The sequence below is a fragment of the Oncorhynchus kisutch genome, linkage group LG2, assembly GCF_002021735.2.
Source record: "Oncorhynchus kisutch isolate 150728-3 linkage group LG2, Okis_V2, whole genome shotgun sequence".
Classification (NCBI taxonomy): Eukaryota; Metazoa; Chordata; class Actinopteri; order Salmoniformes; family Salmonidae; genus Oncorhynchus; species Oncorhynchus kisutch.
The window spans coordinates 8,850,227-8,915,794 of NC_034175.2; the positions used below are offsets into that span (position 1 = coordinate 8,850,227).

Below are 65,568 nucleotides of genomic sequence, written 5' to 3' on the forward strand. Positions count from 1 at the left end.
AGGGATGGTACTAATATTGCAAACGATGCCAAAGTGAATCTCATTAATTACCCAGTGGCCACCATCTTCTCCCAGGTGGATGTGACTTTGGGTGAATGCCTAATCAGTCAAATCAGTGGCACATACCCTTATAGGGCCATCATGGAGTGTTTACTCAACTACTCCGAAGACACTCTCAAGACACAATTCAGCACCGGGCTGTTTAGCAAGGATACTGCAGGAGTCTCTATGGAATCGAGAGACCCTTCCACCGGTGCAAACAAAGGACTGGAGGCACGCGCTCGCTACTGTGCCGAATCTCAAGAGTTTCATCTGCTAGGGCCTATACACTCTGACATTTTCTTTCAAGAACGTTTACTCTTAAATTCGGTTGATTTAAGACTAAAATGAACCAGGGCCAAGGATGAGGGCCTGATGTCTGCCCAGGACGGGGACATTAGTCCGACTGATCGGAATACAATTTTGTGGAGTGTTGGCTTGTGATGAATTACCTATTGAGAAATGGCCGGAGTGGCCTGCCATGTTTATTGTCAATACCCTTCTTAAACACATGCCGGGTGAACATTGCCTAGCTGTGACATTAGAAGAGGAAGGAGGAAGGAAAATCTCAACTTTTTTTTATTCCTATGGTTTTCCCCCCGGTTTTTCACATTTCCCCAAATCTATTAAAGAATTTTTGACCAAAAACGTCTCAAAGATATCCTACAGCATCAAACAAGTGCAAGATTAAGAAGTAATGATAACGTTGTAGCTTGTCTTTTTAGAAAATATCAAAAGTGTTCAAATATGTGTTCTTTAAGGCCGTGTAATCAAGGCGTATGCTCACGTCACATGTTTCAAGAATGCCACAAATGTTAAATTGCTTAATTTAAAAAAAATGTATTGAATTTAATCATAGTCATTCAAAAGTAATTCAAAAGTCTAACCACCCTGAGAGATCGGGATTAGGAAAAGGTCCGGAGACGTTCAGGGGGGTAAATTATTTATCATCAGCCCTTTCATAGGGGGAGGGGTTGTTGGGGTATCTTTAGGGGTGCTGTATCTTGTTGAAGGTTTTTGTTTTAAAGCTTGAATCTGTTGACAAAGCTTATAGTTGGGTACACCCGAGAGGGGAATGTTGAGGATTGCCAGGGCCTTAAGAAACCGAAGCCACCCGGGAGGTCTTCTATCATCAGCAAAGTCAAGCATATGTGAACCCCTGACAACAGCGCCCTGAAGGATAAACTCTCCTTGGTCATTCCAAGTACCTGTCCCCTTTGAGTCTTTTTTTTTCAATTTAAAGTTTTATTAAGTTTTCTTGTTTTTCAATCAACCAACAAAACACATTCCAAATTCACAGATGTGACAGGCTTTAAAAACACATTCCACATTCACAGATGTGACAGGCTTTAAAAACACATTCCACATTCACAGATGTGACAGGCTTTAAAAAAAGAAAAAGTTTTTAAAAAATAATACATTTGAAAAAAGAAAAAAAAAAAAAGAAAAAAATGAATGATAAAGTCAAATAAAAGCATTTATTTTTCTTAATCAATTTATTTTCCTTGGTGCATATATATATACATACATACATACATACATACATACATACGTACGTACATACATATACATACATATATACACACACACATATACGCACACGTACTCAAAAACTAAATTAAAATAAAAACACACCAAAAAAACAGATATAACACTTGCAGCAGCACTATCAAGGTTCTTATCAGCTATTTCAAGCATTCGCTGAGACGACGGGCCAATAATTCATTTTTAGGTTTTACAGTACCTTACACAACATGTATCTGCACATTTTCCTAGTCACCCCGTTCACTCTGTCCAGTTTGAAATATAGTTGAATAGTGGAGACCAGAGTCTATCAAACTTGGGCTGTCTCTTGTGGAGGTCATAAGTGAGCTTTTCAAGAGGAAGAAAGTCAACAATCTGGTCAATCCACATTTTAAATGTAGGAGGGGTATTAGAGGCCCACAATAGAAGAATACATTTCTTAGCAAAGTATGTAATAGTCATAAGCAAATTTTCTCTGTCAGGATCAAGAACAAAGTCCTGCTGGGCATTAAGAAGATAGATACACGGGGTCATATCAAACTGTACCTCTAGTATTTTCTGTGCAGCAGTATGTACAGATTGCCAGATTCTGGCAATCTCTCTACAGCTCCAAACTACATGCATATAGGTTCCACTTTCAGAGGTACATCTTTTACAGTTAGGAGACATATCTGTTTTCATTCTATGGAGTCTCAAAGGAGTATAATAAAATTTGTACAAAAATTTGTAATTAGATTCTTTCATTTTTACACTGGTAGAGGAGCAGTATACTCTGTCGCAAACCTCCGCCCATAACTCATCACTGATAGTCAGACCAAGGTCCTTTTCCCAGATTATTTTCAAAGGAGTAAAGGAGGAGCTTCCTTTCTCAGAAAGGAGTCTATAGATGTAAGATATTTAGCCTTTAATGGATTGTGCTGTGACAAGAAGGGTTTCAACTTCATTCAACTGAGTTCTAAACCTCCTCTTGGAGGTAAATGAGGAAATTACATGTCTAATTTGAAGATACACATCGAATTCACTGCAGAGCTCCTGAAAAGATTTCAGTGTAGTGGTTTTCTGATGAAATAGGTCTGAAAAGGTCCTGATTCCTAGAGTATGCCAAAGATTAAAGTTGGCATCCCTCAGGGCTTTTGGCAAGTCTGGATTGCCTACTATAGGCGAGTGAGAACATATTTGGGAGGAAATGCCCAGGTATTTCTTACAGTCCCTCCACGCTAGTAGGGTGCTGTAAATCACAAAGGTTTTGGCTATGTTGCCCACTTCACTAAAGTTATTAATGAATATAATTGAGCTTAAGGGCAATGAACCACAGGATTGGGCTTCTATCTGAATCTATCTGAATCCACGTTGACTCTTGTCTGTTTGTGATCCATGTTAGCATGTTGCGGGTTTGGGCAGACCAGTAGTACAATTGAAGGGAGGGAAGGGCAAGACCACCCTTAGATTCAGGTTTCGATAGAGTGGAAAACTTGATCCTAGGTTTTTTATTGCCCCATATAAATTTGGTGATGCTTTGGTTAGTTGTTTTGAAGAAGGAAACTGGGAGATAGCATGGGAGCATCTGAAATAAGTAGTTCAGTCTAGGGAGGACGTTCATACGGATTACATTAATTCTTCCTACTAAGCTAATTGGGAGGGACATCCAGGTTTGGAGATCGTTCTTGATTCGATCCAGGAGTGGAAGATAATTTTCCTTAAAAAGGCTATTCAGATCTGGTGTTATGAAGATCCCGAGGTATTGAAACCCCTGTGTTTTCCACTGGCTGCTGGTGGGGGCCTCAGTACTCGGTGAGCTCTCGCGAGTTCTATGGGCCTGTCGGTGGACATGTGGAGCCACTCGGGAAGTTTGTCTTGCAGGTAGCGGATCAGTGGCATGTTTCCCTCTTCTTTTTCGCCCAGATTGAATAGAACACAATTATTCCTTCGCCCCCTGTTTTCCAGGTCCTCTGTTTTCTCTTCCAGATGCTCGATTTTCTTTTTAGCATATGCTATTGTTTCCATGGCATCTGTCAATAAGTTTTCCATGGATAGGATTCGCCCCTCTGCCTCGTCCAGGCGCCCCGCGTTTATGGTTATCTTGTTGTTGATGTCAGGCAAAGCGTTTTCCAGGATTGTCACCTTGCCCTCTATCGCACTGAGCTGAGAGTTAATGGCATCTAATTTAGTGTTTAGTTCTGTACGTTGGGATCTCAACTCAGAAAGGATGTCTTCGACAGAGTGCGAGGTTGGCATTCGTTGTGCCTCGTGGGGGAGCGGGTTCTCTTGCTCCTGGCTAATGGCGCTAGTTTTTTCTGAAGATAGCTTCTTCTTGGAGGCTTTTTCCGTCGCTAATACTCGAGTCCGGGTAAAAATGTCACCTGTAGTGTCGCCTTTTGTAGCCGCCATGACTTTTCTTACTAAAGCTAAACGAGTTTGAACTTGGAGTGGAGGTAAGATTAGGAATTGGAAACTACTTGTGCGGGGCTCTTAGTTCATGCGCCATCTCGTCCAAGGGTCACGTGATCCCCCCCTTTGAGTCTTTTATCTTGTTTTCAATGTATCTAACATTTTTCCGGGTTATGTGCCGGAACATGGGTCAACATGTCCTGCATAACTTTATCTTCAACAGGCATTTGATCTTCAGCCAGTAAGCTCGCAGGTACAGGCATTACAGGGGCTTGGTTCTCGCTAGGCTCGTCATCTTTTAAAGGGTCCGGTAGGGAAAGCGTTAAATGGTTGGTCTCTCTCTCCCCTGGTTTCACCAAGGCCAAATACCTTTGCAATAGGTTTGTGTATTTTTGGACCTTATCATAGGGGTTCAATCATATTTTGGGTTAAAAATATCCTTCATGGCCATATCCAAATCATTTTCCGCTGTTTGTCTGATATTTTCAAGTCCCTGCACTTGTTTTTTAAGTCTATCCAACTCTTGTTGTGGCACCAGATACATTTTATTGGCCATCACCCTCTGTGTTCAAACCCGACATCTGGCAGCAATAAGGCTGGTGATGAAGGGCACGGCTATACTTAGTAAAGGTAGAAGAAAACCCCCAGGCTGTTGAATGGTATGTCTTTTCTTTTGAAGACTGGCCCTTTTATTGGCAAAGAGTTTGATCGCAGTCTTTTTTCTCTTACATTTTTATAATTGGGTCAGGGTGAGTGGAATGCATCCTTTGAGAAGATTCAAAGCAATCTCACATAGGGATAATATGAGATCTGAAGAACAGTGACCCAAGATGGCATTCCGTTCTTTAGCTGTAGCCGCAACTAGGCATCTCAAGAGGGGCAGGTTTCTTTTTAAACGCAGAGACATAGCTGTTACTTTTTAGGAATGTACACAGCCGGCCACTCCCATGGGAACAGACCGGTTCGTAGCCTCAGGTGTTCTGGAGTATTTGCTTTTAAATCCACAATTAAATGTGAAAAAGGTGCTTTCGTAGCGTCCTCATAGCTCTCCATGAAGTAGGATTTCCTTCCTGGTAACATCTGCTGAGCTAGAGTGTTAATTTGTAGTTTGTCTCTATGATTTTTGAACAAAACCATGTAATTGGCGTTCAAACTGATGGTGCGGCTATTTTTAGCTTGGTGAAAGACATTCTGTACCAAGTAAAGCACGGACAGGTTTCTATGATGAGTATATTGGGTAAAAGCTCGGGCAATTTCGGGATGTTCGCTACCTTGCAAATAGCATATCGTCCAAAACCAGCAGATTGTTTTTATGAGGAGGGAGAAGTTCATCATGAGACAGCGATTCAGGTATTCCTATTTTCTTCAAGAATTCATCATACAGAGGTTGATAACACGAATAACACCACACAATATTATCAGGCTTTTGAGATAACACATGTTCAGAATTCTCTAAAATACTTTTTACAAAACAAGTTTTACCACTATTAGATGGGCCTGCGATTAAGGCCGAAAATGGTCAAAACCTTCTACAGCAGTCATTATATCTTAAGCTTTAAGACACACTGTGGCTTATAGCATAAGTCAGTAGCCAAAGGGCAATGTGGTCCCGTTAGGAAAAAGCAGTCTCTTGTCATAAAAATACCCTGAATCTTTTAGTAAGTGGGGCGTTCCTTAGATGGAAGCCCTTTTATCCCTAACAATCTTTTTGTAGGAGCTCAAAATCTCCAAGTCACTATTCCTGTCGTTTTTGAACCCCTCGACCAAGCGTGTGATTGATTCCAAGTTTACACGCGAGGCATTTTCATAGTTTTGAGTCACGCCTTTGGCTTTCAACACCACGTGATTGTCTTTAGTCCTAAAATCATAGCTTTTGGGACCACAGGAGGAACATTGTGTGATATGGTCACTATCTTCGAGTTCACTCGTTAAACCACCCAGATAGTTGCTGAGTGGGGGGTTCCAATCGCCCTGTTTGTTTACATAGACCATAGAGTCTGTGTTGTGGTAAAGAACCCGCCTCTGAAGCTTCTCCATGAGGGTGTACAGTTCAAGTCGGCCACAGGCCGTGGTAAATGCGGCAAGAAAGACATTTACATTACCCGGGGGTAGAACCCACTTCTTGTTGCGCCTCCATTGCACCAGGGCAATGTCTTGACTCAAGACTGAAAAATGTGAAATTTCGTATTGGTCCGAAAAAACAAATTCCAAAAAATCTTTGGGGTCTTTAATGATCGACGTTGTTAGCATATTGCATCTCTGTGAAAACTCTCTTTGGGGAAAGCTTAAGTACAATTTTGACACATTTCTTTTGGTTTTGTTGACCTCTATTCTGTCAGGGTCAAGAAGTATGCCTTCTCTGTCATGATAGTCTTGAATGTACTTGTCTTTGCTCTCTTGATCTGTGAACGATGCAGGATAGCCTGAAGCCATTTGCTTGCATCTCAAGAAGGTCTTGATGTATTCCTTAAAAAGAGTGTCTGATTTCCTGGAAAAGTTCCACACTTCAAAGATTTTGGCCACACGATACACCATCTTTAGAGCCTTAGAGAATTCAACTGTGACTCATACCACTGTCAGGGCTCTTTCTTGATCTGTGTGAACACATAGGTTTTGCTGGTTGTTGTTTTCACTGCAGGTGCGCGACTAAGGGGAAATAAAAGTTTTCCTTGAGGGCAACACTGGTATAAACAAACCCCTATGAGGGTAGACAGTTGCTTTGATCAGACCAAAATAGTGTTGAGGTAAGTCAAAGTCGCGATGAATAATTTCCGAATGCCCCAAGAGATGTAAAAATCTACATATCCTATAGTCTCGTCGGGTTGCGCTACATACCGCAATGTCAAAGCATTGGTACGGCCTCCATTCAAGGCCTGTCGTGATTCCAGGGGTTCTGGTGTGTCATAGCTGGAAAGGAAGGCTTGAACATGAGGATCAGACTTTTTGAGGGTGGCCCATTCGTGCTCCCACGAAACCTCCACTTTTAACCCGTAGGTAGCCTGTAAAGAATCCAATTTGTCTTGAAACTCTTGATACATTTCCCCAAAAGTATTTTGGGTTAGGACCCACATGGCCTGGGGCACAAAGCAAGATTTACAACCGTGGAAGAAACAACCATTGTACTCGTACACAGTTTCAACCCCGTCAATCTGTGTGTATCCATCTACATGGTAAGAGCCAAACACCTTCTCCCCCCGATTCAAAGCATGTTGAATAAAAATGTCTTTATCCTGGGCCAAGTACTCCAACGGACCCACAAGAGTAAGACTTGAACTGGTGTTGGTAGATGTCAGGCGAGGGGATAGCTATAGATGCTGTAGGTAGAAAGTGTGTACGATAGGTTTTCATGCATGCCGATGCAATAGTTGTACAACTCCAGGGGTCAATGCCTGCATCTTTGATTACATCTTCCCTGAATCTGAGGCATCCTTCACGAAGTATAACCACACAATTGTCGCAATATGATTCTATCTCTTTATGGAAATCAAAGGTGCCATGTCTTACTGTCTCGTACCACGTTATGAATCTCTCACGCTCTTTGGGAGACATTTGATCACACCCGTACATTTCGGGGCAGGGATAAGATCCAATATAATGTCGATTCTTCTCAGATGTGAAGAAGTGGGGGAACCAGCCTTTCACAGAGTTTTCAAAACCCAAGGCCTCTGGCATTTGAGCCAATCTCATGGGTAAGAAGCTTAAACTGTCAATGTATCTCTGGTTGAAGACAGGGTCTACAAAACACAAGATTTTACTACCTTGAGCTATGATACTGGGTGCCATGCCTTGCTGTATCAAGGGGTTCAGAAAAAGGTAAGAGTCATCGGCTCTAGCATTGTGCGCTATAAACGTGAAGTTTCTGTACTGGGGTTTTCTGTGTTTTAGAAAGAGCAGTGCACAATTGGGACCCTCTGCCGACCACTTTTCACCCTTGAAAGTCATGGTAGATACAAAAATAGGCAAATGAATCCCCGATTGCTGATTTGTCTCACAATCATAGAACACGTATTTCTCTGAATGTTCATCTTCATCCAAGGGCTGAATATAACACTCGTGTGACCCTTCTTGAACCACTTCAGCATCTCTGCTTTTCAAAGGCCCTTTACAGATTAGACAGTGTATGATTCCACACACATGCGGTTTAGAGCTATCTATTTTAAGGTTGAAATTGCAATGGCATTCTGGGCATTTCTTGTTAATGTCACAACTGCTTACAGATTTACAGGCCTTGGGGTGCCATGTTTCAATTTTGTGTTTTTCGTAACAGTAGGCTGAACAACATGTGCGGTGACAATCTTCACAGGGGGTCAGGTTTAAGGGTTGCATACGGCAATTTTCATCCAGACATAATTAACAGTTATAACGGCATGAGTTTATGAGGTAGGCCCTTTTATTGCTTATTATTTCTGATTGCATTAGGCTATCTAGCTTCCTTCTCTGACCCCCACCACCCTGGGGTTGACGTATTATTTGCACTACAAGCTCGAGGGTCCTATCGGCTATGAGGGATAAATTTGACTGAACAAGTCGTTCTAGCAGGGCGATAAATTGTTCAAGATCTGCATCGCCATTGGGTAAAATAAGAGATACCGTGTTATGCAGGCTATCTCCACAAATTTCCAACTGTAAGACATCACGTGGTTCGCCATAATCTCTTGCCCTATCTAACAGTTCGGTCAGAGATCTCTGTATTGTTGAATTTATTTCGGTACACAACCCGAACACTTCGATCAATACCGACTCCCTCCTGATTTTTTAGACAATTTTCCAATTCCCCCAAAACATTGTACTCTTCTGACATGGGCATTAACGGTTGGTTTGGGGGGGGGGGGGGGGCGAAGATGTCGGGCTCTCGTTCATCTGATTAATTAGCGATATGAGGGCTTCGGGAATCTGTGATAACAGGTTTTCATCGGGCATCCCTGACTCTTTCATACGCTTAATCATTTCTAGGAGTTTGGCTGGAATCTGTGATAATATGCTTTCATCTATCAGTATTATGTCTGTTACCCACGCCTTGTTCATACGATTAATAATTTCTAGGAGTTCTGGCGGTATCTATGATAAGAGGCTTTCAACTGTCTCAACTAGGTCTGTTGGCTCTGCCATTTGGATAATGAATGATGTGCGTTCTTGGGTTATTCTGGAAGGATCCGTGTTAAATATATGATTTTAGCGCCTGTATTTGCGTTTTTTAATCGGATTGCTGTTTAACATACGTGGAATTGTTCTATGCCAGAATGATAGATCCTCTCTGTAATGTCGCTCAAGTAAAATCCCCATTTGTTTGTGTGGCTGTGAAAAACCTAGCTTGTTCTATTTCAGATCCGGATGTTGCCACCAATGAATTGGCGGAATCAAGAAGGTTGGCCGCATCCCATAATAGCCGGTCATCTGCCTCTGAAATGTCATTTAAAACGGTGAAATCTTCCGTTTTGGTTGTTTCATTGGGAATGTTCGGTGAGCCGGAATGCTCTGCGTGCTCTAGATGTGTGTGGTCTTCTGTGCCGTTATACGCCGGGGGAGGAGTCTGATAGAAATAATACATACAAAATAGGTTATTAAATATAAAAATATGTTAGATACATAAAATGTCAAATACATTTCAGGTATAATACTAAATACTAACAATACATAATTAAAATACCTTGGCTTTTTTGGCGAGGGCTGTTCTGACAAATTAGGGGGGGGGGGGGGGCATGACTTTTTTCATCCACCGTTCCTGATTCTGCAGGGCCGGTCTCGTTGGAGCCTGAAAAAACATTATTTGTCCTTGTTTTAACATATTCAAGCCTACAAAATGTATTACTAATAATATATATATATAATGGCTTCATACCGTGTCCATGCAGCGCCGGCTCGTGAAGCCGCAAGTTCCCTGCCCAGTAGTACTTTTCTGGAGGGGTGGATTCTGAGCAATGTACTAGAGCCCGTGTTGTGCCTTGCTTGTTTGGGTCTGGAATATGTAGTGAGGGGTTGGAGGTTCCCGGGGGAGTTGGCAGGACGTTTAAATCCTCTGTACTCTGTGTGTTTGAAAAAACGTTCGTTCAGAACGGGAGAATTGCATCTGTGTCATCGGATGTGTCATCTGCTCCAACGAAGTCGTTCAGGATCCATAAGGAGCCCGTTATCCTTCTTGACTGTATGTTGGCTGTAAACACAAAAATAGCTTTTAATATAGAGTGCACACTTTGTGTTTTTTCATGTATAAATATTCTTGCGTATGTGATTATTGGACTAACGTCAGAAATAGAGTGATGGGTACTCAATATGGGATAATCAATCCATTTAAAGCTAAACACCGGCATAAAAATGTTACATTCTTGCATGCTTTTGAAAATACATATGAACTGACAGATTTAGTCGCATTTGCACTATCAAATTGTTCACATGCTAAAATTGTCACTTTGGAGTCAGGGCTATACGCCATTGAAGCGATTCTTAGGGCCGTCAGATCACTGCGTCCGCAGACCAGTTCTTCCAGTGCATATCCGGAGAGAGTTGTAACGCTAAGGGCCTGTTCAATTTGACAGAGCGCGAGCCTTATCATAACTTATTAAGCCATTCTCTCATCCGCAGCACAGGAGAAAAACTCCCCGGGTTTTGACTGATAAAGGGGTTTGGGGCCGCTGTCTGTGAAACTCTTAACCGTAGATTCCTCAGGTTTTGCCAGGTCGCAATTGTAAATGAGAACTTGTTCTCAACTTGCCTACCTGGTTAAATAAAGGTAAAATAAAATAAATAAAATAAAGGTTGGAATATGTAAGACATATGTCCCTCACTCATACCCAAAACTCCTTTAAAACATTCTGGGGTCTCACACAAAACTTCCTCGAGGCTTTTGTCATTGGGTTCATGACAAGAGACGCATAGCACTCCGAGAATTGGCCTAGGAAACATAATTTTCTGTTTAATATTCTGGGTTTTATTTTTAAAATCTTGTTTAGTGTTCTGGGCTTTATTTATAATGCGTCTGCCACACCCAATACCCCCGGACATTCCTGTTTCATAGACAACAGGTCAATAAAAGGTCAATAAAATAGGAGGTGGGGGGGCCATACTCTTTGAAATGTTCCAACACATCCCCCCCAGTTCAAAGAGGTCCCTAGACATCAATCATCATGACAACTTCAAAGGAATAGATGCAATATATGCATAAATTAGCACACCCTCTCTAACGCGTGAGAACAGGAACAGGATGCCCATTTATGGGCATAAGCACGTGATAAGTTCCCGCCAGGATGTCCTGACAGGATGCCCAAATATGGGCATGCACACGTCATCCTGACATAGGGTCATATTTCAAACATTTGACGTGTGCCGTCTACTTTGTTCTCTCTCCCAGTCGTTCATACGCCACCGTGCTATACAATAAGGCAGTGAAAACAAAAAGATCACAGTCACACAGTGCCAGAATAAATTCAACTACACATGTTTCATCACAAAACCGTAGAGCACGGTCAAGCAAGTTAACGTTTTCAACAACTACTGACTTAGAACCACAGAGTTCCTGCAAGTGAGCACAAAGAAAAGGAGCACTGGCTCCGCTATTCCAGCACCATTGCAACAAATCAACAAGGCTATAGTTTAATACATTAAAAACAAACTTAAAGATACCTAAAACGATTTAGTCCAATGTTGCTAAATATCATGTGTGTGTCCATGGTACTGTTTGTCTGTGTTTGTGTGTTTGCATGTGCACTTGTGTCAATTTTGTCTTGCAAATTGTCTGAAAATTATGAAGACAGATGAAAGATAAATTGGTCAGTCATTTAGGGAAGCCTGGCTTCCCTTGGCATCCATGAATACACATCACTGGCAGGGGTTGACTCATAACCCGCAGTCCCCGCTGTTACATCTGTGCGGGCGGGACTGCGTGGATGAAGGGTGGGTGGCGGGCGGATTGAATAAAGAAAAAAACAATACCTTGAAAATGTATAATTCTTTTGCAATTTATGTTTATAGGCTACATTGAGGTTTTTCTTTCATTATTTTAGGCTATCTGGCATTAGTTCTTAATCCTAAAATGTAGGCCCTAACTGTATGCGTGCCAAATAACCAACACACCAAATGCTTTTGGGATCGGGCAGAAAAAGTTAAAGTCGATCCACAGAGACAAAATTACAATGTCGAAGTTTAATTCAATAAGAGAAAAGCTGGGAAATGGAGAGTTGAAAATAAAGAGAAGGGTTTAATGTTTGGGTGGTAAAAGTGGTAAGAGAGGATGACAGCAGTATCGGTTATGTTATTTATGTGTGATGACTGTGAGGTGCTATATTAGTCCGACAGTCACAAGACGGGGACTACAAATAGACCTATGATAAGTGAAAGGAACTGTTGCCTACAGTTCAAATGGGTTTAACTGAAATGTGGACACTGACTGCCGGTCTATAGCCTTTCACATAGCCTTAATTTTAACTCCTGCAGAATTAAGCATTTCTTGCAGTACAATTATACACCAAATGTAAGCAACATTTTGACTCTGAAACAGAAATATTATTAATTTATTTCTTGAGAGAATGCGAATGCGCAGTTAGAAGTGCTATCTTTATCAGAGTCATAAAAGCTGATAGTATTTCAGCCACATAAAATATGCATCCAAGCCGAACTGAAAGCTATTTATAGACAAGTTGACTAACAAATAGCCTACCAAAATGTTGAAAACTATAAGCAGAAACATCTAAATCAGGCAAAACACATTCCTGCACCCCCTGTAAAAACATTGTTACGCCGTCTCTGACAGTAACATGTTCTATATTTACGGATTAGGGTCGGATGTTGGCCCGTCCCCCTATAGCTCCTCTCACCAGCCTCCTCTGGTGCCCACAGAGAGCTGTGATGACATCATCCAAAAATATAGCAGACATTGGATCAATATAACATTTTAATATCTTCGGTTGTGAGCAATAATTTAAAAAAAATCTGCCTCAGCGACATTTATTTGAATAATTAAATGGATGTTTTGTGCACAAACGTGATGACTTAGTGTCTTATTAGGAATGTTCAAATCTGACTTCTCTATGAGGCCAAGTATTGAAACTGCCTTTCTGGGCCGGGCATCAGTTAAACTGCAGTACCGAAGAAAAGCTATAGTAACCATTGAAACCATGTTTCTTGACTGGAACCCTGGCCCCTTGGTAGTAGCCAGCCAGTAGGCTAGCTGGCAGCCTTGCTAGCTGGCTTTAGCCTGGCCCCCAAAAATTTGAAAGATAGACTTTTTAGCTCCCCACATCTCTCCATGTGAAATAATCAGATTTATTTTTAAAAAGATAGTGTATATGCCCTGGCAAGTATTCTTATACTTGCACGTGTAACCTAAAACATTATCCCAGTTTGATTGGGTGCTTGTGTACTCATTCCCATATCAGCTAAAAATAGAAGCACATTTTTTTAGTCTCTGCAATAACTGTTCTCCTCTCTCCAGACCCCAGCTTTCTGTCAGTGAGTGAAGAGGTGAAGTTGAGGGAAGTGGTATCTGCCTCATGTTCGGTGTCTCACTCCTGCCCATCTTATCCCCCTCTCCTCACCTGGAACCGCTCCGGAGCACGCAGTGTCCAATCACAGCAGCTGACCAACGGCCAGTGGGAAGTGACATCATCCCTGACCTTTAACCCCACCATCAGTGATAACAACCAGCCTCTGGTCTGCACAGCAGCATTCAGGGGAGGGAAGACAGTGAACAGGTCTAAAACTCTCAATGTCAAATGTAAAGTGGAACAATCCTGTGAGTTAACAACAATGTTTGGAAGATTTATACTTCCATTTCTGTGAAAACATAATGCTTCTGTGCAGATTTAGTGGTACTGAATGTGAGTAATAGCCCTGACTAAAGTTAACATGGGGATAGGTACAGTAACAATCTTATAATATTTTGTACTAATTATAAGAGATTTGACCTTTAGCTTCTGAAAACCTTTCAGTTTGGCAATGTAAAAAAAAATATCATGTCAAAGATATTACACTTTAGGGGCTTAACCCTCAAGGGAAGAGCTAAAATCAGTCAGAGACAAAATACGGGAAGTCCAAAAATAAAGAAAAATTAAGAAACGGGTAGTGTAAGCAGGATGGTAATATTTCCTTTATATATCAATGCACTTTGTCTCTGTAGGAGGGTGGATATGACACTATAGCAAGAAAGATAAAAGCAAGCAAGTAATTGGATTTTAGACATGAATGTCTTGATTGTAATGTTAGAAATTCAAATGAGAGTAATTATTTCCCTTTTCCTGCAGGTCCAGCACTAAGAGGAAGGGATGGGGATTGAAAAATTACCATGGCATTTTCTTACTCACTTCTTTTGGCTTGGAGGTAAGACAGTCACTTAACAGCACTATCAACAAGGCAGGTCATACAGGCCATAGTTTTGTCGCACCTGGACTACTGTTCAATCGCGTCGTCAGGTGCCACAAAGAGGGACTTAGGAAAATTGCAATTGGCTCAGAACAGTTTAGCACGGCTGGCCCTTGGATGTACACAGAGTGCTAACATTAATAATATGCATGTCAATCTCGCCTGGCTCAAAGTGGAGGAGAGATTGACTTCATCACTACTTGTATTTTTGAGAGTTATTGACATGTTGAATGCACCGAGCTGTCTGTTTGAACTACTGGCACACAGCTTGTACACCCATGCATACCTCACAAGACATGTCAGTAGAGGTCTCTTCACAGTCCCCAAGTACAGAACAGACTATGGGAAGTGCACAGTACAATCTAGAGCTATGACTACATGGAACTTTATTCCACATCAAGTAAATCATTGCAAGCAGTAAAATTAGATTGAATTAAAATTACAAATACATAGCGGGGTCTGTGAACCAATACAAAACATAGGCACAGACGCATGCACACAAACACACGATAACATACGCACTATACACATGGATTTTGTGTTGTAGATATGTGGTAGTAGAGTAGGGGCCTAAGCACACCCACTTAAAAAAAAAAAAAAAGATTTCACAACATATTATGTATAAACTGCCTTTATTTTGCTGGACCCCTGGAAGAGCAGCTGCTGCCTTGTCAAAACAAATATGTACTGTCTGTAGTAAATCATTTGAATTTGATAGAATTTGTTCAAACTTACCAGTGTGGTCAGTTGAATGTCTAACTGCTCTTACTAAATTGTTTCCTACTGCTATTTCAGTGATGGGAGTTGATGCCTCGTCATGGACTGCTGACGTGCCCAAGTCCGTCTCCGGCCTACGGGGCTCATGCATCGTGATTCCCTGCTCATTCAACTACCCAGAACCAGAGAAGAAGCCCTCCAAATTCACTGGCATCTGGTTGAAAGGCACCCATGATACTATATTCCACCCAGACATATCCAACATCATCAAAGACTACAGGGGCCGTACAGAGCTGGTGGGAGACCTCCGGCAGAAGAACTGCTCTCTCAGAATCGACCCCCTCCATGACAGTGACAAAGGATCCTTTACTTTCAGGATTGAAATGGAAGACCATAACAAGTATTCATACAAAAAGGACACAGTCTCCATTACAGTGAGCAGTAAGTCCCCAGGGGAAGAATTGACAAGGAGAAATTCAAATGTTGCATTATTGTATCCCATTATTTACCCTAATGATAGCTATAGCTTCTAGTTCATTTAAATTATAGTGCTGAAAGGACAGACCCAATAACTGGTGGATGCATGCCTCAAAAGAACTGCAATAACTGTTATCTTCTCTTTGCTGATATCAGGCTCTCCAGACCCCCCCTCTCTGTCAGTGAGGGAGGAGGTGAAGGTGGGGGAAGTGGTTTCTGCCTCCTGCTCTGTGTCTCACTCCTGCCCATCTGATTTCCCTCTCCTAACCTGGAGCCACTCCGGAACACACAGTGTCCAATCACAGCAGCTGACCAATGTCCAGTGGGAAGTGACGTCATCCCTGACCTTTAGCCCCAGCAGCACTGATCACAACCAGTCTCTGGTCTGCACAGCAGCATACAGGGGAGGGAAGACAGTAAAAAGTTTGAAAACTCTCAATGTCAAATGTAAGTGGACCACACCTGTGTGTTAACAACACTGTTTGGTAGATTTACACTTTCACTTCTGTGAAAACAGAGGCTGTGTTTGAAATACCCATACTAACATACTGTATACTACATACTTAATGAGTATATCCTACATACTATATACTATTAGTTAATTTTAATATAATGTAAACAAACAGTATCCTTTCAGTTGAGCATACTAGCGTTTCGACCTGTATACCAGAAATGTATTATGTTGCTATGCAACCTCTGTTAAGTTCATGTTGTAAGTATCCCTATATTTCTGTTATTAAGGGGCTATCCCTCTGTCAAGAGTGCGCCTGCGCGGGAAGTTTAGTTGTTGATGGACCTAGCCTTGAGTGGAATGGCTACCTTGTGGTGTGTTCATACGGTATAGTAAACTTTGTTAAACTGGAACCTTGTCGTTGTGTCATTTCGATTTAACATTGGTAGCAGGGGATGGTAAATAACAACAATGTGCTACCTCACTTCGACGAGGACAAAGAGGTCGTACAAAAGTTGGAAAAATGAACTTGGAATCTGGACACGGGTTACTAATCTGGATGAGAAAAAGCAAGCACTTGCGGTGGTATTATCACTGGAGGGAAGAGCGAGAGATACAGCACTGGAAATATGCGTTGAGGATTTGAACAACGTTGATGGTATTGGAACTTTGATCAGAGCACTGGATTCTGTATTTCTTAAAGAAGTGAAAGACCGTGCCTACGAGGCATATTCAAACTTTGACAGTGTTACGAGAGATATTTCAGTTGCAATGACGGACTACATCATTGATTTCGAACAGAGGTAAAATAGGATGCACAAGTATGACATGGTACTCCCGGATGCAGTGTTAGCTTTCAAGTTGCTAGATACTGCCTGTCTCGATGGTAGGGAGAAACAGATGGCTTTGACTGCTTGTACTGTGCTGACATTTGCATCAATGAAGTCGGCACTAAAAATCTTTTTTGGTGAAAAGACGTCTGTCACACCAATAGCAGATGGAATGAAAGTGAGTGGCGCAGCATATTACACTGAGCAGCAGAGAAAAGGCACCAACAAGTCACGTTCTCAAGACAACCAGAAGAGTGCGCCATTCCCTACAGATATCCCCTTACTATTAAGCAAAGCTTCCCTCAAGAAGGCAGGGGCTGTACTAGACATAAAAAATGACAAGGCATTAATGTTTAAACAACCAGTGACTCTTGAACTTACACACAGAGTCCATGTAAAAATGAGATTCTGATGAACACAAAGCACCTTTCAGCCCTACATGCAGCGAGAAAAGCGTTCACTGAAGCAGAGTGCCCAGAGAGAATTCGCAGGGCTCTGCGTGAACAGCTACGACCCACCGATGAGGAGTATGAAACTGGAAACAAAGTGTACTACAAACGAGCTGACTCCCAAAAGACTCACCGACATGCGCCTCACAGTCACTCAGATTGCTGATGACTGTGATCTGCCAGAAAGAATTGAAACTTAATTCCATAGACATCAAATCTGCGTTTTGCAGGGAACACATCTGTCAAGGGACATTCACATCCGACCTCCGCCTGAAGCTAAAAGCGAAGGAACACTGTGGAAACTAAAAAAGTGTGTGTATGGACTGGCAGATGCATCACTCTACTGGTACAACAAAGTCAAGGCAACAATGCTGAGTACAGGTGGAAAAATGTCACAAGTGGATCCTGCAGTCTTCTATTGGCTTGATCAAGACTGCAATGTGTCTGGAGTACTTGCCTGTCATGTTGATTACTTTATATGGGGTGGCTCACAGACCTTTGCTACAACTGTGATTCCACACCTCAAAGCTGTTTTCCAGGTCGGCCGTGAGGAGCATGATCATTTTTGTTATGTTGGCATAGAGTTCATTACAGTTGGTGGATCAATACTGATGCAACAGGAGAGCTATATCAAGAATCTTCAACCCATCCACATGGATTCTTCAAGAGCCGTACAAAGGAATTCTCCTCTCTGTGGAACTGAAGCTGATCAATTGAGGTCAAAGATAGGTCAAATTCTATGGGTTGCTAGACAGAGTAGACCTGATGTAATGTTTGATGGTTGCAACTTGGCATCTAACACAAAACACGCCACTGTACAAACCATTCATGAGGCAAACAAAGTTGTTCGTAAACTGAAATCACAACAAGTGACTTTAAAGTTTCAGCATGTTGGAAAAGATGACTCTTTGAAACTAGTTGTCTTCAGTGATGCTCCGCTAGGGAACCTTACAGATGGAGGCACACAAGCTGGACATCTAATCATGCTAATGTGTGAAGGAGGAAGATTCTCTCCTATCTGTTGGCAGTCAAAAAGGATCAGAAGGGTTGTCCAAAGCACAGTTGCTGGAGAAACACTTGCTCTTGCGGATGGAGTTGACAATGCGATTTTTCTTGCAACTCTGTTCTCAGAGCTTACCACTGGTGAGACAAAACGGCACATTCTACCGGTCGTTTGTATCCCTGACAGCTACTCATTAGTTGAAGCTGGGAAGTCAACCAAGTCTGTCACAGAGAAAAGACTTCGTCTTGAGATTAGCAACATCAAGGAACTTATTCAAGCACAGAGAATCCAGCGGATTCTGTGGTCGGCCACAAAGGAACAGCTTGCTGACTGTCTGACTAAAAAAGGAGCATCCGGTCTTGTGCTCCTACAGGCTCTCAGTAATGGAAAGTGGCAGCTTGAGTAATACAAATAAAAACTGTCACACAACCCCATTTGTAATGGGGAACTTGAATAATACTTGGACATTTAATTATGTTGTTGATGTTTTATTTGTCTTTAAAGAAAAGAGGGAGATTGTTAAGTTCATGTTTTAAGTATCCCTATGTTTCTGTTATTACGGTGCTATCACTCTGTCAAGAGTGCGCCTGCGTGGGAAGTTTAGTTGTTGATGAACCTAGCCTTGAGTGGAATTGCTACCTTGTTGTGTTCATACAGTACAGTACACTTTGTTAAACTGGAACCTTGTCGTTGTGTCATTTCGAGATAACACCTCTTGCTAGCTTGTTAGCATAACAAATCACTAGCTAGACATTTTTGTGTTCGTAAATTCAATCTGAAGTGCCAGAGTGCGCTCTGGGCGTTGTTAAATTCAGAGCGTTGTCAGATTGTCCATTCCTAAATTCGGAGCGTTTCACATCTCGGTGTGTACTGAGCGCAAGTTGGCCCAGGAGTAGGGTTGAGCAGAGCGTTCTGACCATAACAATGGCAGTCAAGCATACAAGCTAACTGGGTAGCTACTTCCAGACACAAATGAGAGAACATCTCACTATGACCATTTTAGTCACCATAGCAGAGCTGGTTAGGCTGTTTTCATGTTATCCAGAGCGTTGGTGACTGTAACTGTGTTGCTGGCAAAAGAAAATATGCTTTTTTTCCGACATTTACTGACACCGGCCATATTAAACAGGTGTTAAGCGTTAGTAAATTCATCAGTTATTCTGCACTCTGGCACACTCAGACAAGAGTGCTCTGAAATCGGAGAAGATAGCCAGAGCGAATGTGTCCATTGAGAACGCACAACAACTATATCACTTAGCTAAGAATGACACAAATAATCAAGTCTATAAACGTTGGATAGTTAGTTAGATAGAATGTAGTTAATATACTGGCAACTTCCATGATTAGTAGCAAACTCACGAGGTAGCTAGCTAACATACCGGTAGTACTTACTGCTGTAATGATATGCTATGTGGTTCGTAAGAATAGCATAGCATAGGCTTCTCCGAGACCGTCCACTGCCATGCCAGCAACACACAGGGCAATGCCACCTTGTCCTGCACTGTGTCCACAAATGGTAAAGGAAACAGTGGGGGAAGTGCATCATAAATGAAGTATTACATACTATATTAACATCATAAAGGATATCATTGGTACATTAATAAAACAAATGTATTTATTTTTGGACAGATAAGATGTCGATGCTGTACATTTCAATTGGTATTGCTGCATTAGTGGTGGTAGTAATACTAATTTCCATGTCAGCTTGCCTTTTGAACAGGAAGGGGTAAGTTACTATTTTATACATTTTTTACACAGATTTGTGTTTGTTTTTAGCTGTTTTGTTCTGTTTGTATAAATTGGGACATTTTTCTCATAAGTGGGAGGAGTCATAGGGACCCATCAGTAACCTGCAAGCAGGAAGTGCATACAGCCAAGTGTGCTTCCTCAGATTCCTCAACATCAAGGTATTTTTCTACAGGCTGTTCTATCTGTGATCATAATGTATACATCCTGCTGAGTTGTTAAAGCCCATTAGCCTACATTTACTCTTGTAGTGTCTTATCAAATGACGGGAATACATCTGAGAGTTGTCCTAACTCTATCCACAGGAAAGAGCAGACAGACACCAGCAGTGAAATCCACACAAACTACTACACCAACGATCACGTATATGGAAACATGGAGGTATGTACGTACTGTGGTTCTACTGCAGACATTTACAGCTGCTGTAGAGATCTGAGAAAAGTTTGCTCTAAATTTAAAGGATATAAAAAACAATAGAGGTGTTGTTGATGATATTTCTGATCTGGTTTCCTGTAGACTGAAGAGGATGGTGACCCATACGAGTGTGATGGTGGAGATGATGCAGTCTATGGTAACATGTGAACACAACAGGAAGCATGTGGAAGTCAGCTGGCCCAGAGGCCATGGTGTTCAGTCTCTCAAAGGTTCCAGTAAAATATTAACATTTTAACCCAATGTAGCAGAACATATTATATATATATATATATCTATCTATCTATATATATTATATATTATATGATATGTTCTGCTACATTGGGTTAAATGTTAATATTTTAAAACCAAACTGTCTATCATATATATAATATATTATATTTGTTAGCTTGATGTAGGTTTATGGTACTATTGGCTAAAGAAAATGGTACATTCTTATTTCGGATGTGGCTTTGTGTTATATTTTTTACAAGGCTTATGTTTATTATCTATGGCTTGGATAATTTAGAAATGTTTTTACTAAATGTCAATTATACACAAAATACTAACCAGTACTTAACAATAGCTTGTTTCACACTTCCCCAGTTGTCTATTGCAATTGTGTGTTGAGGCGGCAGGTAGCCTAGTGGTTAGAGCTTTGGGCCAGTAACCGAAAGGCTGTAAGATTGAATCCCTGAGCTGACAAGTTGAAAATCTGTCGTTCTTCCTCTGAACAAGGCGGTTAACCCACTGTTCCTAGGCTGTCATTGTAAATAATACTTTGTTCTTATACTGACTTGTCTAGTTAAGTAAAGGTTCAAATAAAATAAACATTTAAAATCTGAGGATAGAATACGTGTGTGTGAGCTTTCATTGTTTCTAAACTTGGGGTTGCTCTTTTATTTTTTGAGATTTTCAGCATCTATTTATTTCCATAGGGTTTGAGCTATTTCAAAATACTGATTTTGTCAATATACATTACCGGTCAAAAGTTTTAGAACACTTACTCATTCAAGGGTTTTTCTTTATTTTTACTATTTTCTACATTGTAGAATAATAGCGAAGACATCAAAACTACGAAATAACACATATGGAACCATGTAAAACCATAAAAGGGTTAAACAAATCTAAATATATTTTTAATTTGAGATTCTTCAAATAGCCATAATTTTCCTTGATGACAGGTTGGCATTCTCTAAACCATCTTCATGTGGTAGTCACCTGGAATGCATTTCAATTAACAGGTGTTAATTTCTTTCCTTCTTAACTTGTTTGGGATAAGGGGCAGCATTTTCACTTTTGGATGAATAGCGTGCCCAGAGTGAACTGCCTCCTACTCAGTCCCAGATGCTAATATATGCATATTATTATTAATTTTGGATAGAAAACACTCTGAAGTTTCTAAACTGTTTGAATGATGTCTGTGAGTATAACAGAACTCATATGGCAGGCAAAAACCTGAGAAAAAATCCAAACAGGAAGTGGGAAGTCTGAGGTTTGTAGTATTTGAATTCACCCCTATCGAATACACAGTGGTATATGGGTTGTTTTGCACTTCCTAAGGCTTCCACTAGATGTCAACCGCCTTTAGAACGTTGTCTTAGGCTGCTCATGTGAAGGGGGGCCGGATGGGAGCTGTTTGACTAAGGGGTCTGCCTACAGCCTCATTCTCAGTCAAGCGCTTTCACTTGAGAGGCAGCTCTCATTCCATTGCTTTTCTACAGACAATGGAATTCTCCGGTTGGAACATTATTGAAGTTTTATGATAAAAACATCCTAAAGATTGATTCTATACTTTAGTTTGACAAGTTTCTTAGACCTGTAATACAACTTTTTTAACGTTTCGTCCGAATGGACCAGATCGCCCTTTTGGATTTGTTTACCAAACACCCTAACAAAAGAAGCTATTGGACGTAAATGCACATAAATTATGGACATTATCGAACAAAACAAGCATTTATTGTGGAACTGCGATTCCTGGGAGTGCATTCTGATGAAGATCATCAAAGGTAAGTGAATATTTATAATGCTATTTATGAATAATGTTGACTACCCAACATGGCAGATATTTCTCTGGCTGGTTTGGGCTCTGAGTGCCGTTCTCAGATTATGCTTTTTCCGTAAAGTATTTTTGAAATCTGACACAGTGGTTGCATTAAGGATAACTGTGTCTAAAGTTCCATGTATAATAGTTGTATTTTTATCAACATTTATTATGAGTATTTATGTGAGTTCATGTGGCTCTCTGCAATATCACTGCATGTTTTGGAACATATACAGAAGTTAGCCCTATTTTGGTAAAAGACGAAGTCCATATTATGGCAACAACAGCTCAAATAAGCAAAGAGAAACGACAGTCCATCAATACTTTAAGACATGAAGGTCAGTCAATACAGAACATTTCAAGAACTTTGAACATTTCTTCAAGTGCAGTCGCAAAAACCATCAAGCACTATGATGAAACTGGCTCTCATGAGGACCGCCAAAGGAATAGAAGACCCAGAGTTATCTCTTTTGCAGAGGATAAGTTCAGTAGAGTTACCAGCCTCAGAAATTGCAGCCCAGAGTTCAAGTACCAGACACATCTCAACATCAACTGTTCAGAGGAGACTGCATAAATCAGGCCTTCAGTGTTGAATTGCTGCAAAGAAACCACTACTAAAGGACAGCAATAATAAGAAGAGACTTGCTTGGGCCAAGGAACATGATGGACATTAGACATTAATGTCAATGGACATTAGACCAGTGGAAATCTGTCCTTTGGTCTGGAGTCCAAATTGGAGATTTTTGGTTCCAACCGCCACATCTTTGTGAGATGCAGTGTTGTTGAACGCATGATCTCCGCATGTGTATTTCCTACCGTAAAGCATGGAGGAGGAGGTGTGATGGTGTGGGGGTGCTTTGCTGGTGACACTGTCTGATTTATTTAGAATTCTAGGCACACTTAACCAGCATAGCTATCACAGCATTCTGCAGCGCTACGCCATCCCATCAGGTTTGGGCTTAGTGGGACAATAATTTGTTTTTCAACAGGACAATGACCCAACACACCTCCAGGCTGTGTAAGGGCTATTTTACTAAGAAGGCGAGTGATGGAGTGTTGCAACAGATGTCCTGGCCTCCACAATCACCCGACCTCAACTAAATTGAGATGGTTTGGGATGAGTCAGACCACAGAGTGAAGAAAAAGCAGCCAACAAGTGCTAAGCATATATGGGAACTCCTTCAAGACTGTTGGAAAAGCATTCCAGGTGAAACTGGTTGAGAGAATGCCAAGAGTGTGTAAAGCTGTCATCAAGGCAAAGGGTGGCTATTTGAAGAATCTCAAATTTAAAATATATTTTGATTTGTTTAACACTTTTTGGGTTACTACATGATTATATGTATATGTTATTCTATCGTTTTGATGTCTTCACTATTATTCTGCAATGTAGAAAATAGTAAAAATAAAGAAAACCATTGAATGAGTAGGTTGTTCTAAAACTTTTGAAAGGTAGTGCACTGTAGCTTTAGTTAGTGTACTGTAGCTTTTTTACCCTATCTATAAGAACATACCAGTAACAGGCATGATTAAGTTTATGATTATGAAGAATTTGTGTTAGGTTATGATTGTAGCTCTGAATACATGATCAAGTCTGAATAAATAAATATTTTATTTTGGAACAAATCCTTCATATGATTTGAAACGCATAGAAATTGATACAGTGTATTGAATTGTGGGCTTGGTGTGTTCTCCTACCTACGTCATTGAGAGGATGAGAAACATAGAGATAGTATTAAATTATTTTAATAATTTATATTTTGATACTATTCTAGTATTCTTTTCACAATTCCTAATTATATGGTGAGAAAGGCCTCCCCATACTCATTCCTGGCAGAGCAGGACATTGTGTTCTAATCCTCAAACTCCCCCTCCACTAAAACTGTAGAGGTTGAACACATTGTGAAATTGTTGACTAACGTTATAGACGCACTTGTCCAACTGATCTGTCTTTGCAGTGGGGTGGGCAGCCACAACAAACTGACAAGTCAAATGTCTGCTTTTTTTGGTTCAGCCCAAGTAATTCGCATACACTTCTAGAGTGTCTGTTGGGAGAATACGATACCATTAGTTTACAGCCACAAAGCATATTATTTACGGACCACTTACAAAAGTGCAATGAGCTCCAATAACTCTGGACCTACCCCCAATTACTGTTATGTTCAGGAAATGCCCCTGTTAACTTGTCATGACAAGAAAAACTAGTGAGAAACATTAATGTTCCAAGTGTATCCATTACTAGGAGGCGACTCTTAAATGACTACCTGGCTAAAGGAGAAGCTGAGTAATAGAAGTTGTAAAGGCTTGGTCCATATAATCTACTGTGGTTGTCCATTCTCTGGAGCACCCATGTCCCTCTTTGCTGATGGCAGTGCAGTAGAGGGCTTCGGTGAGTCTGGTCAAAGTGTATTGGTCATGTACATACAGTTGAAGTCGGAAGTTTACATACACTTAGGTTGGAGTTAAAACTCACTTTTCAACCACTCCACAAATTTCTTGTTAACAAACCATAGTTTTGACATGTCGGTTAGACATCTACTTTGTGCATGACACAAGTCCTTTTTACAACAATTGTTTACAGACAGATTATTTCACTGTATCACAATTCCAGTGGGTCAGAAGTTTACATACACTGAGTTGACTGCGCCTTTAAACAGCTTGGAAAATTCCAGAAAATGATGTCATGGCTTTAGAAGCCATAGAAGTCTGGTTCATCATTGGGAGCAATTTCCAAATGCCTGAAGGTACCACATTCATCTGTAGAAAAAATAATACGCAAGTATAAACACCATGGGACCACGCAGCCGTCATACTGCTCAGGAAGGAGACGGGTTCGGTCTCCTAGAGATGAATGCACTTTGGTATGAAAAGTGCAAATCAATCCCAGAACAACAGCAAAGGACCTTGTGAAGATGCTGGAGGAAACAGATGCTGTCCCAGATGCTGCACGGGGGTGGCAGCATGTTGTGGGGTGCTTTGCTGCAGGAGGGACTGGTGCACTTCACAAAATAGATAGAATCATGAGGTAGGGAAATGATGTGGATATATTGAAGCAACATCTCAAGACACAAGTCAGGAGTTAAAGCTTGGTCGTAAATGGGTCTTCCAAATGGACAATGACACCGAGCATACTTACAAAGTTGTGGCAAAATGGCTTAAGGACAACAAAGTTAAGGTATTGGAGTGGCCATCACAAAGCCCTGACTTCAATCCCATAGAAAATTTGTGGGCAGAACTGAAAAGAGTGTGCGAGCAAGGATGCCTACAAACCTGACTCAGTTACACCATTTCTGTCAAGAGGAATGGACCAAAATTCACCCACTTATTGTGGGAAGCTTGTGGAAGGCTACCTGAAGATAAACAATTTAAAGGCAATGCTACTGTCACAACTTCTGCCGAAGTCATTCCCTCTCGGCGCCCGAACACCGCCCGATCTTCTAGCCATCCCTGATCCATTTTTCATTGGTTTTGTCTTGTCTTTCTTCACACCTGGTTCCAATCCCATCAATTACATGTGTATTTAACCCTCTGTTTCCCTTCATGTCCTTGTTGGAGATTGTTTGATTGTATGTTAGTGCTAGTATGTGTTGGTGCGTGGTGGGTTTTGTACCCATTTTATAATTTTTTCTTTATTTTGGTTTTTGGAGTTTGTGAGTTCTTATTAAATGACTCCATTTATACCAACTTCATTCTCCTGCACCTGACTTCCCTGCCACCAACACGCACCCCTTACAGCTACCAAATACTAATTGAGTGTATGTAAACTTCTGACCCACTGGGAATGTGATGAAAGAAATAAAAGCTGAAATAAACCATTCTCTCTACAATTATTCTGACATTTCACATTCTTAAAATAAAGTGGTGATCCTAACTGACCTAAAACAGGGAATTTTTTACTTAGATTAAAAATCAGGAATTGTGAAAAACTGAGTATAAACGTATTTGGCTAAGGTGAATGCAAACTTCCGACTTCAACTGTAGTTTAGCAGATGTTATAGCGGGTGCAGCGAAATCCTAATAATACCTAGCTCCTAACACAAAATGTCAAACAGTACCCAAATCATCAAAAAAGTACAATAAAAAATAAAGAATTGTCAGATTCAAATTAACAACGTTAACTTCCCACAAACACAGGTGGGAAAAAGAGTACCTAAGTATGGTTCCCAATCTGAAACAACGATAGACAGCTGCCCCTGATTGAGAACCATACCCGGACAAAACATAGAAATAGAAAATCATAGAAACACAAAACATAGAATGCACACCCCAACTCACGCCCTGACCAAACCAAAATAGAGACATAAAAAGGATCTCTTAGGTCAGGGCTTGACATTATATATATATATATATATATATATATATATATTAAGCTTGTATATATTAAGCTTGTGTTTGAATATATATTTATTCATTTAATTTGTGATTTTCATGAATAGGAAAAGTTACTAGGGGTATTTATGTCCGCTGCGTTATGCTAATTCGTTTGAGGCTATGATTACAATCCCGGATCCGGGATTGCTAGTTTCAAGAACAACCCAACTATTTGTCCAACCAAAATTTAGAATGACATTCCTCAGTGATTCAAATTGGTCTTATCACTCAAAGTAAAAAACTCAATCATTTTACATGGTGTAGACCTCTACAATCAACCTGATACCACAAAAGTCTAAAACAATTTTATTGGCACAGTTGACCAACACCCTCTCTCAGGCACTGATTCTTCTGGCATCCTTTTCCTTCTTCTTCAGATAGCTTTACAGTTCAAAGTGGATGGCCAATGATAATGTCCCAATTTCAATGTCTCATCTTTACACCATCACCTTTACCACCCATTATGTCTTGTCCATTCATCAACCAATATACCAGCAACATAAGAAAAGTTTAGAACAGATCTCTCTCCATGCTCACTCCACGTGGACTCCTCTCACACTTCCGAGAGAAACATAAGAGAAAAGCAGTTGATAGCTTAGATCGGATACTGTACACCGATTTCTGGCTTGGTTCCTTTCTCCCGGTAGAAGTGGTCCGGAAGGGCCTTATTCAACACCTTTGTCACTCTTCTTCAGCCAGTTAGAGGGGGTTTTGAGGTACACACAATATTCGGTCCAATTACCTCTTCCATAAATGAAGATACCGTCTGATGTCACTTTTCATGATCACCTCGAAAGAACAGATCAGAACAACAGTTTAGTTCAGTTCAATAACTACATTATAAATGATTATTTTACCAATTATTCTTAATACACATATCTAAACATGTTTCAAAGAGAATATCCACACATTCTATTGAAACTATTCTTTCAAATTGGCTTATACTCCCCATCACACTGTCAACTCCATCGTAGAGCCAAGGATCAAGAAGTTAGACCTATATCTCCTCGGGAAAAGAACAAAACAAACACAACGATACAATACACTCAACAATACAATACATTCCTTCACATAGCTTGCCGCCATTGGAGTCTGGAACAGTGGAAACACATTCTGTGGAGTGATGAATTACACTTCACCATCTGGCAGTCCGACGGATGAATCTGGGTTTAGTAGATGCCAGGAGTACGCTACCTGCCCCATTTCATAGTGCCAACTATAAAGTTTGATGGAGGAGGAATTCTGGTCTGGGGCTGTTTTTCATGGTTCATGCTCGGCTCCTTAGTTCCAGTGAAGGGAAATCTTAATGCTACAGTGTACAATGACATTCTAGATGTTTCTGTGCTTCCAACTTTGTGGCAACAGTTTTGGGAAGGCCCTTGCCTGTTCAGCGTGACAATGCCCCCATGCACAAAGCGAGGTCCATAGAAAAATGGTTTGTTGAGATTGGTGTGGAAGACCTTGACTGGCCTGCACAGAGCCCTGACCTCAACCCCATCGAACACCTTTGGGAGGAATTGGAACACTGACTATGAGCCAGGCCTAATCGCCCAACATGGGTGCTGACCTTACTAATGCTCTTGTGGCTGAATGGAAGCAAGTCTCCGCAATAATGTTCCAACATCTAGTGGAAAGCCTTCCCAGAAGAGTCAAGGCTGTTATAGCAGCGAAAGTGGGGACCAACTCCATATTAATGCCAATGATTTTGGAATGAGATTCAACTCGCAGGTGTCCACATACTTTTGGTCATGTAGTGTATGTTTGTTAACTATACATGTGACATAACTCCACAATCCTATTCATAAATAATGTTATTTTTGATCAATTAGTATATTGGAATTTAACCATATTATTTGTTGTAATATTTGTTCTGTCTTTTCTGGAGGATGAAACTGGAATTGCAACCAGCTCTGTATGGCTTGTTTTAGAAAGAGCAATATTTTGGATAAAGGTTCCATTTTCAAGTAAGTGAAAGTGAAAGGTTGTAATCTGGATAAAGGGAAAATGGCAATTTTTTAAAACAAATTCAAATAAAACAATTTTATAATTTTTGTGCCCCGAACTCATATTCATTATATGACTAAGCACGTTTTATTTTGTCTGGCTCTTTTTCTTGTTCTCCTGGTTTTGACCCTTGCCTGTCCTGTGCCTTGGCCCCACAACTCTGGTTTATCAACCCCTGCCTGCCTTGAGCTGTTGTTTGCCTGCCCCTGTTGTTACAATAAACATTGTTAGTTCTGCACTTGGGTCTTACCTGAAACCTGATAAATTCATATACTTTTCATATTTTTTATTTACAGAATTCATCTTGTTCATCAATTAGGCATTGCAAATACATTAACACTGTACACATCCAGTGACATATTTAATTTAAGTATAGTTCTGTCATGTTAAAAATGGGATTCAATAGCCTTTTTTATGTTGTACAGAATGATGTTAAAAACGTGTGAAAGCTAACAATGCCAATGATTTGAAACAATGTGCAAACACTTGCTTATACTGGCAGATGCCTCACCAAACATCCATAACTCACTGACTCACAGGGCCTTGATGAGAGAAGAAGATGGGTGTGGGTGTATTTAGGGGTTATGGGATGGATGTAAACTCAGCAAAAAAAGAAACGTCCCTTTTTTAGGCCCCTGTCTTTCAAAGATAATTCGTAAAAATCCAAATAACTTCACAGATCTTCATTGTAAAGAGTTTAAACACTGTTTCCCATGCTTGTTCAATGAACCATAAACAAAACCTGTAGAACGGTCGGTAAGCAACTAAGGTCACAGTTAAGAAAACTTAGGACACTAAAGAGGCCTTTCTACTGACTCTGAAAAAAACAAAAGAAAAATGCCCAGGGTCCCTGCTCATCTGCGTGAACGTGCCTTAGTGTCACGAGAATTTTGCTATCTCAATGGTTGAACTCAACTATCACTCAAGCTTTGACCAATTCCCAGAGGCTCTGGTTAATGAAGAATTAGACAAAGTCTCAGTCTGCAATAGATAAATACTTTATTCAGAGAGTGCTCTGCCCCTCAAATGCAGAGCCAGTCTTTTGATAAACATACATACAAAATGTCTTATCATAGGCTACTCCCTGCTTAGACAGGCAGTACTTGTTTTCCCACTACCCTCATACATAGTTATCTCGTCTCACAGTTGCTCCCTGCTTGCATAGCTACAAAATAATACAATGCCCTAGTTATAATTCTAACCAAGCTACACACATCATCAGATTATATTCTTATGATTCTAACACATTTCACACAGTTATACAGTTCCAGGTATAACTGGTCAACACACTAGTCATTATCTTAAACATACAAATTCTTCTATCACTTAGGCATGCTGCAAGGAGGCCTGAGGACTGCAGATGTGGCCAGGGCAATACATTGTAATGTCCGTACTGTGAGATGCCTTAGCAGCTCTACAGGGAGAGGGGATGGACAGCTGATCATCCTCGCAGTGGAAGAACACGTGTTACAACACCTGCACAGGATCGGTACACCCGAACATCACACCTGCGGGACAGGTACAGGATGGCAACAACAACTTTTTTTGCTGAGTTACACCAGGAATGCACAATCCCTCCATCAGTGCTCAGACTGTAGGCTGAGAGAGGCTGGACTGGGGGCTTGTAGGCATGTTGTAAGGCAGGTCCTCACCAGACATCACTGGCAACAACGTCACCTATGAGCATAAACCCACTGTCGCTGGACCAGATAGGACTGGCAAAATGTCTGGGAACTTGCAGGTGCCTTTGTGGAAGAGTGGGGAAACATCTCACAGCAAAAATTGGCAAATCTGGTGCAGTCCATGAGGAAGAGATGCACTGCAGTACTTAATGCAGCTGGTGGCCACACCAGATACTGACTGTTACTTTTGATTTTGACCCCCCTTTGTTAAAAGGGACACATTATTCAATTTCTGTTAGTCACACGTCTGCGGAACTTGTTCAGTTTATGTCTCAGTTGTTGAATCGTGTTATGTTTATACAGATATTTGTATGTTATGTTTGCTGAAAATAAACTCAGTTGACAGTGAGAGGATGTTTCTTTTTTTGCTGAATTTGGTGTGGGTTGTTGTGGGCGGTTTTTTTTTGCGAGAGCTGTCCCTAAAATGAAATGGCTGTAGTGCATTCCACAGGTGGCTGCAGCATTACACTAGTGGGGGTGGAGGGGTTGAGTTAATCCAACACAATGTGACACCCCAATTTAGCATCTATTGAAAGGGTGGGATGGAGTTTTTGTCCCACAGCATGACATCAGAATCTGATCTGGTTATTCTGACCAATTACCAGTCTTTTATTTGCAAATATCAAGAACAAAGAAAAGCATTTGATTCTTTTTTTTTTAAAGAACAGGTTCAGTATGCTTAGTGTGACCGGTTGGACACACACATCCACGTGCACTCTTTCTGTCTCACCCGGGGTCTTAGTAATTGACTAGGAACAAGAAGCACCAGGTGGGAGAGAGAAAGGGCGCGCTAATGTGTCCAACCGGTCACACTAAGCATACAGATTTTTTTTTATTTTTATAAATACTTATAAAATAACTGTTGTAAGACAGAATTAAATATTTGACATTTATCATACAGTATCATAGTACAGAATCAACTCCATCACCAGTTGATTTCAAAGGTCATAGCAACACAACAAATGATAGTCTAATTATGGAAGCGTTATTTCCTTGAATGCAAAATATCTTGCAGAACAGGAATGTTTGGAGGACGAATATGCAAATCGAAAGTTAGAACAAAAAGTAGGTTTCCAACCAAATAAAGGTTAGTTAGCAAGTATAATTTGGGAAATATTGGTGTAATGTTTCGATATTGCTTGAAGTCTAAACATAATATTCTTGAAAGTGTACCTTGCAGTAATATGCATGACTGGTTTTCAAATGTTGTGTTTAAAAGATTAACCCTGAGCTTCCTCTGTGTGTGTGTGTGTGTGTGTGTGTGTGTGTGTGTGTGTGTGTGTGTGTGTGTGTGTGTGTGTGTGTGTGTGTATGTGTGTGTGTATGTGTGTGAGTTTTAAAAAACCTGCCACTGTAGATGGACAATAAAGACTACTTTATGTTTGGCCCAACATCAGTGAGTGACTCAGACCACTCTGAAAGCAACACCTTACCCACAGTATCCAAAGGTCAAAATGTGGGATCTCCCTGGTGTAGGCACTCAAAATTCCAATGGATTACCTTTAACAAGGTGGATTTGAGCGCTATGATTTTTGTATCATAATTTCATCAGAGCGTTTCAGAGTCAATGATGTTACACTGGCAAAGGAGATCCAGACAATGAAGAAGTTCTACTTTGTTCGCTCTAAGATCGATGACACCATAGATGCAGAAATTTCAACCAGGATGAGAGACTTGAAAAAGTCTTGAGTATGCACTGCAAATTTACATTTACTCCCAAATAAACACAATTTCACCGCAACTATCTGGTGTATGTACAAGGAAATGTACAAGGAAAATTTTAATTTCATATTGCAAATAGAAAGGATTTTATACTCTTTCAGAATGTTCTTATAGTATTCTAATGTTACTATATCAGAAGGGAGAAGGGTTACTACATCTGTTTAATGTTAATGATTACATCATATTTTTATAAATTATTTACAAGTTGCAGAAGTGTCTTGTCCTGAATCTCAGCTCCATCTTTACATAATAAACCATCGTAACATTTCAGGTGAACCGGTAACAAATACTTTAGACAATCACATATTTTGAAATTAAAATGAAGCACCACTGTATGCTTTAACTAAATATTACTTTCACCATTTGCATCATGTTAGTCAGAATGTATCTTTCAAAGTCATTCCTTTTCTGTACCATTTGAATCTTCTGACACTTAGCAAGGTTATTTACTGTCACATTGACACCTGAATCTGATCAGCTGTCCCCTTTCTCCCTCTGTTACAAAGCCAGAGCCACCAAAGTTGAACTGTTGAACTATCTGTAGTTCCATATGTTCCCAATGAGATGGACCTCTCCTCAACATCAAGCACCTCATTTCACCACTGACTGAACCTGTGAGCCCAATAGTACTGGCACTGTCCATCTCCAGACCCACCTCTCTCTCTGTCTCTTCTGGTCCTGATGTAGGACAGGGACATCCATTTCCTGGCCGGTAGACAACTGTATTCAGACAGGGCTGAGGTCTTCTTCACCCTGGCTCTTTTCACAATTCCTGGTTAAAAGTGGAAGTAGCTGCATGTGGTTAGACACACTTCCGGCAACAGAAATGCCAATGGCGGAATCGAGAAACAGACGGCATCCCTAGACGCATCCTCAGAGTGAAGGGTTTAAATTGATTTGGGGGTCTTCTAAGGACCTGTCGTGGAAATTTCCTTAATTACCAAATGATGAGAGAGCAAATCACACACCAGTCAGAGTTATGCTTAATCTTCACCTTTAATAATAATTAAGCTTTTGCAATAGCATTTTGACTTTCAACAGTTCAGTATCTCTAATGAAAAGTTGAGAGTGGTCAACATAATGGCAACTGGGATCCTTTATAGCAAAGATCCACTCCCCCCTAGTCGACATGACAAACCACAGGTCTTAGGAACTTACACAAAGAAAGACTTTACTTCAGAGAGGAATATCCCCTAGCCAGACAGAATTGGCTATAAATTATCGTTCAGTTTGGTCTCCTAAACAAAGCTCTTATCTCGTCCTTGGTACAAAATGGTAACAAGACATTACCCCCACCCAATTCTGGACAAGCTCACGGAGAGAAAAGTGAGCCTCTAGGTCAAGATAGGGGCAACGAGAGAGGGAACATAGAATGGTTCCAGACACTGCCATCCTCCTCTCCCCGATGGGAAAAGTAGGGAGTGACTGGCACACAGACACAGTGGAGCCAAGATATAATTGGTTCCCCATCAATCATCCCTTCACATGGTTTAAAAGATATGTTTACACATGATGACACCTTGACCTCTCCCCTCTCTGCGGCCCAAACAACTTAGTCCTGACAGAGAACAGATAACTGCAAATGGCCACCACTATAGTACAACAAAATACATTCTCATGAGAAATAACTCATAAGCATATCATGAAAATAAAACATATTATCTATGTTACCCAACTAATTCTGATTAATCCCCAACAGACCCTACCATTGATTATGTTGTTATTCATTTGCTTCTGTGCCATTGTACTTATGCTCACTGTATAGCTGAATATTGAGGCTTCTTTGTGTCTAGCTCTCTGCCAAAACCTGCAGCCCCGCATTTGTGAGAAAAGGTGAGAAAAGAGACTGAGAGTGATAGTGAGACACAGCGTCTGTTTTTCTCTGAAACAAGGGCAGACACATGCAGGTTTTGACATAGAAGATCACACCACAGGGTGTGATCTTGGGTATATAAGATCCTGTCTTTCTTTTGTTCGGGGCAGAACTCAGGAGAGACATCAGTTGTATGTCTGATGTTTGATCTTTGACTTCTGTCTACAGCTGTATTTTGATGAAAATGTGTATGATTTCTAAGTACACATTTTGAGTGTTCCTTATTTGTTAAGTAAATAACGGAGCCCAGAAAAGTGGAACCAACATTTGGTGAGCTAGCCAGGAAGGAGTGAGTGCAACGATACTGAACGGAACCTGAACCCCCTTCTCTGATCTCCAAATTGTAAGGTAAGAAGACACCTGTTATATCGAAGTCTGTAATTTAAAAGAAGTGGATGTTCAGTGTTTTGCTGGTATGTAAAGGCACCGCCTCCCTCTTGTAATTATAAAAACAAAGGAACCTAAAATGTGCATGTATAAGTCAATGAATGTGTGGTAATTGTTGTATATCAATGTGTGTTATATATGTATTTAGAACAGTGGCTCGCCTTCTAGCGCGTTGGGGGTTGTCGTGTCTTTACTAACTGAAGACTGATTTTATCAAAGATTCTCTGTAATTAGTTACTGCGCGATCAACTGATTAATCATGTGACTAATTAACTAGGAAGTCGGGGTACCAAGGAAAAATATTCAGATTACAAAGTTATAATTTCCTAAAATAACTTTTCAGATATTTTATCTGATCAATTAGTCTTCAAATTAATGAATTATTTACTGTACCTCACGTTAGTCTCATTCCAAACGTCGTAAATTGTTGGTTATCTGCACAAACCCAGTCTTCACTATGAGTCATCCATAGATCAATTGTCTTAAATCATTCATTAATTACTAACTAAGTAATTCACAGAAATGCATAAACAAACATGGTAAATGTGGTTGCATGAAATGATAGGAGAATGTGCCCTAGTGGGCTGAACCGGCATGGCGGCTTGTTGGGCAAAAGGGGAAGTGGGGGCCGACTAAGAAGTCACTACAGAGTGATAATTATAACAATTGAAATGCTAATCCTTTACCCATGAACACTCACTCATTCGGGAACAATTGCAATCAATATATATATTTACGCTCAGTGTTGTCTTGATTGCTGGTGAAAAGTTTGTGTCTTTCGTAGAATTGTCCGTCTCTCTCCCTCTCTCTCTCTGTCTTGGTTAGAGGGGATAGTTCAAAGTGACATTCGTTATAGAATGGATGTTTCGGTGGTTGTCGTTCTTCGCGTTCAATGATACCAAATTCCTAGCTGCAGACTAGTAGTTAGTATCAAAGACTTGTTCTTATTCTGTCGGTATCAATAGTCTAAGAGTTAAACCACGTGGTATGGTTAAAAGATTCAGCAATGGTCTACAACCTTTGTCCTCCTAATGGAAAAAAACATGGTCTGCAACCTTTAGCCATCTCGTAATTGAGGTAAGCTTGGTCTGCTAATCGAAAACCCGAGTGGGAGTTTTATTTGGAAGGGCCGGAGAGGACTGTCCCAGGATGTCTGACTGGGCTCAGGGGCGGTCCTCTGATTTAGTTCAAATCAAAAGGGAATTGTATTTTTCTTACACAATTATACAAACAGTATCATACTCACTCATTCATCTTATACAACAATTAGATGTAAACCTCATATCTGAGGCTATTACATAAACAGTGTTATGGTAATGTGGCCATACCATCTCCCATGAGCTTTCCCAAGTTGTGACAAACGGACCAGTTCGTAGAAGGATATTTCACCGATATTTTATACTTTCATAGGAATATAAAATGTGTTCGTACCTCAAGTTCTGTGAGGTGGTAGGATTTCCTTTGTCCTCTATGAAAGTTTACTCTCTCTCTACTATGTGTCCATAAGGAGATCCTCTCAGGAATTTACGACGTCTCTCTGACCACAGCAACCTAGTTGAAGGAGGAAAGGGGGAGCCAGGGAGAGGGGGATGGGCTTGCTATACCCAAAGAGGCCAACGTCATGACAGGGTGCTGGGGTAACTTCCGGAAGGGTACTCAAGAGTAGTTAGGAACAGAAGCTGTATCTAGCTTGAACAGTTCTGAAACAGGCGATAAGTTGTTTAGTTAGGGACAGAAGCTGTATCTACGTGAACAGTTCTGAAACAGGCGATACCTGGAAGATAGAAATTATATGTTGTCTGTTCTTATGTGTTTGGTGTGAGTGAAATGTGCAATGCGTGGGGAGATAAACTAATCGAGAATTGGTTATTTGGTCTGAGGACTGAGAGCCGTTATAAGTGGATTATTGATAAAGAGGAGGATGAGGAATAGACTATAGATAAAGGCATTAAATTGGAATAGTATAAGACAGGGATTTTTGGAAGTGAAGACGGCAGGATGGTGTTCTGTCATTGTATATGAAAAGGCGGGTTTGATTAAGATAATACCTACAAAACATATAATAGCCAAATATTCATTACTTTATTTTATAGAGGTAATTCAACGACAATTACCTGAAAACTGGTTTATTTTTATTATAGGTAATTCTGTGAAAATTACCCAGTAATGAGTTGAGTTGTTTATGAATAGTGTGTTTTAAGTTTTATTTTATTTGTTTACTCTACACCTTTAAACTTGTTAGGGATAGGGGGCAGTATTCGGAATTTGAATGACTGAGGTTTCCAAAGTCAACTGCCCTCTACTCAGGCCCAGAAGCTAGGATATGCATATGCATGGTAGTATTGGGTGGAAAACACTCTAAAGTTTCTAAAACTGTGAGTATAACAGAACTGATTTGGCAGGTGAAAACCTGAGGACCAATTTTTTTTTTTCTGTTGACCTGCCAGCCAATTCCATGCTTAAGCTATTGTAACCAAAGACTTCCGCCTCCCAAATTGCAGTTCCTATGGCTTCCACTAGATGTCAACAGTCTTTATACATGGTTTCAGGCTTGTATTCTGAAAAAGTCCTATGGCAAAACTAGTCTCATTGCTCATTGCGTGTTTGACCGACGGAGTGCGCTGCGTTCTTTTCCTTTCCTATTGAAAATAGTTTGCTCCGTATGAAATATTATCATTTATTTAGATATTAGAGTACCTAACAATGAATTAGAAACGTCATTTGATTTGTTTGGATAAACTTTACTGTTAACTTTTGGAACTCCTATGTCTGCATTCTGAATGGGTGGATTACTGAACTCAATGACGCCTACTAAACGGACTATTTGAGATATAAAGAAGGAATTTATTGAACAAAATGACCATTCATTGCATTCCTGGGACTCTTGTGATTGCGATCAGAGGAAGATCTTCAAAGGTAAGTCACTTATTTTATTGCTATTTAGGATTTTGTGAAGGCTATGCTTGTTTGGATAATATGCTTTTGTGGGGCGCTGACCTCAGATAATTGAATGCTGTGCTTTCGCCGTAAAGCCTTTTTGAAATCCGACGATGCGGTTAGATTGCCAAAGGAGGTCTGGACCAATAACGACAAAAAAAAATACTCCGAAGTATTTTCTAAAAGAACAAGTAACATGGCTCTTTTACACCGCATGTCCTCTGAAGCTATAAAGACAGAGCTCGATCTTTTCACGGCCCCCTTAACCCAACATTCAATAGAGAGGTCCAGTTATGTGGAGATAGCCCCACTCTCTGCCATTACAGACAACAGTCCTATAGAATCTTTCATACCAGGCCACGGTGACAACTATCTGGACCTCCACAACAGCCTGGTGCATTTATGTCTAAAAGTAACCAAAAGAGATGGTACTAATATTGCAAACGATGCCAAAGTGAATCTCATTAATTACCCAGTGGCCACCATCTTCTCCCAGGTGGATGTAACTTTGGGTGAACGCCTAATCAGTCAAATCAGTGCCACATACCCTTATAGGGCTATCATGGAGTGTTTACTCAACTACTCCGAAGACACTCTCAAGACACAATTCAGCACCGGGCTGTTTAGCAAGGATACTGCAGGAGTCTCTATGGAATCGAGAGACCCTTCCACCGGTGCAAACAAAGGACTGGAGGCACGCGCTCGCCTCTGTGCTGAATCTCAAGAGTTTCATCTGCTAGGGCCTATACACTCTGACATTTTCTTTCAAGAACGTTTACTCTTAAATTCGGTTGATTTAAGACTAAAATGAACCAGGGCCAAGGATGAGGGCCTGATGTCTGCCCAGGACGGGGACATTAGTTTAAAAGTGTTGGGGGCAACGCTTTTGATTTAAAAAGTGTCTGTATCTCCGGCAGTTCGTCTGGGTCACTCACAGGCTTTGATGAAAGGAAATGCCCTTTACCCTCTCCAAAGAATTACCATGAAAACATTTAGCATACCTGTGGGCAGTAGAATCTGCAGTCAAGAAAACCTATTTCTAGGCCCTTTACCATGATACATGGTTATAGTTTTGGTTGATCACGCCTCTAATACGGGCAGCTTAAATAAAAACCCATTTAATTTTCAACACTTCAATGTAGAGTATGTAACTCTCTGTCAGGACGGATGTCAGGTCCCTGCTAAGGCTTTCCAACCGCAATTTAATAACAACATTTTACATCTATTCCTGGCTACAGGGAGGCATCTAAAAGATCTCTCTTTACCTATTGACAGAAATGATTTTGCAGAGGGTTACACATTATATGCTTTTAATTTATCACCTGATGATGACACCTCAGGAAATCTTTCGGTGGTGTCCCAAGGTAACCTCAGGCTGGAAATGCATTTCCGTACACCTTTAGCCTGTACCGTTAGCATGATTGTTTATGCATGCTCTGATTCAATCTTGGAAGTGAATACCCGAAGACAGGTCTTAGTAGATTATTATTAAGGATCGTTGAGCAAAGACATGAATACCCAAGAGTTGGAAGGGCTCATGAGCCGACTGATCGGAATAGAATTTTGTGGAGTGTTGGCTTGTGATGAATTACCCTATTGAGAAATGGCCGGAGTGGCCTGCCATGTTTATTGTCAATACCCATCTTAAACACATGCCGGGTGAACATTGCCTAGCTGTGACATTAGAAGAGGAAGGAGGAAGGAAAATCTCAACTTTTTTTGATTCCTATGGCTTTCCCCCCGGTTTTTCACATTTCCCCAAATTTATTAAAGAATTTTTGACCAAAAACATCTCAAAGATATACTACAGCATCAAACAAGTGCAAGATAACCTTTTCACTACATGCAATCACCACGGTGTATTCTACCTATGCCAAAGAGCCCGGGGAGTTTCTTATGAAGATGTTATGTCTCTTCATAAGGATGATTTAAGAAGTAATGATAACGTTGTAGCTTGTCTTTTTAGAAAATATCAAAAGTGTTCAAATATGTGTTCTTTAACCTGACAAAGATGTTGGTCCCCAATTGGGGATCAGCCCCCCCACCGTCAGCTGGAACGGTGGCGCACGGAATGCAAAAATATTCTTAGAAATATTTAACCTCCACACATTAACAAGTCCAATAGCTCAAATGAAAGATAAACAACTTGTTTATCTAGCCAGCAAGTCAGATTTCTAAAATGTTTTACGGCGAAAACATAGCACATATTTATGTCAAACCACCACCGAAGACACACCGAAGACACAGCTAATTTCCATAGCCAAATTGAACAAAATATGCAATCACCAAACGCAGGATTAAAAGAAAAATAATTTCACTAACCTTTTGAAATCTTCATCAGATGACAGTAATATAACATGTTACACAGTACATTTATGTTTTTTTCAATAATATGCTATAAATATCCATAAATCTCTGTTTACAATGACGCCATGTTAAAAAAATGCTACTCAAATGTCCGGAGAAATGACGATTGCGTCAGCAGATGCCGTCAGCTAACATGGAATACACAACATAAACTTTGACTAAATATGCTTGTTCTACATATATATAGAAAGATACACTTCTTCTAAATGCAATCGCTGTGTTACATTTATTTTTAACGTTACAGATTTCGTTCACTAAGCTATAATATGAGTCGGCGCTCAGGAATTAGCATTTTGGCTCCTCTATCTCGGAGTCCACAGAAACCCAAATTTACCACATAAATATTCCCTTACCTTTGCTGTTCTTCCATCAGAAGACCTGGAAGGGTTTATACTTACCAAAAACAGCTTTAGTTTTGAAGTCTGTGTCTTTCGGTTATCAAACACAACATATTTCGGTTGAAATGAGGCCAAAAAGTTAAGTGGGTGCGCACCAAAACGTCGAAATTACATATTATATGTCGACTAAACTTGTCAAACTATGTTCAGAACACAGCGTTAACATGTTATATAGCTTCACAGCAATTCTCAGGACGAAGAGAAACACACGCATCGTTTAATCAATCTTGGAAGAAAGACAATCACCGGAGCAGAAAGCGCATGAGAGTAACCTGTTTTCTCGCGTGACCGAAAGGTTTCGGCCCCGAAAGTCTAGTGAGCACGCGATTCACACAATGAGAAGCCCCATTGAAAGCGGACACCGCGCTGAAGGCACATAAACTGTTCCCAGGACTGTAGGTGCTTGGGAAGGATGGGGGCGATGACGTCAAAGTTGGGCCAACTTTTATGATGACAAGAGAGAGTTTGGGAGAATGAGTGCCCTGAGAGTTCTGCTTTACTTACAGACATAATTTAAACGGTTTTAGAAGCTTTAGAGTGTTTTCTATTCAATAATAATTTTTAATTGCATATATTAGCAATTTTTGACAGATTTTTTTTCTGTTTACTATGGGCACGCAATCACCCCAAAGGGGGCAGCAATCAGCCCTATCCCCAAAAGGTTTTAAGACCGTGTAATCAAGGCGTATGCTCACGTCACATGTTTCAAGAATGCCACAAATGTTAAATTGCTTAATTAAAAAAAACTGTATTGAATTTAATCATAGTCATTCAAAAGTAATTCAAAAGTCTAACCACCCTGAGAGATCGGGATTAGGAAAAGGTCCGGAGACGTTCAGGGGGGTAAATTATTTATCATCAGCCCTTTCATAGGGGGAGGGGTTGTTGGGGTATCTTTAGGGGTGCTGTATCTTGTTGAAGGTTTTTGTTTTAAAGCTTGAATCTGTTGACAAAGCTTATAGTTGGGTACACTCGAGAGGGGAATGTTGAGGATTGCCAGGGCCTTAAGAAACCGAAGCCACCCGGGAGGTCTTCTGTCATCAGCAACCTTGTGTGCAGCTGTGGTACTTTTAAGCAAGTCAAGCATATGTGAACTCCTGACAACAGTGCCCTGAAGGATAAACTCTCCTTGGTCATTCCAAGTACCTGTCCCCTTTGAGTCTTTTTTTTTCAATTTAAAGTTTAAAGTTTTCTTGTTTTTCAATCAACCAACAAAACACATTCCAAATTCACAGATGTGACAGGCTTTAAAAAAAAAAAAGTAAAAAAAAAAAAAACATTTTTTATTTTTTATTTTTTTTAAATACAATTAAAATGAATGATAAAGTCAAATAAAAGCATGTACTTTTCTTAATCAATTTATTTTCCTTGGTGCATATATATATATACATACATACATACATACATACATACGTACATACATATACATACATATATACACACACACATACGCACACGTACTAAAAAACTTAATTAAAATAAAAACACACCAAAAAACAGATATAACACTTGCAGCAGCACTATCAAGGTTCTTATCAGCTATTTCAAGCATTCGCTGAGACGACGGGCCAATAATTCATTTTTAGGTTTTACAGTACCTTACACAACATGTATCTGCGCATTTTCCTAGTCACCCCGTTCACTCTGTCCAGTTTGAAATATAGTTGAATAGTGGAGACCAGAGTCTATCAAACTTGGGCTGTCTCTTGTGGAGGTCATAAGTGAGCTTTTCAAGAGGAAGAAAGTCAACAATCTGGTCAATCCACATTTTAAATGTAGGAGGGGTATTAGAGGCCCGCAATAGAATAATATATTTCTTAGCAAAGTATGTAATAGTCATAAGCAAATTTTCTCTGTCAGGATCAAGAACAAAGTCCTGCTGGGCATTAAGAAGATAGATACACGGGGTCATATCAAACTGTACCTCTAGTATTTTCTGTGCAGCAGTATGAATCAGCAGTATGATTGCCAGAATCTGGCAATCTCTCTACAGCTCCAAAATACATGCATATAGGTTCCACTTTCAGAGGTACATCTTTTACAGTTAGGAGACATATCTGTTTTCATTCTATGGAGTCTCAAAGGAGTATAATAAAATTTGTACAAAAATTTGTAATTAGATTCTTTCATTTTTACACTGGTAGAGGAGCAGTATACCCTGTCGCAAACCTCCGCCCATAACTCATCACTGATAGTCAGACCAAGGTCCTTTTCCCAGATTATTTTCAAAAGAGTAAAGGAGGAGCTTCCTTTCTCAGAAAGGAGTCTATAGATGTAAGATATTTTGCCTTTAATGGATTGTGCTGTGACAAGAAGGGTTTTAACTTCATTCAACTGAGTTCTAAACCTCCTCTTGGAGGTAAATGAGGAAATTACATGTCTAATTTGAAGATATTTAAAAAAAATGGGATCTTGGCACATCGAATTCACTGCAGAGCTCTTGAAAGGATTTCAGTGTAGTGGTTTTCTGATGAAATAGGTCTGAAAAGGTCCTGATTCCTAGAGTATGCCAAAGATTAAAGTTGGCATCCCTCAGGGCTTTTGGCAAGCCTGGGTTGCCTACTATAGGCAAGTGAGAACATATTTGGGAGGAAATGCCCAGATATTTCTTACAGTCCCTCCACGCTAGTAGGGTGCTGTAAAATACAAAGGTTTTGGCTATGTTGCCCACTTCACTAAAGTTATTAATGAATATAATTGAGCTTAAGGGCAATGAACCACAGGATTGGGCTTCTATCTGAATCCACATTGACTCTTGTCTGTTTGTGATCCATGTTAGCATGTTGCGGGTTTGGGCAGACCAGTAGTACAATTGAAGGGAGGGAAGGGCAAGACCACTCTTAGATTCAGGTTTCGATAGAGTGGAAAACTTGATCCTAGGTTTTTTATTGCCTCATATAAATTTGGTGATGCTTTGGTTAGTTGTTTTGAAGAAGGAAACTGGGAGATAGCATGGGAACATCTGAAATAAGTAGTTCAGTCTAGGGAGGACGTTCATACGGATTACATTAATTCTTCCTACTAAGCTAATTGGGAGGGAGATCCAGATTTGATCCATTTAATAAAATTTGGGCGCATATTGAACTTTTCTAAGACTGAAAACAGAAAGCTCCACTCCATCCTGTCAAACGCCTTCTCAGCATCCAGTGAAGCCAGCAGGACAGGGGTCTTCTGTGCGTTTACATGATCAATAATATCAAAAAGACGGCGAATGTTATCAGAAGAGTATCTGTCTCTAATAAATCCAGTTTGGTCCGTTTTTATTATTTGGGGAAGAAGAAGGTTTAGTCTTTTGGCGAGCAATTTGGTAATTATTTTATAGTCGAAATCCAACAAGCTTATGGGCCGGAAGGACGAGCAGGATAGGGGGTCCTTGTCCTTTTTTAGCAACACTGTAATGCGAGCTGTGTGCATTGAGTCTGGGAGAACTCAGTTTTTGCAAAAATCCTCCAGCATTGGCATGAAGATAGGGCGGAGCTGGGGCCAAAAAGCTTTGTAGAACTCTCTGGGGAATCCATCTGGGCCTGGGGACTTATTAGGTGGCATGGAGGTAATTGCCTCCAGGATCTCCTCAGGAGTGAACGGGGGGGGGGGGGAGTTGAGATCTTCTTGGTCGGTCTCTGATAGTTTAGGTAGCGAGATTCCCTCTAGGAAAGAGTGGAGTTCTGCCTCCGTGTGTTTTCTCTCAGAGGTATATAGTTTGCAGTAAAAATCATGAAAAGTTAAATTGATCTTTTTGGGGTCATATGTGACCTCGTCCTCTGCTGTTCGGATAGCCATGATTGTACGCTCTGACTGCTCCTTTTTTAATTGGTAAGCAAGCAATCTACTGGGCCTATTGCTATACTCATGGTATTTCTGTTTAGTAAAGAAAACTTTTTTTTATCTCCCGAGTGTAGTCCAAATTCAGTTAGGCTTTGGCTGCTTTAAGATGACTCCAGGAGGTGCTGTCTAGGGATTGTTTATGTATTTTTTCACAGCATTCCAGCTCCCTCTCAAGATCTAGCCTGTGTGCTCCCATTGCTTTTTTCTTAGAGGAAGCAATGACCTCTTAGTGTGGCTTTAGCAGCGTCCCACATTGTGGCTGGAGAAACAGGAGAATCTTTATTGTCTTGTGTGTAGTTGTCTATCCATGTAGTTACCAATGTATGGAACGCTTCGTTTGATATCATGGAGGTGTTGAATTTCCAGCTCTTTGACCTTGGATGTTTTTGCAGAGGTCAAAGCGGAGGTGGACAACGGCGTGATCTGAAAGTGCTATGGGTCCGATTGTACAAGTGGCTGAATTTATGAAACTCTTTGGGATAAAAATGTAATCTATACGGGAGTAGGTGTTATGGACATTAGAGTAGTATGTATAGTCCATAGATGAGCTATTAGTCTCTCTCCAGATATCTATCAGTCCTATCTCTTTAGTAAGAGAGTTCAACATCTTTGCAGATCTAGGATTTGTGGTGGGGACTTGAGATGATTTGTCTAGGGTTGGGTTAAGGGTACAATTAAAATCTCCGGCCACCACGCCAAAGGAGACACAATGCTCATTGAACAGGGTTATAATTTTTGACATGAAGGCAGGAGTATCTGTGTTAGGGGCGTATATGTTTAATATAGCAATTGGTTGACCATATAGTGACCCAGTTATCAAAATAAATCTCCCCTCCGGATCAGATATGTTTTTGTCAATCTGAATGGAACATTTTTATGGATAAGTATGACACCTGTCCCACCCAAGCTCTGCGGAGTTTGGCATGTTCAGCATCACAGAGGTGTGTCTCTTGTAATAGCGCGATGTCTGCTTTTTCCTTTTTTAGAGCACATAGTATCTTTTTTCGTTTTATTGCATGCCCTAGACCGTGGCAGTTCCATGTCAATAGATTTAAGGTACTAGTCATCGTCATCGAGCAGTAATCGAACTTTAGTGCAAGTCATTGCTGGGTAAAAGTGAATAGTAATTACAGCTGCGTTCACATAAAAGGAAAATAAATGGTGTACATAAAATAATAATCTCTGAACACCCCAGCCGAGTTCCCAAACAACTCGACACATCCCGTTGGATCTATTACCCCCGCTCAGTCTCAATTCTGTGTTCCGAATAAAACAAAAACCGGGAACAGTTAGCAACGCACAACGTCTCCCTCTCCCCACCAAAGAAATGCCTCATCCTCTCCACCCCGCATTGAGTAAATAACACAGTTGCCCTTGTCCAGACCACAGTAAAAGAGTGGAGAAAAATCAATAGCCCAGCCTACATATACCTCCCCCAAGGGACATAGGGAACCCCAAGTAATAATAGCAACAACAAAACAAAAAAACAGGTAAATAAAAGTAGGCCTAAACATTAGTAGGCCTGGGTTAGGCTATACAGCCCATCCCTCTCAGTTAAAGGAAAGTAAATATAAATTGGACGGCTATAAAGACATTTAGGGGGTGGGTCTCTGGATATCGGCTATATGTCGTCTTACCTCCTTTAGTAATGGCATTAATCGCATTTAGTCATTGGTCTGTTTCTCATTGGCCAGGATTGGCTTTCAAAAAACGTTTTGCCCCTTCGGGCATTTTGAAGTGTCGCAAGGCTCCTTGGTGAAGAATCCTGAGCTCGTTTGGGTATTTGAATCCCCTGAAGATGCCTCGGTCAATGGAGTATTTCTTCACTTCGTCAAATTCTCGGCGCTTTCGGCGTATTCCAGCTGACAGGTCCTGGTGTAAAGCGAGTTTGGCATTTCCCACTGTGATGGTGTTGTTTTTTGCCGCCTGTAGGACTCGTTCCTTGTTGGTGAATCTCAGGAAACGTATGGTGATTGGGCTCGGTGGTTGTCTGGCTGCTGGTGGGGGCCTCAGTGCTCGGTGAGCTCTCTCGAGTTCTATGGGCCTGTCGGTGGACATGTGGAGCCACTCGGGAAGTTTGTCTTGCAGGTAGCGGATCAGTGGCATGTTTCCCTCTTCTTTTTCGCCCAGATTGAATAGAAGATTGAATAGAACAATTATTCCTTCGCCCCCTGTTTTCCAGGTCCTCTGTTTTCTCTTCCAGATGCTCGATTTTCTTTTTAGCATATGCTATTGTTTCCATGGCATCTGTCAATAAGTTTTCCATGGATAGGATTCGCCCCTCTGCCTCGTCCAGGCGCCCCGCGTTTATGGTTATCTTGTTGTTGATGTCAGGCAAAGCGTTTTCCAGGATTGTCACCTTGCCCCCTAACGCACTGAGCTGAGAGTTAATGGCATCTAATTTAGTGTTTAGTTCTGTATGTTGGGATCTCAACTCAGAAAGGATGTCTTCGACAGAGTGCGAGGTTGGCATTCGTTGTGCCTCGTGGGGGAGCGGGTTCTCTTGCTCCTGGCTAATGGCGCTAGTTTTTTCTGAAGCTAGCTTCTTCTTGGAGGCTTTTTCCGTGGCTAATACTCGAGGCCGGGTAAAAATGTAACCTGTAGTGTCACCTTTTGTAGCCGCCATGACTTTTTCTTACTAAAGCTAAATGAGTTTGAACTTGGAGTGGAGGTAAGATTAGGAATTGGAAACTACTTGTGCGGAGCTCTTAGTCCATGCGGCCATCTCGTCCAAGGGTCACGTGATCCCCCCCCTTTGAGTCTTTTATCTTGTTTTCAATGTATCTAACATTTTTCCGGGTTACGTGCCAGAACATGGGTCAACATGTCCTGCATAACTTTATCTTCAACAGGCATTTGATCTTCAGCCGGTAAGCTTGCAGGTACAGGCATTACAGGGGCTTGGTTCTCGCTAGGCTCGTCATCTTTAAAGGGTCCGGTAGGGAAAGCGTTAAATGGTTGGTCTCTCTCTCCCCTGGTTTCACCAAGGCCAAATACCTTTGCAATAGGTTTGTGTATTTTTGGACCTTATCATAGGGGTTCAATCATATTTTGGGTTAAAAATATCCTTCATGGCCGTATCCAAATAATTTTCCGCTGTTTGTCTGATATTTTCAAGTCCCTGCACTTGTTTTTTAAGTCTATCCAACTCTTGTTGTGGCACCAGATACATTTTATTGGCCATCACACTCTGTGTTCAAACCCGACATCTGGCAGCAATAAGGCTGGTGATGAAGGGCACGGCTATACTTAGTAAAGGTAGAAGAAAACCCCCAGGCTGTTGTATGGTATGTCTTTTCTTTTGAAGACTGGCCCTTTTATTGGCAAAGAGTTTGATCGCAGTCTTTTGTCTCTTACATTTTTTTAATTGGGTCAGGGTGAGTGGAATGCATCCTTTGAGAAGATTCAAAGCAATCTCAAATAGGGATAATATGAGATCTGAAGAACAGTGACCCAAGATGGCATTCCGTTCTTTAGCTGTAGCCCCAACTAGGCTTCTCAAGAGGGGCAGGTTTCTTTTTAAACGCAGAGACATAGCTGTTACTTTTTAGGAATGTACACAGCCGGCCACTCCCATGGGAACAGACCGGTTCGTAGCCTCAGGTGTTCTGGAGTATTTGCTTTTAAATCCACAATTAAATGTGAAAATGGTGCTTTCGTAGCGTCCTCATAGCTCTCCATGAAGTAGGATTTCCTTCCTGGGAACATCTGCTGAGCTAGAGTGTTACTTTGTAGTTTGTCTCTATGATTTTTGAACAAAACCATGTAATTGGTGTTCAAACTGATGGTGCGGCTATTTTTAGCTTGGTGAAAGACATTCTGTACCAAGTAAAGCACGGACAGGTTTCTATGATGAGTATATTGGGTAAAAGCTCGGGCAATTTCGGGATGTTCGCTACCTTGCAAATAGCATATCGTCCAAAACCAGCAGATTGTTTTTATGAGGAGGGAGAAGTTCATCATGAGACAGCGATTCAGGTATTCCTATTTTCTTCAAGAATTCATCATACAGACGTTGATAACACGAATAACACCACACAATATTATCAGGCTTTTGAGATAACACATGTTCAGAATTCTCTAAAATACTTTTTACAAAACAAGTTTTACCACTATTAGATGGGCCTGCGATTAAGGCTCAAAATGGTAGTTGCAACCGGGGGTCAAAACCTTCTACAGCAGTCATTATATCTTAAGCTTTAAGACACACTGTGGCTTATAGCATAAGTCAGTAGCCAAAGGGCAATGTGGTCCCGTCAGGAAAAAGCAGTCTCTTGTCATAAAAATACCCTGAATCTTTTAGTAAGTGGGGCGTTCCTTAGATGGAAGCCCTTTTTATCCCTAACAATCTTTTTGTAGGAGCTCAAAATCTCCAAGTCACTATTCCTGTCGTTTTTGAACCCCTCGACCAAGCGTGTGATTGATTCCAAGTTTACACGCGGGGCATTTTCATAGTTTTGAGTCACGCCTTTGGCTTTCAACACCACGTGATTGTCTTTAGTCCTAAAATCATAGCTTTTGGGACCACAGGAGGAACATTCTGTGATATGGTCACTATCTTCGAGTTCACTCGTTAAACCACCCAGATAGTTGCTGAGTGGGGGGTTCCAATCGCCCTGTTTGTTTACATAGACCATAGAGTCTGTGTTGTGATAAAGAACCCGCCTCTGAAGCTTCTCCATGAGGGTGTACAGTTCAAGTCGGCCACAGGCCGTGGTAAATGCGGCAAGAAAGACATTTACATTACCCGGGGGTAGAACCCACTTCTTGTTGCGCCTCCATTTCACCAGGGCAATAACTTGACTCAAGACTGAAAAATGTGAAATTTCGTATATTGGTCCGAAAAAAACAAATTCCCAAAATTATTCGGGGTCTTTAATGATCGACGTTGTTAGCATATTGCATCTCTGCGAAAACTCTCTTTGGGGAAAGCTTAAGTACAATTTTGACACATTTCTTTTGGTTTTGTTGACCTCTATTCTGTCAGGGTCAAGAAGTATGCCTTCTCTGTCGTGATAGTCTTGAATGTACTTGTCTTTGCTCTCTTGATCTGTGACCGATGCAGGATAGCCTGAAGCCATTTGCTTGCATCTCAAGAAGGTCTTGATGTATTCCTTAAAAAGAGTGTCTGATTTCCTGGAAAAGTTCCACACTTCAAAGATTTTGGCCACACGATACCCCATCTTTAGAGCCTTAGAGAATTCAAATGTGACCGATACCCCTGTCAGGGCTCTTTCTTGATCCATACGTTTCCTGAGATTCACCAACAAGGAACACATAGGTTTTGCTGGTTGTTGTTTTCACTGCAGGTGCGCGACTAAGGGGAAATAAAAGTTTTCCTTGAGGGCCCTTGTAAGGCAACACTGGTATAAACAAACCCCTATGAGGGTAGACAGTTGCTTGGATCAGACCAAAATAGTTTTGAGGTAAGTCAAAGTCGCGATGAATAATTTCCGAATGCTCCAAGAGATGTAAAAATCTACATATCCTATTGTCTCGTCGGGTTGCGCTACATACCGCAATGTCAAAGCATTGGTACGGCCTCCATTCAAGGCCTGTCGTGATTCCAGGGGTTCTGGTGTGTCATAGCTGGAAAGGAAGGCTTGAACATGAGGATCAGACTTTTTGAGGGTGGCCCATTCGTGCTCCCACAAAACCTCCACTTTTAACCCGTAGGTAGCCTGTAAAGAATCCAATTTGTCTTGAAACTCTTGATACATTTCCCCAAAAGTATTTTGGGCTAGGACCCACATGGCCTGGGGCACAAAGCAAGATTTACAACCGTGGAAGAAACAACCATTGTACTCGTACACAGTTTCAACCCCGTCAATCTGTGTGTATCCATCTACATGGTAAGAGCCAAACACCTTCTCCCCCCGATTCAAAGCATGTTGAATAAAAATGTCTTTATCCTGGGCCAAGTACTCCAACGGACCCACAAGAGTAAGACTTGAACTGGTGTTGGTAGATGTCAGGCGAGGGGATAGCTATAGATGCTGTAGGTAGAAAGTGTGTACGATAGGTTTTCATGCATGCCGATGCAATAGTTGTACAACTCCAGGGGTCAATGCCTGCATCTTTGATTACATCTTCCCTGAATCTGAGGCATCCTTCACGAAGTATAACCACACCATTGTCACAATATGATTCTATCTCTTTATGGAAATCAAAGGTGCCATGTCTTACTGTCTCGTACCACGTTATGAATCTCTCACGCTCTTTGGGAGACATTTGATCACACCCGTACATTTCATTGTTCAAGATCTGCTTCGCCATTGGGTAAAATAAGAGATACCGTGTTATGCAGGCTATCTCCACAAATTTCCAACTGTAAGACATCACGTGGTTCGCCATAATCTCGTGCCCTATCTAACAGTTCGGTCAGAGTATCCAATATCATTACGTACAACACAGCATAGTCAAGATTCTGATTCACCCATGTGAAATTGAAAACTGTTGAATCTCTGTATTGTTGAATTTATTTCGGTACACAACCCGAACACTTTGATCTATACCGACTCCCTCCTGATTTTTTTGACAATTTTCCAATTCCCCCAAAACATTGTACTCTTCTGACATGGGCATTAACGGTTGGTTTGAGGGGGGGGGGGGGGGGGCAAGATGTCGGGCTCTCGTTCATCTGATTAATTAGCAATATGAGGGCTTCGGGAATCTGTGATAACAGGTTTTCATCGGGCATCCCGGACTCTTTCATACGCTTAATCATTTCTAGGAGTTTGGCTGGAATCTGTGATAATATGCTTTCATCTATCAGTATTATGTCTGTTACCCACGCCTTGTTCATACGATTAATAATTTCTAGGAGTTCTGGCGGTATCTATGATAAGAGGCTTTCAACTGTCTCAACTAGGTCTGTTGGCTCTGCCATTTGGATAATTAATGATGTGCGTTCTTGGGTTATTCTGGAAGGATCCGTGTTAAATATATGATTTTAGCGCCTGTATTTGCGTTTTTTAATCGGATTGCTGTTTAACATACGTGGAATTGTTCTATGCCAGAATGATAGATCCTCTCTGTAATGTCGCTCAAGTAAAATCCCCATTTGTTTGTGTGGCAAAACCTTTTGGGATTTTAGAGCCCTGGAAAAGGCTGTGAAAAACCTAGCTTGTTCTATTTCAGATCCGGATGTTCCCACCATTGAATTGGCGGAATCAAGAAGGTTGGCCGCATCCCATAATAGCCGGTCATCTGCCTCTGAAATGTCATTTAAAACGGTGAAATCTTCCGTTTTGGTTGTTTCATTGGGAATGTTCGGTGAGCCGGAATGCTCTGCGTGCTCTAGATGTGTGTGGTCTTCTGTGCCGTTATACGCCGGGGGAGGAGTCTGATAGAAATAATACATACAAAATAGGTTATTAAATATAAAAATATGTTAGATACATAAAATGTCAAATACATTTCAGGTATAATACTAAATACTAACAATACATAATTAAAATACCTTGGCTTTTTTGGCGAGGGCTGTTCTGACAAATTAGGTGGGGGGGGCGTGACTTTTTTCATCCACCGTTCCTGATTCTGCAGGGCCGGTCTCGTTGGAGCCTGAAAAAACATTATTTGTCCTTGTTTTAACATATTCAAGCCTAAAAAATGTATTACTAATAATATATATATATAATGGCTTCATACCGTGTCCATGGAGTGCCGGCTCGTGAAGCCGCAAGTTCCCTGCCCAGTAGTACTTTTCTGGAGGGGTGGATTCTGAGCAATGTACTAGAGCCCATGTTGTGCGTTGCTTGTTTGGGTCTGGAATATGTAGTGAGGGGTTGGAGGTTCTCGGGGGAGTTGGCAGGACGTTTAAATCCTCTGTACTCTGTGTGTTTGAAAAAACGTTCGTTCAGAACGGGAGAATTGCATCTGTGTCATCGGATGTGTCATCTGCTCCAACGAAGTCGTTCAGGATCCATAAGGAGCCCGTTATCCTTCTTGACTGTATGTTGGCTGTAAACACAAAAATAGCTTTTAATATAGAGTGCACACTTTGTGTTTTTTCATGTATAAATATTCTTGCGTATGTGATTATTGGACTAACGTCAGAAATAGTGTGATGGGTACTCAATATGGGATAATCAATCCATTTAAAGCTAAACACCGGCATAAAAAATTTACATTCTTGCATGCTTTTGAAAATACATATGAACTGACAGATTTAGTCGCATTTGCACTATCAAATTGTTCACATGCTAAAATTGTCACTTTGGAGTCAGGGCTACACGCCATTGAAGCGATTCTTAGGGCCGTCAGATCACTGCGTCCGCAGACCAGTTCTTCCAGTGCATATCCGGAGAGAGTTGTAACGCTCAGGGCCTGTTCAATTTGACAGAGCGCGAGCCTCATCTTAAAACCTCTTGAAACTAGGGGGCACTAGTTTCATTTTTGGAAAAATTATGTTCCCAAAGTAAACAGGCTATTTTTCAGGACCAGATAATAGAATATGCATATAATTGACAGCTTAGGAATGAAAACACTCTAAAGTTTCCAAAACTATAAAAAATATTGTCTGTGAGTATAACAGAACTGATATTGCAGGCGAAAGCCTGAGAAAAATCCAATCAGGAAGGGACTCTTATTTCTAAAGCTCTGCGTTCCTATGCGTCCCTATTGAGCAGTGAAAGGGATATCAACCAGATTCCTTTTTCTATGGCTTCCCTAATGTGTCTAGTGTCACAAGACATAGTTTCAGGCTTTTATTTTGAAAAATTTGCGTTAGCGACAACATTGCGTCAGTGGTCAGCTGGTGGCTCTAAGAGTGATATGTGCGTAATAGACAAATGCGGCCATTGTTTCTCTCGCTCCTACTAAGAAGCCAACTGACCCAGTGGATATACACTGCTCCAAAAAATTAAGGGAACACTTAAACAACACAATGTAACTCCAAGTCAATCACACTTCTGTGAAATCAAACTGTCCACATAGGAATTGATTGACAGTAAATTTCACATGCTGTTGTGCAAATGGAATAGACAACAGGTGGAAATTATAGGCAATTAGCAAGACACCCCCAATAAAGGATTGGTTCTGCAGGTGGTGACCAAAGACCACTTCTCAGTTCCTATGCTTCCTGGCTGTGTTTTGGTCACTTTTGAATGCTGGCGGTGCTTTCACTCTAGTGGTAGCATGAGACGGAGTCTACAACCCACACAAGTGATTCAGGTAGTTCAGCTCAAACAGGATGGCACATCAATGCGAGCTGTGGCAAGAAGGTTTGCTGTGTCTGTCAGCGTAGTGTCCAGAGCATGGAGGCGCTACCAGGAGACAGGCCAGTACATCAGGAGACGTGGAGGAGGCCGTAGAAGGGCAACAATCCAGCAGCAGGACCGCTACCTCCACCTTTGTGCAAGGAGGAGCAGGAGGAGCACTGCCAGAGCCCTGCAAAATGACCTCCAGCAGGCCACAAATGTGCATGTGTCTGCTCAAACGGTCAGAAGCAGACTCCATGAGGGTGGTATGAGGGCCCGACGTCCACAGGTGGGGGTTGTGCTTACAGCCCAACACCGTACAGGACGTTTGGCATTTGCCAGAGAACACCAAGATTCTCTTCACATGAAAGCAGGTTCACACTGAGCACATGTGACAGACGTGACATTCTGGAGACGCCGTGGAGAACGTTCTTCTGCCTGCAACATCCTCCAGCATGACCGGTTTGGCGGTGGGTCAGTCATGGTGTTACATCAAAGTTGGATCAGCCTGTAGTGTGGTTTTCCACTTTCATTTTGAGTGTGACTCCAAATCCAGACCTCCATGGTTTGATAAATTTGATTTCCATTGATAATTTTTGTGTGATTTTGTTGTCAGCACATTCAACTATGTAAAGAAAAAAGTAGTTAATAAGAATATTTCATTCATTCAGATCTAGGATGTGTTATTTTAGTGTTCCCCTAATTTTTTTTGAGCAGTGTATTACCGTAGATATTTGAAAAACACCTTGAGGATTGATTATAAAAAACGTTTGCCATGTTTCTGTCGATATTATGGATCTAATTTGGAATATTTTCCGGCGTTGTCATGACCGCAATTTCCGGTCGATTTCTCAGCCAAACGTGAAGAACAAACGGAGGTATTTCGGCTACAAAAATAATCTTTGTGGAAAAAAGGAACATTTGCTATCTAACTGGGAGTCTCGTGAGTGAAAACATCCAAAGCTCATCAAAGGTAAACAATTTAATTTGATTGCTTTTCTGATTTTGGTGACCAAGCTGCTTGCTGCTAGCTAGGCATAATGCTATGCTAGGCTATCGATAAACTTACACAAATGCTTGTCTTGCTTTTCTGTAAAGCATAATTTCAAAATCTGAGATGACAGGGTGATTAACAAAAGGCTAAGCTGTGTTTCAATATATTTCACTTGTGATTTCATGAATATGAATATTTTCTAGTAATATTTTTTGTCCGTTGCGTTATGCTAATTTGTGTCAGTTGATGGCAATTCTCCCGGATCCGGGAGCGGTAGTTCCAAGAGGATAACTTATTAAGCCATTCTCTTATCCGCAGCACAGGAGAAAAACTCCCCGGGTTTTGCCTGATAAAGGGGTTTGGGGCCGCTGTCTGTGAAACTCTTAACCGTAGATTCCTCAGGTTGGAATATGTAAGACATATATGTCCCTCACTCGTACCCAAAACTCCTTTAAAACATTCTGGGGTCTCACACAAAACTTCCTCGAGGCTTTTGTCATTGGGTTCATGACAAGAGATGCATAGCACTCCGAGAATTGGCCTAGGAAACATAATTTTCTGTTTAATATTCTGGGTTTTATTTTTAAAATCTTGTTTAGTGTTCTGGGGCCTCATGTCTTGTTCTGGACTTTATTTATAATGCGTCTGCCACACCCAATACCCCCGGACATTCCTGTTTCATAGACAACAGGTCAATAAAAGGTCAATAAAACAGGAGGAGGGGGGGCCATACTCTTTGAAATGTTCCAACACATCCCCCCCAGTTCAAAGAGGTCCCTAGACATCAATCATCATGACAACTTCAAAGGAATAGATGCAATATATGCATAAATTAGCACACCCTCTCTAACGCGTGAGAACAGGAACAGGATGCCCATTTATGGGCATAAGCACGTGATAAGTTCCCGCCAGGATGTCCTGACAGGATGCCCAAATATGGGCATGCACACGTCATCCTGACATAGGGTCATATTTCAAACATTTGACATGTGTCGTCTACTTTATTCTCTCTCCCAGTCGTTCATACGCCACCGTGCTATACAATAAGGCCGTGAAAACAAAAAGATCACAGTCACACAGTGCCAGAATAAATTCAACTACACATGTTTCATCACAAAACCGTAGAGCACGGTCAAGCAAGTTAACGTTTTCAACAACTACTGACTTAGAACCACAGAGTTCCTGCAAGTGAGCACAAAGAAAAGGAGCACTGGCTCCGCTATTCCAGCACCATTGCAACAAATCAACAAGGCTATAGTTTAATACATTAAAAACAAACTTAAACATACCTAAAACGATTTAGTCCAATGTTGCTAAATATCATGTGTGTGTCCATGGTACTGTTTGTCTGTGTTTGTGTGTTTGCATGTGTCAATTTTGTCTTGCAAATTGTCTGAAAATTAAGATAAATTGGTCAGTCATTTGGGGAAGCCTGGCTTCCCTTGGCATCCATGAATACACATCACTGGCAGGGGTTGACTCATAACCCGCAGTCCCCGCTGTTACATCTGTGCGGGCGGGACTGCGTGGATGAAGGGTGGGTGGCGGGCGGATTGAATAAAGAAAAAACAATACCTTGAAAATGTATAATTCTTTTGCAATTTATGTTTATAGGCTACATTGAGGTTTTTCTTTCATTATTTTAGGCTATCTGGCATTAGTTCTTAATCCTAAAATGTAGGCCCTAACTGTATGCGTGCGAAATAACCAACACACCAAATGCTTTTGGGATCGGGCAGAAAAAGTTCAAGTCGATCCACAGAGACAAAATTACAATGTCGAAGTTTAATTCAATAAGAGAAAAGCTGGGAAATGGAGAGAAACTGCCTTTCTGGGCCGGGCATCAGTTAAACTGCAGTACCGAAGAAAAGCTATAGTAACCATTGAAACCATGTTTCTTGACTGGAACCCTGGCCCCTTGGTAGTAGCCAGCCAGTAGGCTAGCTGGCAGCCTTGCTAGCTGGCTTTAGCCTGGCCCCCAAAAATTTGAAAGATAGACTTTTTAGCTCCCCACATCTCTCCATGTGAAATAATCAGATTTATTTTTAAAAAGATAGTGTATATGCCCTGGCAAGTATTCTTATACTTGCACGTGTAACCTAAAACATTATCCCAGTTTGATTGGGTGCTTGTGTACTCATTCCCATATCAGCTAAAAATAGAAGCACATTTTTTTGGTCTCTGCAATAACTGTTCTCCTCTCTCCAGACCCCAGCTTTCTGTCAGTGAGTGAAGAGGTGAAGTTGAGGGAAGTGGTTTCTGCCTCCTGCTCTGTGTCTCACTCCTGCCCATCTGATTCCCCTCTCCTCACCTGGAACCACTCCGGAACACGCAGTGTCCAATCACAGCAGCTGACCAACGGCCAGTGGGAAGTGACATCATCCCTGACCTTTAACCCCACCATCAGTGATAACAACCAGCCTCTGGTCTGCACAGCAGCATTCAGGGGAGGGAAGACAGTGAACAGGTCTAAAACTCTCAATGTCAAATGTAAAATGGAACAATCCTGTGAGTTAACAACAATGTTTGGAAGATTTATACTTCCATTTCTGTGAAAACATAATGCTTCTGTGCAGATTTAGTGGTACTGAATGTGAGTAATAGCCCTGACTAAAGTTAACATGGGGATAGGTACAGTAACAATCTTATAATATTTTATAATAATTATAAGAGATTTGACCTTTAGCTTCTGAAAACCTTTCAGTTTGGCAATGTAGAGACAAAATACGGGAAGTCCAAAAATAAAGAAAAATTAAGAAACGGGTAGTGTAAGCAGGATGGTAATATTTCCTTTATATATCAATGCACTTTGTCTCTGTAGGAGGGTGGATATGAGACTATAGCAAGAAAGATAAAAGCAAGCAAGTAATTGGATTTTAGACATGAATGTCTTGATTGTAATGTTAGAAATTCAATGGAGAGTAATTATTTCCCTTTTCCTGCAGGTCCAGCACTAAGAGGAAGGGATGGGGATTGAAAAATTACCATGGCATTTTCTTACTCACTTCTTTTGGCTTGGAGGTAAGACAGTCACTTAACAGCACTATCAACAAGGCAGGTCATACAGGCCATAGTTTTGTCGCACCTGGACTACTGTTCAATCGTGTCGTCAGGTGCCACAAAGAGGGACTTAGGAAAATTGCAATTGGCTCAGAACAGTTTAGCACGGCTGGCCCTTGGATGTACACAGAGTGCTAACATTAATAATATGCATGTCAATCTCGCCTGGCTCAAAGTGGAGGAGAGATTGACTTCATCACTACTTGTATTTTTTTGAGTTATTGACATGTTGAATGCACCGAGCTGTCTGTTTGAACTACTGGCACACAGCTTGTACACCCATGCATACCTCACAAGTCATGTCAGTAGAGGTCTCTACACAGTCCCCAAGTACAGAACAGACTATGGGAAGTGCACAGTACTATCTAGAGCTATGACTATATGGAACTTTATTCCACATCAAGTAACTCATTGCAAGCAGTAAAATTAGATTTAATTAAAATTACAAATACACAGCGGGGTCTGTGAACCAATACAAAACATAGGCAGACGCATGCACACAAACACACGATAACATACGCACTATACACATGGATTTTGTGTTGTAGATATGTGGTAGTAGAGTAGGGGCCTAAGCACACCCACTTAAAAAAAAAAGATTTCACAACATATTATGTATAAACTGCCTTTATTTTGCTGGACCCCTGGAAGAGCAGCTGCTGCCTTGTCAAAACAAATATGTACTGTCTGTAGTAAATCATTTGAATTTGATAGAATTTGTTCAAACTTACCAGTGTGGTCAGTTGAATGTCTAACTGCTCTTACTAAATTGTTTCCTACTGCTATTTCAGTGATGGGAGTTGATGCCTCGTCATGGACTGCTGACGTGCCCAAGTCCGTCTCCGGCCTACGGGGCTCATGCATCGTGATTCCCTGCTCATTCAACTACCCAGAACCAGAGAAGAAGCCCTCCAAATTCACTGGCATCTGGTTCAAAGGCACCCATGATACTATATACCACCCAGACAGCTCCAACATCATCAAAGACTACAGGGGTCGTACAGAGCTGGTGGGAGACCTCCGGCAGAAGAACTGCTCTCTCAGAATCGACCCCCTCCATGACAGTGACAAAGGATCCTTTACTTTCAGGATTGAAATGGAAGACCATAACAAGTATTCATACAGAGAGGACACAGTCTCCATTACAGTGAGCAGTAAGTCCCCAGGGGAAGAATTGACAAGGAGAAATTCAAATGTTGTATTATTGTATCCCATTATTTACCCTAATGATAGCTGTAGCTTCTAGTTGATTTAAATTATAGTGCTGAAAGGACAGACCCAATAACTGGTGGATGCATGCCTCAAAAGAACTGCAATAACTGTTATCTTCTCTTTGCTGATATCAGGCTCTCCAGACCCCCCCTCTCTGTCAGTGAGGGAGGAGGTGAAGGTGGGGGAAGTGGTTTCTGCCTCCTGCTCTGTGTCTCACTCCTGCCCATCTGATTCCCCTCTCCTAACCTGGAGCCACTCCGGAACACACAGTGTCCAATCACAGCAGCTGACCAATGTCCAGTGGGAAGTGACGTCATCCCTGACCTTTAGCCCCAGCAGCACTGATCACAACCAGTCTCTGGTCTGCACAGCAGCATACAGGGGAGGGAAGACAGTAAAAAGTTTGAAAACTCTCAATGTCAAATGTAAGTGGACCACACCTGTGTGTTAACAACACTGTTTGGTAGATTTACACTTTCACTTCTGTGAAAACAGAGGCTGTGTTTGAAATACCCATACTAACATACTGTATACTACATACTTAATGAGTATATCCTACATACTATATACTATTAGTTAATTTTAATATAATGTAAAGAAACAGTATCCTTTCAGTTGAGCATACTAGCGTTTCGACCTGTCTACCAGAAATGTATTATGTTGCTATGCAACCTCTGTTAAGTTCATGTTGTAAGTATCCCTATATTTCTGTTATTAAGGGGCTATCCCTCTGTCAAGAGTGCGCCTGCGCGGGAAGTTTAGTTGTTGATGGACCTAGCCTTGAGTGGAATGGCTACCTTGTGGTGTGTTCATACGGTATGGTAAACTTTGTTAAACTGGAACCTTGTCGTTGTGTCATTTCGATTTAACATTGGTAGCAGAGGATGGTAAATAACAACAATGTGCTACCTCACTTCGACGAGAAGAGGTCGTACAAAAGTTGGAAAAATGAACTTGGAATCTGGACACGGGTTACTAATCTGGATGAGAAAAAGCAAGCACTTGCGGTGGTATTATCACTGGAGGGAAGAGCGAGAGATACAGCACTGGAAATATGCGTTGAGGATTTGAACAACGTTGATGGTATGGGAACTTTGATCAGAGCACTGGATTCTGTATTTCTTAAAGAAGTGAAAGACCGTGCCTACGAGGCATATTCAAACTTTGACAGTGTTACGAGAGATATTTCAGTTGCAATGACGGACTACATCATTGATTTCGAACAGAGGTAAAATAGGATGCACAAGTATGACATGGTACTCCCGGATGCAGTGTTAGCTTTCAAGTTGCTAGATACTGCCTGTCTCGATGGTAGGGAGAAACAGATGGCTTTGACTGCTTGTACTGTGCTGACTTTTGCATCAATGAAGTCGGCACTAAAAATCATTTTTGGTGAAAAGACGTCTGTCACACCAATAGCAGATGGAATGAAAGTGAGTGGCGCAGCATATTACACTGAGCAGCAGAGAAAAGGCACCAACAAGTCACGTTCCCAAGACAACCAGAAGAGGGCGCCATTCCCTACAGATATCCCCTTACTATTAAGCAAAGCTTCCCTCAAGAAGGCAGGGGCTGTACTAGACATAAAAAATGACAAGGCATTAATGTTTAAACAACCAGTGACTCTTGAACTTACACACAGAGTCCATGTAAAAATGAGATTCTGATGAACAAAAAGCACCTTTCAGCCCTACATGCAGCGAGAAAAGCGTTCACTGAAGCAGAGTGCTCAGAGAGAATTCGCAGGGCTCTGCGTGAACAGCTACGACCCACCGATGAGAAGTATGAAACTGGAAACAAAGTGTACTACAAACGAGTTGACTCCCAAAAGACTCACCGACATGCGCCTCACAGTCACTCAGATTGCTGATGACTGTGATCTGCCAGAAATAATTGAAACTTAATTCCATAGACATCAAATCTGCGTTTTGCAGGGAACACATCTGTCAAGGGACATTCACATCAGACCTCCGCCTGAAGCTAAAAGCGAAGGAACACTGTGGAAACTAAAAAAGTGTGTGTATGGACTGGCAGATGCATCACTCTATTGGTACAACAAAGTCAAGGCAACAATGCTGAGTACAGGTGGAAAAATGTCACAAGTGGACCCTGCAGTCTTCTATTGGCTTGATCAAGACTGCAATGTGTCTGGAGTACTTGCCTGTCATGTTGATTACTTTATATGGGGTGGCTCACAGACCTTTGCTACAACTGTGATTCCACACCTCAAAGCTGTTTTCCAGGTCGGCCGTGAGGAGCATGATCATTTTTGTTATGTTGGCATAGAGTTCATTACAGTTGGTGGATCAATACTGATGCAACAGGAGAGCTATATCAAGAATCTTCAACCCATCCACATGGATTCTTCAAGAGCCGTACAAAGGAATTCTCCTCTCTGTGGAACTGAAGCTGATCAATTGAGGTCAAAGATAGGTCAAATTCTATGGGTTGCTAGACAGAGTAGACCTGATGTAATGTTTGATGGTTGCAACTTGGCATCTAACACAAAACACGCCACTGTACAAACCATTCATGAGGCAAACAAAGTTGTTCGTAAACTGAAATCACAACAAGTGACTTTAAAGTTTCAGCATGTTGGAAAAGATGACTCTTTGAAACTAGTTGTCTTCAGTGATGCTCCGCTAGGGAACCTTACAGATGGAGGCACACAAGCTGGACATCTAATCATGCTAATGTGTGAAGGAGGAAGATTCTCTCCTATCTGTTGGCAGTCAAAAAGGATCAGAAGGGTTGTCCGAAGCACAGTTGCTGGAGAAACACTTGCTCTTGCGGATGGAGTTGACAATGCGATTTTTCTTGCAACTCTGTTCTCAGAGCTTACCACTGGTGAGACAAAACGGCACATTCTACCGGTCGTTTGTATCCCTGACAGCTACTCATTAGTTGAAGCTGGGAAGTCAACCAAGTCTGTCACAGAGAAAAGACTTCGTCTTGAGATTAGCAACATCAAGGAACTTATTCAAGCACAGAGAATCCAGCGGATTCTGTGGTCGGCCACAAAGGAACAGCTTGCTGACTGTCTGACTAAAAAAGGAGCATCCGGTCTTGTGCTCCTACAGGCTCTCAGTAATGGAAAGTGGCAGCTTGAGTAATACAAATAAAAACTGTCACACAACCCCATTTGTAATGGGGAACTTGAATAATACTTGGACATTTAATTATGTTGTTGATGTTTTATTTGTCTTTAAAGAAAAGAGGGAGATTGTTAAGTTCATGTTTTAAGTATCCCTATGTTTCTGTTATTACGGTGCTATCACTCTGTCAAGAGTGCGCCTGCGTGGGAAGTTTAGTTGTTGATGAACCTAGCCTTGAGTGGAATTGCTACCTTGTTGTGTTCATACAGTACACTTTGTTAAACTGGAACCTTGTCGTTGTGTCATTTCGAGATAACACCTCTTGCTAGCTTGTTAGCATAACAAATCACTAGCTAGACATTTTTGTGTTCGTAAATTCAATCTGAAGTGCCAGAGTGCGCTCTGGGCGTTGTTAAATTCAGAGCGTTGTCAGATTGTCCATTCCTAAATTCGGAGCGTTTCACATCTCGGTGTGTACTGAGCGCAAGTTGGCCCAGGAGTAGGGTTGAGCAGAGCGTTCTGACCATAACAATGGCAGTCAAGCATACAAGCTAACTGGGTAGCTACTTCCAGACACAAATGAGAGAACATCTCACTATGACCATTTTAGTCACCATAGCAGAGCTGGTTAGGCTGTTTTCATGTTATCCAGAGCGTTGGTGACTGTAACTGTGTTGCTGGCACAAAAAAAATATGCTTTTTTTCCGACATTTACTGACACCGGCCATATTAAACAGGTGTTAAGCGTTAGTAAATTCATCAGTTATTCTGCACTCTGGCACACTCAGACAAGAGTGCTCTGAAATCGGAGAAGATAGCCAGAGCGAATGTGTCCATTGAGAACGCACAACTACTATATCACTTAGCTAAGAATGACACAAATAATCAAGTCTATAAACGTTGGATAGTTAGTTAGATAGAATGTAGTTAATATACTGGCAACTTCCATGATTAGTAGCAAACTCACGAGGTAGCTAGCTAACATAACGGTAGTACTTACTGCTGTAATGATATGCTATGTGGTTCGTAAGAATAGCATAGCCAACACATTGTCAGCCAACATAACGTGTAGCGTAACTCATTTGAAAAGTCATTACTTTATTACATTGCTCAACATTTTCTTAACATTTGTCATAATTAGTTAAAGCAATGAATTTGTATCCGTTCTCGTTGGACTTGGGCTGCATATTTTCTGCCATTTTGTGAAGCCACGCCCATTTTCTGAAGAATTGTATTATGGGCCCTAAAAGTACGAAAATAATGTCCACTGGGTGTATACTTCATATTTTGGCAAATGTATTATGACATCCGGGAACTTTTGAAATACTAACTAAATCGAAACTATGACCAATAAGCATACTACTTGCTCAATTTACGTCACAAATAGTATGGTTAGTGTGGTTAGTATGAGTATTTGAACACAGCTAGATACCAAAATCTACTATTGTGTACCTTAGCAGCGCTTCCATTCCTTCTTTTTTTCTACTAGAAATAAACTTCTTTGAAAAGGAAACATTAACTTTGTCCACAGCCTGGATTTGGCAAACTTCCCTCTTGAAATCTAAATAGATTGAAAACATGTGGTTGATCCACTGAATTTGTCTTAAGATGTTTATTACATAGTAATAGCATTCTTACTAATGATGTTAATCATAGATGCCCCAGTGGATGTGAAGATTGAGGGAGTGTCCAGTGTGAAGGAAGGAGACTCTGTGGAGCTGAGATGCTCCAGTGACAGTAACCCTGCTGCCCACAGCTACCACTGGCACAACAGTAGAGGACCTCTGCCCACCACTTGTCCTACCATCACACTGGAGAATGTGACCAGACTCACTGAAGCCCTCTACTGCACTGCCATCAATAGAGAGGGACAAGGCCACTCTAGCCCACTGAAACTCAATGTAGAGTGTAAGTAGATGGCACAATTCTGTCAATAAGGAGCATGTACTTTCTGTGTATATAATATTAAGACAATTCTCTTCAGGATGTAGCCATACATGTTCAGTTAAAACCAAACTGTTTATCATTCTCATCCCAGACCCCCCTGAGATCAAAGTGGGCTCCGCCTGCACTTCAGACATCTCCATGGTAACCTGTCTGTGCATTGTTGACTCGGAGCCCCCCGGCTCTGTGGAGTGGTCTCTTCCAGATGGACCCCTGCCCAACTGGTCCAGTACCAGAGTGGAGAGGCATGGGTCAGTTACCATGGTGACCCTACAGAGGGCACTAGGCTTCTCCAAGACCGTCGACTGCCATGCCAGCAACACACAGGGCAATGCCACCTTGTCCTGCACTGTGTCCACAAATGGTAAAGGAAACAGTGGGGGAAGTGCATCATAAATGAAGTATTACATACTATATTAACATCATAAAGGATATCATTGGTACATTAATAAAACAAATGTATTTATTTTTGGACAGATAAGAAGTTGATGCTGTACATTTCAATTGGTATTGCTGCATTAGTGGTGGTAGTAATACTAATTTCCATGTCAGCTTGCCTTTTGAACAGGAAGGGGTAAGTTACTATTTTATTAATTTTTTACACAGATTTGTGTTTGTTTTTAGCTGTTTTGTTCTGTTTGTATAAATTGGGACATTTTTCTCATAAGTGGGAGGAGTCATAGGGACCCATCAGTAACCTGCAAGCAGGAAGTGCATACAGCCAAGTGTGCTTCCTCAGATCCCTCAACATCAAGGTATTTTTCTACAGGCTGTTCTATCTGTGATCATAATGTATACATCCTGCTGAGTTGTTAAAGCCCATTAGCCTACATTTACTCTTGTAGTGTCTTATCAAATGACGGGAATACATCTGAGAGTTGTCCTAACTCTATCCACAGGAAAGAGCAGACAGACACCAGCAGTGAAATCCACACAAACTACTACACCAACGATCACGTATATGGAAACATGGAGGTATGTACGTACTGTGGTTCTACTGCAGACATTTACAGCTGCTGTAGAGATCTGAGAAAAGTTTGCTCTAAATTCAAAAGGATATAAAAAACAATAGAGGTGTTGTTGATGATATTTCTGATCTGGTTTCCTGTAGACTGAAGAGGATGGTGACCCATACGAGTGTGATGGTGGAGATGATGCAGTCTATGGTAACATGTGAACACAACAGGAAGCATGTGGAAGTCAGCTGGCCCAGAGGCCATGGTGTTCAGTCTCTCAAAGGTTCCAGTAAAATATTAACATTTTAACCCAATGTAGCAGAACATATATATATATATATATATAATATGTTCTGCTACATTGGGTTAAAATGTTAATATTTTAAAACCAAACTGTCTATCATATATATAATATATTATATTTGTTAGCTTGATGTAGGTTTATGGTACTATTGGCTAAAGAAAATGGTACATTCTTATTTGGGATGTGGCTTTGTGTTATATCTTTTACAAGGCTTATGTTTATTATCTATGGCTTGGATAATTTAGAAATGTTTTTACTAAATGTCAATTATACACAAAATACTAACCAGTACTTAACAATAGCTTGTTTCACACTTCCCCAGTTGTCTATTGCAATTGTGTGTTGAGGCGGCAGGTAGCCTAGTGGTTAGAGCTTTGGGCCAGTAACCGAAAGGCTGTAAGATTGAATCCCTGAGCTGACAAGGTGAAAATCTGTCGTTCTTCCTCTGAACAAGGCGGTTAACCCACTGTTCCTAGGCTGTCATTGTAAATAATACTTTTGTTCTTAAACTGACTTGTCTAGTTAAGTAAAGGTTCAAATAAAATAAACATTTAAAATCTGAGGATAGAATACGTGTGTGTGAGCTTTCATTGTTTCTAAACTTGGGGTTGCTCTTTTATTTTTTGAGATTTTCAGCATCTATTTATTTCCATAGGGTTTGAGCTATTTCAAAATACTGATTTTGTCAATATACATTACCGGTCAAAAGTTTTAGAACACTTACTCATTCAAGGGTTTGTCTTTATTTTTACTATTTTCTACATTGTAGAATAATAGCGAAGACATCAAAACTACGAAATAACACATATGG

The 65,568-nt window shown here is 41.0% G+C and overlaps 2 protein-coding genes across 5 annotated transcripts; both read left to right on the plus strand.

Annotated features, from left to right (window-relative positions):
• The first annotated feature begins 13,379 nt into the window (after positions 1 to 13,379).
• LOC116356590 (myeloid cell surface antigen CD33-like) lies at positions 13,380 to 21,235 on the plus strand. 3 transcript variants are annotated; one of them, XM_031802906.1, is made up of 8 exons: positions 13,380 to 13,675; positions 14,184 to 14,259; positions 15,097 to 15,459; positions 15,652 to 15,942; positions 19,858 to 19,954; positions 20,049 to 20,135; positions 20,280 to 20,355; positions 20,491 to 21,235. In XM_031802906.1, the coding sequence occupies exons 2-8, from the start codon at positions 14,205 to 14,207 to the stop codon at positions 20,554 to 20,556; spliced, it is 1,035 nt and encodes a 344-aa protein (XP_031658766.1). In that variant the 5' UTR covers positions 13,380 to 13,675; positions 14,184 to 14,204; the 3' UTR covers positions 20,557 to 21,235. The 3 variants fall into 3 exon arrangements, with proteins under 3 accessions (XP_031658766.1, XP_031658759.1, XP_031658771.1); XM_031802899.1 differs by having other exon boundaries at positions 13,380 to 13,634; XM_031802911.1 differs by lacking the exon at positions 13,380 to 13,675 and adding an exon at positions 14,033 to 14,103.
• Positions 21,236 to 34,181: 12,946 nt separating this feature from the next.
• Positions 34,182 to 65,321, plus strand: LOC109906992 (sialoadhesin). 2 transcript variants are annotated; one of them, XM_031802816.1, is made up of 11 exons: positions 34,182 to 34,426; positions 56,395 to 56,694; positions 57,132 to 57,207; positions 58,038 to 58,400; positions 58,593 to 58,883; positions 63,210 to 63,461; positions 63,592 to 63,861; positions 63,975 to 64,071; positions 64,166 to 64,252; positions 64,397 to 64,472; positions 64,609 to 65,321. In XM_031802816.1, the coding sequence occupies exons 3-11, from the start codon at positions 57,153 to 57,155 to the stop codon at positions 64,672 to 64,674; spliced, it is 1,557 nt and encodes a 518-aa protein (XP_031658676.1). In that variant the 5' UTR covers positions 34,182 to 34,426; positions 56,395 to 56,694; positions 57,132 to 57,152; the 3' UTR covers positions 64,675 to 65,321. The 2 variants fall into 2 exon arrangements, with proteins under 2 accessions (XP_031658676.1, XP_031658679.1); XM_031802819.1 differs by having other exon boundaries at positions 56,395 to 56,653.
• The last annotated feature ends 247 nt before the right edge of the window (positions 65,322 to 65,568 follow it).

Bases quoted from the DNA above. Each gene is read 5' to 3' on its own strand.
- LOC116356590 (XM_031802906.1), top strand. From the start codon at position 14,205: ATGGGGATTGAAAAATTACCATGGCATTTTCTTACTCACTTCTTTTGG. The intron at 20,136-20,279 runs GTATTTTTCTAC...CTCTATCCACAG, and splicing joins TCAGATTCCTCAACATCAAG to GAAAGAGCAGACAGACACCA. The intron at 20,356-20,490 runs GTATGTACGTAC...GGTTTCCTGTAG, and splicing joins ACGTATATGGAAACATGGAG to ACTGAAGAGGATGGTGACCC.
- LOC109906992 (XM_031802816.1), top strand. From the start codon at position 57,153: ATGGGGATTGAAAAATTACCATGGCATTTTCTTACTCACTTCTTTTGG. The intron at 58,884-63,209 runs GTAAGTGGACCA...TGTTAATCATAG, and splicing joins GAAAACTCTCAATGTCAAAT to ATGCCCCAGTGGATGTGAAG. The intron at 64,473-64,608 runs GTATGTACGTAC...GGTTTCCTGTAG, and splicing joins ACGTATATGGAAACATGGAG to ACTGAAGAGGATGGTGACCC.